Source organism: Schistocerca americana, chromosome 2 (assembly GCF_021461395.2).
Source record: "Schistocerca americana isolate TAMUIC-IGC-003095 chromosome 2, iqSchAmer2.1, whole genome shotgun sequence".
Lineage (NCBI taxonomy): Eukaryota > Metazoa > Arthropoda > Insecta > Orthoptera > Acrididae > Schistocerca > Schistocerca americana.
The window spans coordinates 237,239,831-237,311,919 of NC_060120.1; the positions used below are offsets into that span (position 1 = coordinate 237,239,831).

At 39.4% G+C, this 72,089-nt stretch overlaps 4 protein-coding genes across 4 annotated transcripts; all 4 read right to left on the bottom strand.

The window, feature by feature from the left end:
• Positions 1-10,649: 10,649 nt before the first annotated feature.
• On the bottom strand, positions 10,650-19,497 carry LOC124593694 (60S ribosomal protein L3). The gene is made up of 8 exons (XM_047131996.1): positions 19,398-19,497; positions 18,906-19,098; positions 18,084-18,252; positions 13,471-13,606; positions 11,803-11,989; positions 11,277-11,479; positions 11,036-11,191; positions 10,650-10,850 (listed from the first exon to the last, which is right to left on the bottom strand). The coding sequence occupies exons 1-8, from the start codon at positions 19,398-19,400 to the stop codon at positions 10,683-10,685; spliced, it is 1,215 nt and encodes a 404-aa protein (XP_046987952.1). The 5' UTR covers positions 19,401-19,497; the 3' UTR covers positions 10,650-10,682.
• A 3,898-nt stretch (positions 19,498-23,395) lies between these two features.
• LOC124595887 (60S ribosomal protein L3-like) lies at positions 23,396-24,842 on the bottom strand. Its single transcript, XM_047134795.1, has 3 exons — positions 24,743-24,842; positions 24,251-24,443; positions 23,396-23,598 (listed from the first exon to the last, which is right to left on the bottom strand). Exons 1-3 carry the CDS (start codon positions 24,743-24,745, stop codon positions 23,426-23,428), a joined length of 369 nt encoding a protein of 122 aa, XP_046990751.1. The 5' UTR covers positions 24,746-24,842; the 3' UTR covers positions 23,396-23,425.
• Positions 24,843-28,766: 3,924 nt separating this feature from the next.
• LOC124595894 (60S ribosomal protein L3-like) lies at positions 28,767-30,213 on the bottom strand. Its single transcript, XM_047134801.1, has 3 exons — positions 30,114-30,213; positions 29,622-29,814; positions 28,767-28,969 (listed from the first exon to the last, which is right to left on the bottom strand). The coding sequence occupies exons 1-3, from the start codon at positions 30,114-30,116 to the stop codon at positions 28,797-28,799; spliced, it is 369 nt and encodes a 122-aa protein (XP_046990757.1). The 5' UTR covers positions 30,117-30,213; the 3' UTR covers positions 28,767-28,796.
• A 3,896-nt stretch (positions 30,214-34,109) lies between these two features.
• LOC124595814 (60S ribosomal protein L3-like) lies at positions 34,110-35,556 on the bottom strand. The gene is made up of 3 exons (XM_047134706.1): positions 35,457-35,556; positions 34,965-35,157; positions 34,110-34,312 (listed from the first exon to the last, which is right to left on the bottom strand). The coding sequence occupies exons 1-3, from the start codon at positions 35,457-35,459 to the stop codon at positions 34,140-34,142; spliced, it is 369 nt and encodes a 122-aa protein (XP_046990662.1). The 5' UTR covers positions 35,460-35,556; the 3' UTR covers positions 34,110-34,139.
• Positions 35,557-72,089: the final 36,533 nt, after the last annotated feature.

Below are 72,089 nucleotides of genomic sequence, written 5' to 3' on the forward strand. Positions count from 1 at the left end.
GTTTACTTAAAATCTTTCCAATCTGATCCGTTACTTTCTCTATAAAGGGGAGAGAGACTGTATTCTTCCATCGTTTTTCGGGCTTGTCCTTCGGCTTTTTGTTGTTTGGGCGCAGAATTCTGCTTACTTCTTTTTTTAACTTTATTCAGTGTATTATGTCACAACACTGGAGACGTTTATTTTGCATTACTAAGTTCAAAAACCTCTTATGGCATCCCATTTTGGGGGTCAGTACATACGACAAATTTTATGATGCAAATCACAAAAAAACAAAACAGGTATTTCCTCAAACACCCACCTCTCATGAAACTTCCTGGCAGATTAATACTGTGTGCCTGATTAACACTTGAACTTGGGATCTTTGCCTTTCACGGGCAAGCACTCTACCAACTGAGCTACACAAGCACGACTCACAACCTGTCCTCACAGCTTCACTCCCACCAGTACCTAGTCTCCTACCTTCCAAACTTCGCAGAAGCTCTCCTGCAAAACTTGCAGAATTAGCACTCCTGGATGAAAGGAAATTACAGCCTGGGGGATGTTTGCAGAATGAAATTTTCACTCTGCAGCAGAGTGTGTGCTGATGTGAAACTTCCTGGCAGATTAAAACTGTGTGTCGGACTGAGTCTCAAACTCAGGACCTTTGCCTTTCATGGGCAAGTGCTCTATCAAATGAACTACCCTAACACAACTCATGGCCCATCCTCACAGCTTCTCTTCTGCCAGTAGCTCATCTCCTACCTTCCAAACTTCACAGAAGCTCTCCTGGTAGAGCACTTACTTGCAAAAGGCAAAGGTCCCGAGTTCGAGTATCGTCCCAGCACACAGTTTTAAGCTGCCAGGAAGTTTCATATCAGCACACACTCTGTGGAATTTAGTCTCGCACTTGATGTTAAGCTGTAAATATGGCTTGAGAATGTCTGTGCTGCAATCAGTAGTAATATGGTTCCCCCTTCTTCCCAGAAATCTCACCAATTGACTTCCACACTCGACAGCGGAGTGGAAGGATTCATCAAACCAATCAACTTTTGCCATGACCTCTGTCTACTTTAATTATCTGCCATCCTATCCAAAGGACTTCCGGATTCTTTCCCGATGGACTTCATAGTCAGCCTACCTGAACCTGACTGCAGTGCGACATACACCCCTCTGTGAGAGACTCTATCCATAGGACGTTTCAGCAGCATAATAGAGTACACTCCATCCAGTGCCTTTGAACACAAAGGGCAGCATCTTAAAAACAGGTACAGCTAACATGGACATATTCCATTACGCTGACAAATGTATAAGTGCAGCTCCTTTCTCGATTTCATATTTTCCATTCTTCATTATATTTATTATAACGATAACATAACTTTATTCACATTCATCTTTTAACTTTTTAATATCAGTCCGCATCAGATCTCTGCCTCACAAAACTTCAGACTTTTATAGATATTTGACATTCACTCTACTATTTTGCCTTCCATAATTCTGTGGCCTTGCAGTCATACAAATGTGTCTGTAAGAAGTGTTGCATTTTAAACACCTTTATTGAATAGATTAGACTGACAAATCAGCCAAGCAGTTGCAAATAAAGGTTTATTATCTCTTGACCACAATTTTGATATTTGTAAAAATATCTTCTTCAGAAGTATTGGCCTTATTACACAACATAATGGAATAGATGTCACAAGATAAGATATTTGCGTAAGTTACACGTACCTTATGTCAGAGACTAAGGCCAACTGCCAGTTTTCTCAATTACACGATTGTTGTTTCACAGCCACGTTTAAGATTTTGACTCTTTATTGACTCTACTACACACTGCCCAGCTTTCTGATTACATGAGATCTTTTCACATAACCCTTCTTTAAAGTTTCAATACAAGGAAACTGTTCCTTGATACAGTAGGTACTCTGTTTTAGTTTCTCAATTACTTTAGTACTGTAACAACAATAATTCCTGGATACAGAATGATGTGCCGACAGAAGTGCCGACGCAGTGTGGTTTGAGGAGACCGAAATGCACGCTATAAAGAAAAGTACGTAGCTGCTGGAATACTTAACTTTAATCCATCCTTGTTGTACATCGCTCTTGACGATACAAGTGAGACTCTGTAGATACATGCAATGTAATGCTAATGGCGCCTTGCTAGGTCGTAGCCATGGACTTAGCTGAAGGCTGTTCTAACTAGCTGCTCGGCTAATGAGCGATGCTTCGTCCGTGTAGTCGCTAGCAAAGTCGTCCGTACAACTGGGGCGAGTGTTAGTAAGTCTCTCGAGACCTGCCGTGTGGTGGCGATCGGTCTGCGATCACTGACAGTGGCGACACGCGGGTCCGACATGTACTAATGGACCGCAGCCGATTTAAAGCTGCCACCTAGCAAGTGTGGTGTCTGGCGGCGACACCACACAGAAATACATAAAATAAGTGAGAGGCAACAATGTGTGGAGCACAATAACATAACAGAAAAAAGTATTCACACCAGGGAGAGGGGGGGAGGGGGGGGGCGCTAGTGCTCAAAAGCTAGTGTGAACACCATTTTCTGTTGTTTTACTTTGCTCTACACATCGACCCACTCTATGTGAGTGGTTGTCTTTCCCTTTCTTTAGTACTGTCATTATTGGAGGGCTATCTTGCAAAAAATTTTGATTTGTTGGACCTCATTGCCCCTGGATGATACATTCACCCCATTCATTGCCAGTGTGTTTAGTATGAGAGACTACGATTCTGATCCCATTTGAGACTGACACCAACTGAGGAGAGTCACACATAGATTAGCAAACCTAATACCACAAATGTATGGCAGATGTCTTAGAGGCTGCTTGGCGACAATTACTTCACATCAGGCACCTTAAGATAAAGGTTTGTACTGCACTCATGACCCAGCAGTTAATCCTAGATCCTGATTTACACTGACACACAATGTCCAACTGCTGGACAATTACAGTAGCCCAAAATTTACATTTATTGAGGACTGGTGCTACTCATGGATCCTCTTCTTAGTACTTTAGTTTTACCATATAATGCCTTACTGGTAACGTTCCCTGGGCTGCTCACTATTTGATGTGACATGGGGTACATGCATGGCTTATCGAATGCCATTCGCCAGAACTGATCCCTATCAGCCTGGATCTGCCACCATAATCATTCCCTTTCACCCTTTCCAGTGACATTAGAGAGCACTGTTAAACGAGGCCTTACGCAGTGTTTGTTCATGATAAACCCAGGGTTATGTCCAATATCAAACCAAAAGCATGGGTGCTTATTTTACTCTCTCCACTGCTTTTCAAAGGTTGAATGTTTCAGCCCATTTTTACTGTGGCAATTGCCTGTCAAGCTGGTCCACATAGATATTCCTACACCAAAAGGTACATGCAAGACTAAGTTGACTGCTACCACAGTGGCTGACATCTTTGGCAATGGAATCCCAACTGGCAACAAAGGTGTAGCCTCGGAGCTCAACCTCACAGTGCTACTACACTGTGCTGACTCTGCAAATGTTTATTGCTTATCCCTCAAGCACTCCTCCACAGAGATTTCTCTTAGGCAGTTGGTATATGCATGCTTCTTGTTCCAGAAGCTATTCAGTGATGGTTTTACTAAATAAATGATTAGAGGCTCTGCCCATACTATTTTCCTATGTCTCATCACTGTACACATTGCCCATTATAATAAGGAACTAATAAATCTTTTTTGCAATAGACTGCTAAACACCAGCTGCAGACCACAATGCTGAAAACATAATTTTAACTATGTTCACTATAATGCCAATTAATGGCCCTAATGTTAGTCTCAGATACAACAGTGACATCAATCAGCTGGTATCCAAGCAAATTAAAATACAATGGAGAAAGATTGCTCTGAAAAAAATAAAATTGTTTACATGGTACTAATACACCTCTGACGAGACTGGTATTCAATATTCATCCCCACTAAAATTCCGGGATCTTATTAAGCACAAGTTACTCCTCAGAGAAATCCCGTTTCTCTTATGCACATTCTCCAAATGCACCAATTTCTTCTACACTTTTAGTGTAACTTGATCTTACCTTCTGTCATCCTAAAATATGATGCTCTCTCCAATATCACTCTAATGAAAAAAATGTTTTAAGTTCACTCTTCACATATCAACATTCATAAATCTTGTATATAATAAAGATCACCCTTATCTGGGACCCACTCTGGACCAAGGTGCCTCTTTTTCGCTGTGGCATTTGATGCCATTTATGCTTCATGTTCCTTGCATTATAGACAACACTAGCACCTCATAATTGTGTTAATGAATCACCCAGACATTTCCTTTGACTTTACACTACCATTGTTCTCACACTCAAACTACAATTTAAACTGATTTATTTTAGTGGTCATTGTTCAAAGTCATGTAGAACTTTTTGAAGGACAAATATGATCTCTTACAATTTAAACATTTCCTTGAAAGTCAATAGCTTACAAAACAATGCAGCAATGTACATGATCTTTCATCTGCATATACCTGTCAGTAAAAGAGATATACCATACAGTCAACAAAAATAAACAATTTTTGAAAATATAATGAAAGTGAATAGATAAATCTACTTGCCAAGCGGTGGCAGAACACCCATAAAAGGTATTAAAGTTTGCTACTTTCATAGCCAATGGCTCCAGCTTCTGGCAGCACCACTGACGAGGAAGGAAAGGGCGTGAAGGAAAAGGACTGGTGATTTCAGGCAAAGAGATAAGAGTTCAGAAGTCACCCAGAACTGCGGGTCAGGAGAGACTTACCAGACAGGGAAGAAAGAAAAACTGATTTTTGGGGACTGTACCAAGCATCCCCACCTTCTTCCTAAGTTCCATAAGCCCAATCGCTCTGGCTGTCACATAACTGCTGGCTTCAAAGCACCCTCCCCCTCCAATCCATAAATCTGCCTTAGTTGATAAATACCTGCAACTAGACAATACAAAGGCTTCCCTCCTATATTAAAGACACCATCCATTTCCTAGATCGTCTAAAATCTGTACCCTTCTCACTCCCGTCACACACCTTGCGTGTCACCATTGATGCCCCCTCCCTCTATACAACATCCTGCCCATACATGATTGTCTGTTACTGAACATTTCCTCTTAGGTGCCCATTTGATTCCAAACCTACGACATTCTTCATGCTCACTCAGCTAAATCAACAACTTCACCCTTGAGGAGCACATGCAAACATGTCCGAGGTACAGCCATGGGAACCATGACGGCTCCTTCCTATGCTGACCTTTTCAGGGTCACTTTCCTGGGATCCATAAGCCTTCAGCCTATTTTGGTTTAGATACAATGATATTTTGGCGTATGGACTCACGGTGAGGCTGAACTGTTAAAATTCTTGGAATCTCTAAAAACATTCACCCAATTAAATTTCACATGGTCCTATTCCAAATCCCATACCACTTTCCTCGAAGTTGATCTCGCTATCACCGAAGGTCACTACATGCTTCTGTTCACATCAAACCTGCTAACCAACAGTACTTACATGTTCACAGTTGCCATTCATGTCTAATGTACCCTCCCATACAGCCTTGGTATTCAACACAAACTTATTTGTTCAGATGCAGACTCTTTGTAGCAATACATCATTCTCATCTCAGCATTCACTGGACGTAATTACCCCACCAGCCTAATTCAAAAGCAGATTTCCCTGGCCATTATATCCCATCTTGACACTGACAACCCCTCAAAGAACAACTTAGGAGTACACCTCCTGTCACCCAGTATATCCTTGTCTTGAATGTAATAATCATAGTAAGACATGTTGTAATGTCGCTATTTGCACAGCTGCAGTTTTATTCTGGTAGGTCAAACAGTATTGGAGGCTGGCAATGAAGCCTCCACCCCCGGCCATTGTGTAGACAGGTGCTGGCTTCATACTGCCATCTCTTGTGGTGAGAACAGTAGTGTGGGGAGTGTACTAAGATCACTTTTTCATCTCACCTAATAAACTAAATAACTGTGATAAATATGACCTGTTTTCAAATTTTGTATAGGAACTTTTATAATTTAGAAGAACAGTGTAAAATTTTCATGAGGATAACTTTAATAGTTTTGAAGATATAAAAATCTATTAAAAAAGTACTTAACCAACACTTAGACATAGGAAGAAAGTGGTTTGCACACGAAATTGATCATGAAATGTTAATCTGATTGGATGATCATTTTGATCAACCAATGAGAGCCCGCACAATTGAATGAGTTATATGCCCTGTGAGCAACAGCATTCGGTCAGTCGTGGAGTCACTGTCAGACAAGGTCAAGTTAAATGTGTCCAAAAAAAATTTCTGTAAGATGAAGAAATGACAGTTAATTGTGCTTGGTTTATATTGCCGTGCTAGCAGAGGCAATTATGGACATTTTGGTGAAGTTTTGAGAGATTTTCGAATGTTAGTTTCAGGGGAAAAAAAAAAAAAACGCATGTGAAACAATCAGCCCTTGAGTATAATTCTGCATTGGCATGTTCCACATACATGTACAGAAAATTTTGGTGAGCATCTTTTGAAGACGCCACTGAAAAGGACCAAATGTGAACTCGTTTTCTAACAGTTTATTGCCTGTGAATCTCTTTAATATTTCGGGTTCGACTTAGAACATTTCTGGCTGTCTTACGCGTGATGCAAGCTGCACGATCTAGTAGATGTGCTACTAATGTAAACGTCAGCTTGGTGACAAATGAAAAGAACGGTAATAAAACATCAGTATCTACAAACATTTTCAATGAAGGGAGGAAGTACCCACATTGTCCGTTATTAATAGAGATTTACAGGTTTATCTTGTTACTTGAGTTACATGGACTTTGTCGTCTTTAAGTCTAGACGGTGGTTTTCTTTAATGCTGCTTTTCTCATAGTATACATAGTATCTACGAATGGAGAGCAGCAGCTGGTGAATAGACACTTTACTGAGAAAGGTGCACATCAATAAATAAATTGCAATGCAGCACACCAACGCCACCCCACCGCAATGTCCTATGCATCCTACCACCAGCTCTGTAACTGTCCAGACATACTATCAATTGGAGAGCCATCTGGGAAACAACACATCATATACCAACAATTATGTAAACGATGTTTGATCTTTAACATCAGCACGACCAGCCCCAAGTTATCAGTTAGGATAAATGGGCATAGGCAGTGGTTGTTTATTGTCGCACAACCTGTTGCACAACATGCTCTACATGACAGTGCCTATTTCACCACACATGCCATATGGATTGCAGTTTATCGCACATTACGCTGCATCATCCACATAATCACATTTGCTTATTCATCTTCAGGATGGAACTTACAACTTGGGAATGACAAAGACTGGAAGTCTTAAGTGCTGCTTATTACCCTTGTGAATTACACTAAGGCAAAAATACAGCACACAACAGACAAAAATAGCAAATGATAAAAAAAATAGTTACATAATTTTCCACTTTATTTCACTGTGCGTAAAACATACTTACACACAATTCCATAAACTGTTTAGATCAGTCTTTAGACTAAGGATGAATTACAGTGCCACAAAAAAATGAAAAAAAATGGATATTTCAGAGCTATGTACACTATGTGATCAAAAGTATCCGAATACCCCAAACACATACGTTTTCACATTAGGTGCATTGCACTGCCACCTACTACCAGGCACTCCATATCAGCAACCTCATTAGTCATTGGACATCGTGAGATAGCAGAATGGGGCACTCTGCGGAACTCGCAAACTTTGAACATGGTCCGGTGATGATTGGATGTCACTTGTATCAAACCTCTGTACACGAGATTTCCAGTCCTAAGCATCTACTATTTCCAATGTGATAGAGAAGTGGAAACGTGAAGGTAAATGTACAGCACGTAAGTGTACAGGTCGACCTAGTCTTGACTGACAAGGGCACCGACAGTTGAAGAGTGTCATAATGTGTAATAGACATCTATCCATACCATCACATAGAAATTCCTAACTGCATCAGGATCCCCTGCAAGTACTATGACTTAAGTGGGAGGTGAGAGAACTTTGATTTCATGGACGAGCAGCTGCTCATAAGCCACACCACACCGCTAAATAAGACACCGCCTCACCTGGCATAAAGAGTGTAAACACTGGACAATTGAACAGTGGAAAAATGCGTGAGCTACGAATTGCAGTATGTGTGCTAGTGATGAATCACGGAACACAATGTGGTGATCCAATGACGGAATGGGTACGGCAAATGCCCGGTGAACGTCATCTGCCAGCGTGAATAGTACCAACAGTAAAATTTGGAGCGGTTGGTGTTATGTGGTCATGCTTTTCATAGAGGGGGCTTGCACCCCTTGTTTTGTGTGGTACTATCACAGCACAAGCCTACAATTTTCTTTAAAACCTCCTTACTTCCCATCATTTAAGAGCAATTCGGGGATTGGGATTGCATCTTTCAACATGATCGAGCAACTGTTCATAATGCACAGCCTATGGCAAAGTGGTTACATGACAATAACACCCCTGTAATGGACTGGCCTGCACAGTCCTGACCTGAATCGTACAGAACACCTTTGGAATGCTCTGGAACACAGACTGCCAGGCCTCGCCATCCGACACCTATACTTCTCAGTGCAGCACTCCATGAAGAATGGGCTGCCATCCCCCAAGAAACCTTCCAGCACCTGATTGAACACGTTGCGAGTGTGGAAGCTGTCATCAAGGCTAAGGATGGGCCAAAACCAAATTTAATTCCTGCATTACCGATGGAGGGCACCACGAACTTTATCACATACTCTAATTTTTCTTCGGAAGTTACTCGTAAATTTCCCAGCAGGATGAATGTTTTGTAAGTGTACTGTTCATATAGACAAGCAATCTGTCACTTTCATAGTAAAAAGCCTATGAAGCTATAAAACAGTTTTTGGAAAAAAACAATGAAGCCGATCTAATTTTTTAACTGCACATGCTTATCCGGCCATTTTCCAGCACAAAGTTGCCTATAATTATATTCATCTAGCAATGAGAGTTCCTACACCAACCAAGGGACATTGCAGATAGCAATCAAGACATTCAGCAAATGTCAAGGCAAAACACCCACGTAGCTCCATCACAGACGTAAGCTCTCTAAATTACACATTAACAAATCATGCTTGCCACAGGTAAATTTAAATACTGTCAGTTATGGCAAACATTCATGAATATGCAAGGGTCAGGGTCTAAACTTAATACACTAACTTCTACTACTGAAAATGAATGGTTAGCACTTCAACTCTAGCTTTCTTAACTTCAACTGACAGCATGCGTGTCTTGGCACACAATACATCCAATTTTCTGTTGCATGCACTAGCAGTGGAAGAGCATGACAAGCTCAGAAGTGCAACAGGTGAGAAACTGCCTCAAGCCTTGAGTTTCCATCCTACCATAGGCTATACCAGTATCCAGGTGACAAACTTTTAAACTAACAAACCGTACAGTTTCAAGACAGCTCAATCTCAAGTTACATAATTACGTACAACAAACGTGCTTTGTAATAGTTACTCAGCTCTACAGTGATCCACAAAATAATTTCTATAGCATCTGAGTTAAAACTGTTTTACACTCAGTAGCCAAAATTAAACATCACATACACAGCAAGTTGTTCATAGTGTCAAATCACAAATAGTGCCAAACATGAAGAGAAATCACACTGACATGTTTACGAACTTCAGAAAGGACAAGTCTTTCAATGCAACTTCATTGATACAAGAGGGGCTGTAAAGAAAAACAAACAATACTAACTTAACTGCTAAAATATTTAATGTAATTAGACACACTCCCACACTTGTGTACTAAGTTTTGTTGTATTTCCACCACTGGTCCAACACCAACATTCTGCAAAGATTCCAAAGCTGTTCTACACAATGAAGCTAACAGAATTTTGTACATTCAACAGTTAACAAAATGTCTATTCAGTATTTACTGCCATAAAGTCTGCTTCCTATACTGCAATACAGAAATTACAGCTTTTCATCACATTCAATAAAACTCGTGCAGCAGCTGCCAAGGCTGTGTATAATTGTCTACTCTTTCAATTGTGAAAGTATATTTGCACTTAACATTTTATCTTTTCTGCTATTATTTACCAGTTTCACAATTGGTTTAAAATGGCAGATAACCAGTTTCTTTCCCTACAGATAAAAATTGTGATAACATGCAGGTCTTATAAATTTCTCGATACAGGGTAGTTGCAATGAAAGAAACCCAGCCAACTACAACCTGAGCATGCATACAAAGAGCAAGAGTAAGTTTGTTCCAAGACAAAATGTTTGCCAATTCATTATACTGGTCACATCTATTTCTTTTAGCTGTTTATTGGAGAATTTAGAATGAATATGCAAAAACTTCCCCAGTATTATTTGGTTCTACTTATTTTACTTACATGGGTATGTCCATACACATGCTCAAAGACAAGTTTGCACTGCATTGTGTTTGTGCAAAGAATGAATGGTGAAAAAATGTAACTACAATTCAGGTAGTTACTTTTACTGTCTGTTCTCATAATAACCATCAGCTTATGTTTGTAAGTATATCCAATACAAATTTGTACTGTCTCACAAACAAATCCTCAGTTTAGGTCAATAAAAAGGGGAAGAACCAGTATATTCATGAAATCTAAACAATTTAAACCACTGGTATACATCTGGGGATTTTAACTTTATTAATAAAAATGCATCTTGTCAATTCCATTTTATTTCAATCAAAACATTATGCAACAGCTGTATCTTCCTTAATACGATCTTTTTTAAGCAAGCCCATAAATGATGTTTTGTCAGCAGCAGTTTGGAACCGTCCATGGCCAAACTTTGATGAAGTATCAATGAATTTCAAGTTGATCTTTTCCAAAGCCTTCCTCTTCGTGTGCACAAGGAGTGACTGCAAAAATAAATACAGGTTGTCATACATTTGCAGTTCTTAGTACAGCAAAGATCATTCATTAAGTTAAACTCAGTCCTATCATTGATCATCAAATTTATAGCAGAATCCTTTTGGCTCTACTGTAAAATCATCATGCTAAATCTCATTACTAACCATTCTTAACAATGTTATCACCATCTTACCTTTCGCAGAGTTATAACTCTCTTCTTTGGCCCCATACAGCAGCCTTTTATCATAACAAAGTCATTGTTGACTTCACCATAATGTGGGAAACCTCCCATTGGAGTAATGGTCTTCTCTGTTAAATCATATTCAGTAGATGCATTGTTTTTCACCACCTGCAAGAAAAGAAAAAAATAGTAAAATTATTTGTACAATCAAGACAGCAAACAGTTCTTTACAACATCAAAATATGGAACTCACCTTCCCATCTTTCGCATGAATTCCCTGACCAATGCGATATATTTTCTTGTTCATTTCTGTTCTGTGGTGGTAACCCTTTTGGCCAGCTCTGGCTACTGTGAATGATACTCTACTAGGATGCCATGCACCAATACAAGCAACCTTACGCAAACCCTTGTGAGTTTTACGAGGTAGCTTCTTTGTGTGCCAACGAGATGTAACACCTGAAACAAATAAGATTTAGCAGTTAATAATACCTAGGTGACTTAGTTCCTTAATCAAGACAATTAAGGGGACAATAAAAGGAATGTCTATACAAGTAATCTATAAGGCAATTAGTATTCATTGGCACACTTTTAATGGTTTCAACATTGGGTTCATTTACTCTCATAACTTTGGCACACTTCACAAACATGCATAAGACTGAGGCTGTCAGTAGGAAGGCAACATTGTTAATATCAACATAAAAATGCATCTGCAATGCACAATTTGTTTCATCACATCCTCAAAAGTTCAAAACTTATATTGAAATAAACTGTCATCATACCTTTGTAGCCATGACCTTTTGTAACACCAATCACATCTATCATCTCATCAGGAGCAAACACTTGCTGAACAGGTATAGGTTTTTCCAGGTGTTCACGTGCCCATTTAACTTTGTCTGCAATTGAACCACCATTCAGTTGGATTTCCATTATGTGGGCTTTTTTCTGCCTTTGCTTTAATAGTTTCATCTGGAAATAGAAATTAAAGATTAACTTCTTGATCCACAAAATGAACAAATTTATTAGCAATTAAACAATTTGATATGGCGTAGGAACTAAAACACTAAACCCTTTCACACTTTTGAGTGACTCAGAAGTTAATTTTTGAATCTTATTAGAATTGCTTACAACTGCATATATTTTGCAATTTAGAACTGAACACTTAATGTGTGCATCTCTCAACCCTTTTGTGAACTTATCTTTGTGGTCATTTCCCCACTTAAGAAAAGGCAAATGTTTTGCCCCCCAACTTCACATGACAACATTAATCACTTTACAGAAAACTTCTTGTTGGAGCAGTTTTTATAGACCTGCTACAGAGCCAGGCAAATCCAGAGGCAGTAACATATTTCAAAAATCTACAGGAAACCTAAGTTGGTAGCAAGCAGACTTCCCACAGTGTGTGTTGTGGCAACCTACTTCCTGAGCTTTCTGGGAAAAAACTCCATTGAAAAGCAGAGTTCCCAGGACCTCTAAAATGTTTTTCGGTCAGGTGTATACTTCCCATAGGTCTAAAAGTTACATTCAACAACATATACAACAGTGATATGCTTACCCATAAACACAGTAAAACAAAACCAATTACTGTTAAGTAATTCCCTCATGGCCCATTGCTATGTAGTTTAATGCACTGTTATTAACAAACTAAAAAGTTCACAAGCAAAGTGCAAATAAAATCCAAGTTCCCTTCCATTCCATGTGTGGTTGCACTCAATAACTGACAAAGCACAGCAGTCAGTCATCCTTTTCCTTTTCTTGCAGGCTTTCTTGGGTAAATCTAGATTTCAGTCTGTACTTACCCATTATCAGTGCACTATTTCATAGTATCAATGCCCATCCTAGCTAAGTCAGTCCCCAGTTGTTGGGGCTTCAACAAGCTGCAACAGAAGCCTGAACAGGGGACTGACATACCAAGAGAATGACACTATGAAAGTGCACTGACAAAGGCTAGTCACTAGCTGAAATCTAGAGTTGCCTCATAAGACATGAAACAAAAAGGCTGACTGCCGTGTTCCATCATTTGAAAATAAAATCAAATTCAACATGTGTAACAAGTCAAATTGCTTCCAGTAGTTACAATTGGCACCCTAAATGATCAATTACAGTGCAAAGAGAGACATTACATTTGCCATCAATCTGCTACATACATATTAATGCCTATGAAGTGCTTCCAAAAGAAAATTCACATTATGTTAAGTCAACAAGAGCAGCTGTACCAGGCATGGTTTGTCTCCCAGGTCCCCACCCAATGGGCTCCTGAAAGCTTATGGAATATGCCGTGCCTCTGCACACTCCCAAAAAAATGGGGGACAGAGATGCTGTATGATGCTGCGGCAAGGAATAGACTGCACAAAGCAGCTCCAGGGCCACAATGGTAACCGAGTTCAGCCGAAACTGTTCCTCAGCACCAAGCATCAACTGGGAAAGTTAACAAAATTTCAACTACTCACCTGTGTGTGGGCAATCACTCTGATCACCTTGCAGTATCTTTCAATTTTTTTGAAGTCACGATCAATTGATTTACGACCCAAGTCATCCTGCCACTTCTTTGAAGCTTTTGTAAATGCCTTCTTCTTTGACTTGTACCTGTTGAAAAAACAACTCAGGGGATTGTACAAGGTATGATGGAATGCTGGGATAGGGAAACCAGATTGACACAGAAGAACATCTCTTCATTACGAGCGGAGATGAATCTTCTTCGCCCAACTGGAATAACTTCCATGATGAGCTGTTATTGCTCTCATCATCTGAGTGGAGAGCTTTAATACGAATCATTAGAAGCTGTACACAATTTCTTTAACAACTACACTTATGATGGCTTTCCAGCTCAAAACTAGTTTTAATTAATTTAAAATAGCCATGTACTAATGGAAAAGCAAATACAGAGGCAAAAATTTAACAGCTAGGACAGAATTCACATATTATGTATCAACAAAGTGTGCACACAAAAAAATAAATGAGCTTTAAAGCAAAATTACAATTGACCTGCTATGGACTGTCTCTCAAATCACTACCTTTATCTATATTTCACACACTCCTTCGAAGTGTAGTGGACTGTACTTTCCTACTGGTTGACAGGCTACACATCACAACTCTTCCATTGGTGATCTATAGGCCTTTAGTGACACAGATATGGTACCTGAATATCACTGTTCTGTTCAATACTACCAAGATTTTCCATGGTGGGAAAAGCTGGATCTTACATGGAAGGTGTTTTACACGAGACAGATGTGAACATTCAAGAACAGCTCAGTGCAAGACTTATGAAAGTGATAATGACCCTAATTTAGATATCTTCAGTGATCACAACACTAATTCAGAGCAGGAAACAAAGTGATGAAGATGTGACAGCAGATGACAAGGTAGAAATTTAGTTCTTTGGTACGAACAGATGCTTTCCCTGGAGAAAACAGCGGCCACCAGCAAACTTAAGAACACAAGACAACAAACATTGTCTTCCAGGTTCCTGGACTGCAACAAATGGCACAAAGTCTGAGAAAACCCTGCTGTTTTGGAGGCAGGAGGTTCGTTTGATTAGTTGCCAACGAGCTCATGCACATACAAAGAGCTGAATTCGTGTACGAGTAGTGCTTCTCCCACTTCGGGAGACTTGGAGCATGGCTGTTTGCCGTACGAGCTCTAGCAGCAAGTAGCCAGATGCTACCCGAAAACATTTTTCTGGCCCACCCAAGCTGCCAGATTCCCACATGCGCAGAACAAGCCGAGTTATAGTTTCCTCCACGTAACCCGTGTATGTTTCGTGATATTGCTGGTCTTTTCATTTACAGCTCCCACGTCAAACGAAAAAACATTTCTGTGGCTGGGAGCCATCAAGTGAATTAATATAAATTGTCATAATCATGAAAGAACAAAATAAGTTAGTTCCATTCCGCACTATTGGCTACTTTCAACTTCATTCAATTTCAAGTGCAAATTGAATTTTCTGGGACGAACGACATACCACAATAAAGAATTTAACATGAGAATGCAGTACTGGACCAATTGGTATCCCGAACACCACATAGAAAAGCTGAATATCAGGTACATCTGGACATAGATACATGCAATTAGAATGGAATGAAGCATTTTAGTGTAGTTTGTGAAATTCCAATGCTGCTGGAGTAGTCTTATGTCCTGTTTGTTTTATGACACTAAGATTTCAATGTTATATATAAAAACAAAGATGAGGTGACTTACCGAACAAAAGCGCTGGCAGGTCGATAGACACACAAACAAACACAAACATACACACACAATTCAAGCTTTCGCAACAAACTGTTGCCTCATCAGGAAAGAGGGAAGGAGAGGGGAAGACGAAAGGAAGTGGGTTTTAAAGGAGAGGGTAAGGAGTCATTCCAATCCCGGGAGCGGAAAGATAAGATTTCAATGTTATATACATACAAACATACGTAGCACTGACTCAGCAGGCAAATTTGATCAGCAGTTTTGAAGCAAATATTTTGTTTCAAATATATTGACAGCTGTAGCAGAATTCTACAAATCTGCCTTCTGTGGAACAGTGTCTTGATCTCAAGACACTTGTCTAGTACTTCCTCTAGTTTATTCGTAGAGTAGAACAAACTGTCAGTTTTACAGTTTCTTTGCCCGACAAACTTGTTAATTTTTTTTCACATTTAAATAGCAATGAAATTTATTGTCCTTTATTCTGGTGTGAGCTACACAACTGTATTTCTTCTTACTAGCTGATTGCAGTGCTGTGTGATGTAAACCTGACTGGAAACGCTACATAACAATATTGCAGAATACAAATTTTTAAAAAAAAGAATCGGTCAGTTACCACATAGGATGTAGAGTTTAGTTTTGAAATGAATAATACGCCAAGAACTGCTTCCTTATTTGTATTCCTAATCTGGATAGAACTGATAAAACAAATGCTCACGTGATGCCCACCACACACGACATTCCACACAAAAACGAGACGGGCTGCCTACACCATCGTAGCTGCGCATGCACAGTACAGCCTGTTGTCTGTTACTCTCTGACAACTGCTCACACGAAGCTAATGAAATGCTTGTACACTTCCATAGAGGATGCGGCTTTGGAATGTATATGCCAAACTTGGCAAAATACGGCTTGAAAATTTAGTTCCCGACACTGACAATTTACTTTGATAATGTACATTTATTCTGGATATTGGCAGCAATGGTCACATCCTTTCAAACTATAGGTTCGTTTGAGCAGTTACCAGAAAGTGCCAAACAACAGGCTCTACTGCGCATGCGCAGCTACGATGACGTAGGCAGCCCGTGCTTGGTGCTTGCTCTGCTCATATGCTTTTCTTCGTATTTCTAGTGGGGCATCACGTGACCATGTGTAGCCGTGCCGCCCGTGCTGCATGTTGTTGAGAGGACATACTGAGTTGTACATAGAGCAATTGTTTTATATTCCACACAGATAAAGGATACAAATAAGGAAGCAGTTCTTGGCAAAATATCATTTCAAAATTAGACTCCACAGCTCGAAGTACCATAAAATTTTGCCAAGGGGTGACCGTCAGATTTTTTTTTTTGTTTAATTCGTACTCTGCAATATTGTTATGTAGCATTTCCAACAGGTTTACATCCACACAGCACTGCAAAAAGCTACTAGGATGGAATACAAATTACTTGCAACAAAAAGAGAGTTTCTTGTGTAGCTTACACCGGAATAGAGGACAATAGATTTCATGACTATTTCAAAATGTGAAAAAATTAACATGGTTGTCTGCGAGGCAAAGAAACTGTACAACTGACCGTTTATATTCTATTCTAGGAATAAATATGAAGCCATGTGGGGAGTTAAAATGATAAAACATGGTATGCTGCCAGTCTAAAACTTAACATAGAATGGCATTCCATAAATTTAAGACGTAAACACAAATCAAGAAATAACTTCAGACCCAGAGGAAGTACTAAGACACATGCCTTGTGATCAAGAAACACTTTCACAGAAGGCAGATCTATAAAATTCTGTTACAGCTGTCATATTTGAAACAAAATATTTAGTTCAAAACTACTGACCAAATTTGCCTACTTTGCTTCAAGTAAATTTTCACGTATGTTCGCACGTATATAGCATTAAGAGAACTTAGTGTCAAAAGGAACAGGACATCAGAGATTACTCCAGCAGCATCAGAATTTCATAAACCCTACTAAAATGCTTCATTCCGCTCTAAAATTGCACATTTCTATGTCCAGATGCACTCTGAAGTACCTGATATTCAGCTTTTCATGTGGTTCTCCTGATACCAATTTTCTTGGAGGTCCAGTACTGTATTCTCACGTTTGGTTCTTTATTATGGTATAACGTCATTCGTCCCAGAAAACGAAAATTTGCACTTTAAACTGAACGAGGTTGAAATTACAAATAGCACGGAATGAAACACTTCGTTTCAAATAAACGAACTCCCTCAGCGGAAAAAAATTAACTGAAGCAAATTTCTCTATAAAACAGACAGAAATAGCTTCATTAAGACACTAATGGTTCATTGCTAAGAACGTGGAAGTAATATAAAATCAGAAAATTAAAAACTACTAACTTAATTTGGTCTTTCATGGTTATGAGAATGTATATTAATTCAGTTGACGGCTCCCGGCCACAGAAATCTGTTTTCATTTGACGTGGGAGCTGTAAACGAAGACACGAAACATGTACACAGCCACGGGTCACGTTCAGTCAATGTAACAAAAGCTAGAGAAAGTCTAACAAGGATTTAAACACTACAGGAAAAGAACAGTGATCAAATTCTGAAACAAACTCCAGTATAATTGCTCTTCATAAGAAAACGCTAATTAACATAGATGTGTCACATTATGGAACCTGAAACCTCGCATAATGACTACCAGCACTAAAGCATCTCCCTCACTTTATTGTTACCGTGTTCCTATCAACAATTTCTTGTAAGACAAAGCCTGTTACACGATTTTCAACATTTAGCTTCTTTCTTGTAATTTCAACTAAAGCCAATTTAAAGGCTAAATATTGAAAACCCACTCAAACTTATAAAAATCTAACTCCAAGACCACTACAAAAATCTAGCTTCCTAGCAAAGAACGAAACTTACCAGTTTTTGTAGAAACGTCTCCTGCAGTCCTCAGACAAGTGCTCTGCCCACACTGTCTGAAGGGCTCTTAAACCATGTGGAGTTTCAATGTACCCAACAACACCAACTATGATCATTGGAGGCGTCTCCAAAATTGTCACAGCTTCGACAATTTCCTTTTTGTTAACCTCTGAAAAAAAGGAATTGCACAATAGAAAATAAAAGCCTTTAACATTAAGTCATGAATACAAATTATTGCTATTTCCACATTAAACAACGTAATTCTAAACAATTAGACAGTGACAGCATCATTTCACAAACATTCAGCCAACAAAATTTTGAAAAATTGTATTGTGCCAAGCATGGCTTTTCTCCCAGGTCATTACCCAATGGATTCCTGAAAGCTTATGGAATATGCCGTGCCCCTGCACATCTTTCAAAAAAAGCAGCAGAGTTAATTTACGACACCACAGTTAGGAATAAACTGCACAATGTCAAGCAGCTCCTAGCCTGTAGACATGGACCACAAAATTGTGCCTTGCCTTTATGTCGGGCGTGCATACAAAAGACATTGATGTACAGCAACCAATGTTCTGCATTGCCACTTTCCATCAAATCTAAATGGTACATACGTATCACAACAAGGAATAGAGTTTTTCCCTCAACAATTATAACACATTCACTAAGGGTGTCTATAGCAATTGTTAATTTCAAATCTTACTCAAATTATGGAACAACCGCAAAACTAATACTACTTCTTAAATAAGCAAAGAAACTTTTGTTTCTCGCGATATGTGCCACGAGGCGGAACTTAACACCACATGAATTCAATATTGAACTTACTTGAACCAGGTCTATCTGCTTCTCTCACCACGTGCGTCATGCCAGCTTTATAGCCAATAAATGCAGTAAGATGAACAGGTTTCGTTGGATCATCTTTTGGAAACGCTTTCACTTTACCACGATGCCTCTGCGATCTCTTTTTCGGATAAAATCCCATAGAGCCATGGCGAGGGGCGCTGAACTTTCGGTGAGACTTAAAATGAAAACATACATAATTAGTTTTACGCACAAGCATTACATAGCTAACAACATATTATTAGTCACAAGTCTCAGACCGCCCTAGACAATTTCCTCACACGTGGTCAGAAAGTCTAACCATGTACACAGCTAAATCATCATAGACTAAATATCTTTGCAGCAATAGCATAATCAGCTAACAATTTCAATTTTCTATAGCACTTACAGGAGAAAATATTCAAACCACACACAAAATACTACATACATTAGAAAAACACTACCCCTGTCACAAATTCCATCACCGACCATACTCACCATCTTGCCTACACGAATGAAATGAGACACTTCCTGTTCACGGCAGCCCTATTTACACTCGCGTGTCTACCCACAATTCAGTACTCTTACGTCACTGCCGGTTGGGTACGTTCAGAAAAGTACAACTTTGGAAAAAAGACACCACCCCAACAAAATGTTTAAAAATAAAATACGACGCTTTTCGCTATACCGTTAATTTATAAATATCATAATCGACTATTTACTTTTTTAGCTCAGTTCTTAAATTTCCATCAACATTCTGTATTCATGAAAAATTTCATGGATTACCATTGGTTCACGTTTGTTGACAAAACGGCGAATGCAGTTTCTTGAAACGAAACATTTTTTTGGAAAACCACAATAGTACGGCAGTACCGTTAATGCATAACCAATATCGTTTCCCACTCACCAACTCCATTCTGCTGAGGAGTGTATCGTGCAATAATCGAATCTTTCAGTCTAATTGAGTCAACAAACTTATTTACATATTATGGAACCGTTTGCCATTGTCTATACCTAATTCTTTCAGAATAACTTCGGCTTTTATCATTTTAATGAACAATGGTAATTTTTCTTGAATTTCTTCTTTGTGTCGTAAAAGGTACGTTTCTCTAAAACCGAAAAAAAATCTTCCTTAAAAACAGAAAAGTATCGATGACTCTGAAAATAATTTTCTTCCACTGGTCGAAAAACATGTGTATACACTGAGTCTCTAGGTTTATTGAGTTTCTCCACTCTTCCACCAAACACCAGCCGATGAAATCTACTACTGAGGCAGCCCCCTCAAAATTTACTATCAGTCTCTCTCTCACCAAACCATGGGGCTCTCAAAAACTGGTGTACACGGTGTTTATTCTGATCACCCATTTTTTCATTCCGTCTCTGTAAAGTGTCATCTGTCTCAGCAACAAAACAAGACTTTCCTTAACGAACAACCTTCACAGCTAAACGATAAAGTTAATTTTCGTCACTGGATGTAGCATCAGAAACTGCATTACCGGTATTAAAAAAAAATTCGATTTGCCATAGTCTTTGCTAAATTGGCTAAATGGCCTTGCATACCACGAGATGCTTCCCACACAACGTTATGAAATTTTTGTCTAAGTGGATCAATGTTTTTGGGCTGAGTGAACACCATAAATTTTATGTAACATATCTCTTTAGTAGTCCTGTGTTCCACAACACGAATTCAATGCTCGATATCAAACGATAGAATCAGCTGTTGTATAAACAATTCTCAGACTTCTTGCCACATCAATTCGGGGTAAAATGACGAGCTTTCGACGATTACCTCCATCGTCTTCGTCAGGAGCGACGATCGAGGTAATTGTCGAAAGCTCGAGATCTTCCCCTGAATTGATATGGTAAGAAGACCAAGAATGTTGTATACAACAATCCTGTCACGAAAGACTTCATTCTCAGATAGAATTAGGTGCTTTGCCTTTGCATTACACTTGGTCCATTTAGCAAGATCGGTTTCGTAACTTTGTCCACTGTCGTCTGACTTAATCAGCTCAAAGAGATCGATACACTCTAAAATAGTTCTGACGAAATAAATCTCGGGTGAACAGCATGGTATGATTGTGCATAGGACACAATATTTCGGCTATCGACCACGCACCTGATGATGGCAACGTGGTCGATTGCCGAAATATTGTGTCCTATGCACACTCATACCAGGCTGTTCACCCGAGATTTATTTCGTCATAAAATACGCCTGGAGAAATCGAAGAATCACATAAAATATTTCTCATTATATCTGTCCAAGTCCCCCAATTTCCTCTGCCAGTGGGTCTTTTGTCAGCCATTGTATCGTCTTTTACCCTTCTACAAAAACGAGTTACCTTCAATATCGACTACAAATGTCGCACTTCAGGAAAACTGCGTCAACCATGGTCTGCTACCATGTTGACAAAACATCACAGGCAGTTTTCTGAAATGAAACATTTCTTTGAGAACCACACAAGTACGAGAGTACAATCAGTCAATAATCAACACCTTTTATTCAAACTGAAGAAATTATAATGACATATGACGACTTTCAAAGCCTAGTAGAACACACACACACACACACACACACACACACACACACACACACACACATATATATATATATATATATATATATATATATATATATATATATATACGTTTGAGCAGTTACCAGACAGCGAAAGACAACAGGCTGTACAGCGCATGGGCAACTACGGTGACGTAGGCAACCCGTGCTTGGTGCTTGCTCTGCTCATACGCTTTTCGTCGCATTTCTGGCGGAATTTCGTGCATGGTGGGGCATCAAGTGACCCTGTGCAGCCCTGCGGCATGTTGGTGAGAGGACACACAGAGTTGACTTAGAGCAATTGTTTAATCATATCCCACCCAGATAAAGGATGCAAATAAGGAAGCAGTTTTGGGCAAAATATCATTTCAAAATTAGACTCCACAGCTCGAAGTACCATAAAATTTTGCTAAGGGGTGACCGTCAGATTTTTTTTTTTTGTTTAATTCGTACTCTGCAATATTGTTATGTAGCATTTCCAACAGGTTTACATCCACACAGCACTGCAAAAAGCTACTAGGATGGAATACAAATTACTTGCAACAAAAAGAGAGTTTCTTGTGTAGCTTACACCGGAATAGAGGACAATAGATTTCATGACTATTTCAAAATGTGAAAAAATTAACATGGTTGTCTGCGAGGCAAAGAAACTGTACAACTGACCGTTTATATTCTATTCTAGGAATAAATATGAAGCCATGTGGGGAGTTAAAATGATAAAACATGGTATGCTGCCAGTCTAAAATTTAACATAGAATGGCATTCCATAAATTTAAGACGTAAACACAAATCAAGAAATAACTTCAGACCCAGAGGAAGTACTAAGACACATGCCTTGTGATCGAGAAACACTTTCACAGAAGGCAGATCTATAAAATTCTGTTACAGCTGTCATATTTGAAACAAAATATTTAGTTCAAAACTACTGACCAAATTTGCCTACTTTGCTTCAAGTAAATTTTCACGTATGTTCGCACGTATATAGCATTAAGAGAACTTAGTGTCAAAAGGAACAGGACATCAGAGATTACTCCAGCAGCATCAGAATTTCATAAACCCTACTAAAATGCTTCATTCCGCTCTAAAATTGCACATTTCTATGTCCAGATGCACTCTGAAGTACCTGATATTCAGCTTTTCATGTGGTTCTCCTGATACCAATTTTCTTGGAGGTCCAGTACTGTATTCTCACGTTTGGTTCTTTATTATGGTATAACGTCATTCGTCCCAGAAAACGAAAATTTGCACTTTAAACTGAACGAGGTTGAAATTACAAATAGCACGGAATGAAACACTTCGTTTCAAATAAACGAACTCCCTCAGCGGAAAAAAATTAACTGAAGCAAATTTCTCTATAAAACAGACAGAAATAGCTTCATTAAGACACTAATGGTTCATTGCTAAGAACGTGGAAGTAATATAAAATCAGAAAATTAAAAACTACTAACTTAATTTGGTCTTTCATGGTTATGAGAATGTATATTAATTCAGTTGACGGCTCCCGGCCACAGAAATCTGTTTTCATTTGACGTGGGAGCTGTAAACGAAGACACGAAACATGTACACAGCCACGGGTCACGTTCAGTCAATGTAACAAAAGCTAGAGAAAGTCTAACAAGGATTTAAACACTACAGGAAAAGAACAGTGATCAAATTCTGAAACAAACTCCAGTATAATTGCTCTTCATAAGAAAACGCTAATTAACATAGATGTGTCACATTATGGAACCTGAAACCTCGCATAATGACTACCAGCACTAAAGCATCTCCCTCACTTTATTGTTACCGTGTTCCTATCAACAATTTCTTGTAAGACAAAGCCTGTTACACGATTTTCAACATTTAGCTTCTTTCTTGTAATTTCAACTAAAGCCAATTTAAAGGCTAAATATTGAAAACCCACTCAAACTTATAAAAATCTAACTCCAAGACCACTACAAAAATCTAGCTTCCTAGCAAAGAACGAAACTTACCAGTTTTTGTAGAAACGTCTCCTGCAGTCCTCAGACAAGTGCTCTGCCCACACTGTCTGAAGGGCTCTTAAACCATGTGGAGTTTCAATGTACCCAACAACACCAACTATGATCATTGGAGGCGTCTCCAAAATTGTCACAGCTTCGACAATTTCCTTTTTGTTAACCTCTGAAAAAAAGGAATTGCACAATAGAAAATAAAAGCCTTTAACATTAAGTCATGAATACAAATTATTGCTATTTCCACATTAAACAACGTAATTCTAAACAATTAGACAGTGACAGCATCATTTCACAAACATTCAGCCAACAAAATTTTGAAAAATTGTATTGTGCCAAGCATGGCTTTTCTCCCAGGTCATTACCCAATGGATTCCTGAAAGCTTATGGAATATGCCGTGCCCCTGCACATCTTTCAAAAAAAGCAGCAGAGTTAATTTACGACACCACAGTTAGGAATAAACTGCACAATGTCAAGCAGCTCCTAGCCTGTAGACATGGACCACAAAATTGTGCCTTGCCTTTATGTCGGGCGTGCATACAAAAGACATTGATGTACAGCAACCAATGTTCTGCATTGCCACTTTCCATCAAATCTAAATGGTACATACGTATCACAACAAGGAATAGAGTTTTTCCTCAACAATTATAACACATTCACTAAGGGTGTCTATAGCAATTGTTAATTTCAAATCTTACTCAAATTATGGAACAACCGCAAAACTAATACTACTTCTTAAATAAGCAAAGAAACTTTTGTTTCTCGCGATATGTGCCACGAGGCGGAACTTAACACCACATGAATTCAATATTGAACTTACTTGAACCAGGTCTATCTGCTTCTCTCACCACGTGCGTCATGCCAGCTTTATAGCCAATAAATGCAGTAAGATGAACAGGTTTCGTTGGATCATCTTTTGGAAACGCTTTCACTTTACCACGATGCCTCTGCGATCTCTTTTTCGGATAAAATCCCATAGAGCCATGGCGAGGGGCGCTGAACTTTCGGTGAGACTTAAAATGAAAACATACATAATTAGTTTTACGCACAAGCATTACATAGCTAACAACATATTATTAGTCACAAGTCTCAGACCGCCCTAGACAATTTCCTCACACGTGGTCAGAAAGTCTAACCATGTACACAGCTAAATCATCATAGACTAAATATCTTTGCAGCAATAGCATAATCAGCTAACAATTTCAATTTTCTATAGCACTTACAGGAGAAAATATTCAAACCACACACAAAATACTACATACATTAGAAAAACACTACCCCTGTCACAAATTCCATCACCGACCATACTCACCATCTTGCCTACACGAATGAAATGAGACACTTCCTGTTCACGGCAGCCCTATTTACACTCGCGTGTCTACCCACAATTCAGTACTCTTACGTCACTGCCGGTTGGGTACGTTCAGAAAAGTACAACTTTGGAAAAAAGACACCACCCCAACAAAATGTTTAAAAATAAAATACGACGCTTTTCGCTATACCGTTAATTTATAAATATCATAATCGACTATTTACTTTTTTAGCTCAGTTCTTAAATTTCCATCAACATTCTGTATTCATGAAAAATTTCATGGATTACCATTGGTTCACGTTTGTTGACAAAACGGCGAATGCAGTTTCTTGAAACGAAACATTTTTTTGGAAAACCACAATAGTACGGCAGTACCGTTAATGCATAACCAATATCGTTTCCCACTCACCAACTCCATTCTGCTGAGGAGTGTATCGTGCAATAATCGAATCTTTCAGTCTAATTGAGTCAACAAACTTATTTACATATTATGGAACCGTTTGCCATTGTCTATACCTAATTCTTTCAGAATAACTTCGGCTTTTATCATTTTAATGAACAATGGTAATTTTTCTTGAATTTCTTCTTTGTGTCGTAAAAGGTACGTTTCTCTAAAACCGAAAAAAAATCTTCCTTAAAAACAGAAAAGTATCGATGACTCTGAAAATAATTTTCTTCCACTGGTCGAAAAACATGTGTATACACTGAGTCTCTAGGTTTATTGAGTTTCTCCACTCTTCCACCAAACACCAGCCGATGAAATCTACTACTGAGGCAGCCCCCTCAAAATTTACTATCAGTCTCTCTCTCACCAAACCATGGGGCTCTCAAAAACTGGTGTACACGGTGTTTATTCTGATCACCCATTTTTTCATTCCGTCTCTGTAAAGTGTCATCTGTCTCAGCAACAAAACAAGACTTTCCTTAACGAACAACCTTCACAGCTAAACGATAAAGTTAATTTTCGTCACTGGATGTAGCATCAGAAACTGCATTACCGGTATTAAAAAAAAATTCGATTTGCCATAGTCTTTGCTAAATTGGCTAAATGGCCTTGCATACCACGAGATGCTTCCCACACAACGTTATGAAATTTTTGTCTAAGTGGATCAATGTTTTTGGGCTGAGTGAACACCATAAATTTTATGTAACATATCTCTTTAGTAGTCCTGTGTTCCACAACACGAATTCAATGCTCGATATCAAACGATAGAATCAGCTGTTGTATAAACAATTCTCAGACTTCTTGCCACATCAATTCGGGGTAAAATGACGAGCTTTCGACGATTACCTCCATCGTCTTCGTCAGGAGCGACGATCGAGGTAATTGTCGAAAGCTCGAGATCTTCCCCTGAATTGATATGGTAAGAAGACCAAGAATGTTGTATACAACAATCCTGTCACGAAAGACTTCATTCTCAGATAGAATTAGGTGCTTTGCCTTTGCATTACACTTGGTCCATTTAGCAAGATCGGTTTCGTAACTTTGTCCACTGTCGTCTGACTTAATCAGCTCAAAGAGATCGATACACTCTAAAATAGTTCTGACGAAATAAATCTCGGGTGAACAGCATGGTATGATTGTGCATAGGACACAATATTTCGGCTATCGACCACGCACCTGATGATGGCAACGTGGTCGATTGCCGAAATATTGTGTCCTATGCACACTCATACCAGGCTGTTCACCCGAGATTTATTTCGTCATAAAATACGCCTGGAGAAATCGAAGAATCACATAAAATATTTCTCATTATATCTGTCCAAGTCCCCCAATTTCCTCTGCCAGTGGGTCTTTTGTCAGCCATTGTATCGTCTTTTACCCTTCTACAAAAACGAGTTACCTTCAATATCGACTACAAATGTCGCACTTCAGGAAAACTGCGTCAACCATGGTCTGCTACCATGTTGACAAAACATCACAGGCAGTTTTCTGAAATGAAACATTTCTTTGAGAACCACACAAGTACGAGAGTACAATCAGTCAATAATCAACACCTTTTATTCAAACTGAAGAAATTATAATGACATATGACGACTTTCAAAGCCTAGTAGAACACACACACACACACACACACACACACACACACACACACACACACACACACACACATATATATATATATATATATATATATATATATATATATATATATATATATATATATATATATACGTTTGAGCAGTTACCAGACAGCGAAAGACAACAGGCTGTACAGCGCATGGGCAACTACGGTGACGTAGGCAACCCGTGCTTGGTGCTTGCTCTGCTCATACGCTTTTCGTCGCATTTCTGGCGGAATTTCGTGCATGGTGGGGCATCAAGTGACCCTGTGCAGCCCTGCGGCATGTTGGTGAGAGGACACACAGAGTTGACTTAGAGCAATTGTTTAATCATATCCCACCCAGATAAAGGATGCAAATAAGGAAGCAGTTTTGGGCAAAATATCATTTCAAAATTAGACTCCACAGCTCGAAGTACCATAAAATTTTGCTAAGGAGTGACCGTCAGATTTTTTTTTTTTGTTTAATTCGTACTCTGCAATATTGTTATGTAGCATTTCCAACAGGTTTACATCCACACAGCACTGCAAAAAGCTACTAGGATGGAATACAAATTACTTGCAACAAAAAGAGAGTTTCTTGTGTAGCTTACACCGGAATAGAGGACAATAGATTTCATGACTATTTCAAAATGTGAAAAAATTAACATGGTTGTCTGCGAGGCAAAGAAACTGTACAACTGACCGTTTATATTCTATTCTAGGAATAAATATGAAGCCATGTGGGGAGTTAAAATGATAAAACATGGTATGCTGCCAGTCTAAAATTTAACATAGAATGGCATTCCATAAATTTAAGACGTAAACACAAATCAAGAAATAACTTCAGACCCAGAGGAAGTACTAAGACACATGCCTTGTGATCGAGAAACACTTTCACAGAAGGCAGATCTATAAAATTCTGTTACAGCTGTCATATTTGAAACAAAATATTTAGTTCAAAACTACTGACCAAATTTGCCTACTTTGCTTCAAGTAAATTTTCACGTATGTTCGCACGTATATAGCATTAAGAGAACTTAGTGTCAAAAGGAACAGGACATCAGAGATTACTCCAGCAGCATCAGAATTTCATAAACCCTACTAAAATGCTTCATTCCGCTCTAAAATTGCACATTTCTATGTCCAGATGCACTCTGAAGTACCTGATATTCAGCTTTTCATGTGGTTCTCCTGATACCAATTTTCTTGGAGGTCCAGTACTGTATTCTCACGTTTGGTTCTTTATTATGGTATAACGTCATTCGTCCCAGAAAACGAAAATTTGCACTTTAAACTGAACGAGGTTGAAATTACAAATAGCACGGAATGAAACACTTCGTTTCAAATAAACGAACTCCCTCAGCGGAAAAAAATTAACTGAAGCAAATTTCTCTATAAAACAGACAGAAATAGCTTCATTAAGACACTAATGGTTCATTGCTAAGAACGTGGAAGTAATATAAAATCAGAAAATTAAAAACTACTAACTTAATTTGGTCTTTCATGGTTATGAGAATGTATATTAATTCAGTTGACGGCTCCCGGCCACAGAAATCTGTTTTCATTTGACGTGGGAGCTGTAAACGAAGACACGAAACATGTACACAGCCACGGGTCACGTTCAGTCAATGTAACAAAAGCTAGAGAAAGTCTAACAAGGATTTAAACACTACAGGAAAAGAACAGTGATCAAATTCTGAAACAAACTCCAGTATAATTGCTCTTCATAAGAAAACGCTAATTAACATAGATGTGTCACATTATGGAACCTGAAACCTCGCATAATGACTACCAGCACTAAAGCATCTCCCTCACTTTATTGTTACCGTGTTCCTATCAACAATTTCTTGTAAGACAAAGCCTGTTACACGATTTTCAACATTTAGCTTCTTTCTTGTAATTTCAACTAAAGCCAATTTAAAGGCTAAATATTGAAAACCCACTCAAACTTATAAAAATCTAACTCCAAGACCACTACAAAAATCTAGCTTCCTAGCAAAGAACGAAACTTACCAGTTTTTGTAGAAACGTCTCCTGCAGTCCTCAGACAAGTGCTCTGCCCACACTGTCTGAAGGGCTCTTAAACCATGTGGAGTTTCAATGTACCCAACAACACCAACTATGATCATTGGAGGCGTCTCCAAAATTGTCACAGCTTCGACAATTTCCTTTTTGTTAACCTCTGAAAAAAAGGAATTGCACAATAGAAAATAAAAGCCTTTAACATTAAGTCATGAATACAAATTATTGCTATTTCCACATTAAACAACGTAATTCTAAACAATTAGACAGTGACAGCATCATTTCACAAACATTCAGCCAACAAAATTTTGAAAAATTGTATTGTGCCAAGCATGGCTTTTCTCCCAGGTCATTACCCAATGGATTCCTGAAAGCTTATGGAATATGCCGTGCCCCTGCACATCTTTCAAAAAAAGCAGCAGAGTTAATTTACGACACCACAGTTAGGAATAAACTGCACAATGTCAAGCAGCTCCTAGCCTGTAGACATGGACCACAAAATTGTGCCTTGCCTTTATGTCGGGCGTGCATACAAAAGACATTGATGTACAGCAACCAATGTTCTGCATTGCCACTTTCCATCAAATCTAAATGGTACATACGTATCACAACAAGGAATAGAGTTTTTCCTCAACAATTATAACACATTCACTAAGGGTGTCTATAGCAATTGTTAATTTCAAATCTTACTCAAATTATGGAACAACCGCAAAACTAATACTACTTCTTAAATAAGCAAAGAAACTTTTGTTTCTCGCGATATGTGCCACGAGGCGGAACTTAACACCACATGAATTCAATATTGAACTTACTTGAACCAGGTCTATCTGCTTCTCTCACCACGTGCGTCATGCCAGCTTTATAGCCAATAAATGCAGTAAGATGAACAGGTTTCGTTGGATCATCTTTTGGAAACGCTTTCACTTTACCACGATGCCTCTGCGATCTCTTTTTCGGATAAAATCCCATAGAGCCATGGCGAGGGGCGCTGAACTTTCGGTGAGACTTAAAATGAAAACATACATAATTAGTTTTACGCACAAGCATTACATAGCTAACAACATATTATTAGTCACAAGTCTCAGACCGCCCTAGACAATTTCCTCACACGTGGTCAGAAAGTCTAACCATGTACACAGCTAAATCATCATAGACTAAATATCTTTGCAGCAATAGCATAATCAGCTAACAATTTCAATTTTCTATAGCACTTACAGGAGAAAATATTCAAACCACACACAAAATACTACATACATTAGAAAAACACTACCCCTGTCACAAATTCCATCACCGACCATACTCACCATCTTGCCTACACGAATGAAATGAGACACTTCCTGTTCACGGCAGCCCTATTTACACTCGCGTGTCTACCCACAATTCAGTACTCTTACGTCACTGCCGGTTGGGTACGTTCAGAAAAGTACAACTTTGGAAAAAAGACACCACCCCAACAAAATGTTTAAAAATAAAATACGACGCTTTTCGCTATACCGTTAATTTATAAATATCATAATCGACTATTTACTTTTTTAGCTCAGTTCTTAAATTTCCATCAACATTCTGTATTCATGAAAAATTTCATGGATTACCATTGGTTCACGTTTGTTGACAAAACGGCGAATGCAGTTTCTTGAAACGAAACATTTTTTTGGAAAACCACAATAGTACGGCAGTACCGTTAATGCATAACCAATATCGTTTCCCACTCACCAACTCCATTCTGCTGAGGAGTGTATCGTGCAATAATCGAATCTTTCAGTCTAATTGAGTCAACAAACTTATTTACATATTATGGAACCGTTTGCCATTGTCTATACCTAATTCTTTCAGAATAACTTCGGCTTTTATCATTTTAATGAACAATGGTAATTTTTCTTGAATTTCTTCTTTGTGTCGTAAAAGGTACGTTTCTCTAAAACCGAAAAAAAATCTTCCTTAAAAACAGAAAAGTATCGATGACTCTGAAAATAATTTTCTTCCACTGGTCGAAAAACATGTGTATACACTGAGTCTCTAGGTTTATTGAGTTTCTCCACTCTTCCACCAAACACCAGCCGATGAAATCTACTACTGAGGCAGCCCCCTCAAAATTTACTATCAGTCTCTCTCTCACCAAACCATGGGGCTCTCAAAAACTGGTGTACACGGTGTTTATTCTGATCACCCATTTTTTCATTCCGTCTCTGTAAAGTGTCATCTGTCTCAGCAACAAAACAAGACTTTCCTTAACGAACAACCTTCACAGCTAAACGATAAAGTTAATTTTCGTCACTGGATGTAGCATCAGAAACTGCATTACCGGTATTAAAAAAAAATTCGATTTGCCATAGTCTTTGCTAAATTGGCTAAATGGCCTTGCATACCACGAGATGCTTCCCACACAACGTTATGAAATTTTTGTCTAAGTGGATCAATGTTTTTGGGCTGAGTGAACACCATAAATTTTATGTAACATATCTCTTTAGTAGTCCTGTGTTCCACAACACGAATTCAATGCTCGATATCAAACGATAGAATCAGCTGTTGTATAAACAATTCTCAGACTTCTTGCCACATCAATTCGGGGTAAAATGACGAGCTTTCGACGATTACCTCCATCGTCTTCGTCAGGAGCGACGATCGAGGTAATTGTCGAAAGCTCGAGATCTTCCCCTGAATTGATATGGTAAGAAGACCAAGAATGTTGTATACAACAATCCTGTCACGAAAGACTTCATTCTCAGATAGAATTAGGTGCTTTGCCTTTGCATTACACTTGGTCCATTTAGCAAGATCGGTTTCGTAACTTTGTCCACTGTCGTCTGACTTAATCAGCTCAAAGAGATCGATACACTCTAAAATAGTTCTGACGAAATAAATCTCGGGTGAACAGCATGGTATGATTGTGCATAGGACACAATATTTCGGCTATCGACCACGCACCTGATGATGGCAACGTGGTCGATTGCCGAAATATTGTGTCCTATGCACACTCATACCAGGCTGTTCACCCGAGATTTATTTCGTCATAAAATACGCCTGGAGAAATCGAAGAATCACATAAAATATTTCTCATTATATCTGTCCAAGTCCCCCAATTTCCTCTGCCAGTGGGTCTTTTGTCAGCCATTGTATCGTCTTTTACCCTTCTACAAAAACGAGTTACCTTCAATATCGACTACAAATGTCGCACTTCAGGAAAACTGCGTCAACCATGGTCTGCTACCATGTTGACAAAACATCACAGGCAGTTTTCTGAAATGAAACATTTCTTTGAGAACCACACAAGTACGAGAGTACAATCAGTCAATAATCAACACCTTTTATTCAAACTGAAGAAATTATAATGACATATGACGACTTTCAAAGCCTAGTAGAACACACACACACACACACACACACACACACACACACACACACACACACACATATATATATATATATATATATATATATATATATATATATACGTTTGAGCAGTTACCAGACAGCGAAAGACAACAGGCTGTACAGCGCATGGGCAACTACGGTGACGTAGGCAACCCGTGCTTGGTGCTTGCTCTGCTCATACGCTTTTCGTCGCATTTCTGGCGGAATTTCGTGCATGGTGGGGCATCAAGTGACCCTGTGCAGCCCTGCGGCATGTTGGTGAGAGGACACACAGAGTTGACTTAGAGCAATTGTTTAATCATATCCCACCCAGATAAAGGATGCAAATAAGGAAGCAGTTTTGGGCAAAATATCATTTCAAAATTAGACTCCACAGCTCGAAGTACCATAAAATTTTGCTAAGGGGTGACCGTCAGATTTTTTTTTTTTGTTTAATTCGTACTCTGCAATATTGTTATGTAGCATTTCCAACAGGTTTACATCCACACAGCACTGCAAAAAGCTACTAGGATGGAATACAAATTACTTGCAACAAAAAGAGAGTTTCTTGTGTAGCTTACACCGGAATAGAGGACAATAGATTTCATGACTATTTCAAAATGTGAAAAAATTAACATGGTTGTCTGCGAGGCAAAGAAACTGTACAACTGACCGTTTATATTCTATTCTAGGAATAAATATGAAGCCATGTGGGGAGTTAAAATGATAAAACATGGTATGCTGCCAGTCTAAAATTTAACATAGAATGGCATTCCATAAATTTAAGACGTAAACACAAATCAAGAAATAACTTCAGACCCAGAGGAAGTACTAAGACACATGCCTTGTGATCGAGAAACACTTTCACAGAAGGCAGATCTATAAAATTCTGTTACAGCTGTCATATTTGAAACAAAATATTTAGTTCAAAACTACTGACCAAATTTGCCTACTTTGCTTCAAGTAAATTTTCACGTATGTTCGCACGTATATAGCATTAAGAGAACTTAGTGTCAAAAGGAACAGGACATCAGAGATTACTCCAGCAGCATCAGAATTTCATAAACCCTACTAAAATGCTTCATTCCGCTCTAAAATTGCACATTTCTATGTCCAGATGCACTCTGAAGTACCTGATATTCAGCTTTTCATGTGGTTCTCCTGATACCAATTTTCTTGGAGGTCCAGTACTGTATTCTCACGTTTGGTTCTTTATTATGGTATAACGTCATTCGTCCCAGAAAACGAAAATTTGCACTTTAAACTGAACGAGGTTGAAATTACAAATAGCACGGAATGAAACACTTCGTTTCAAATAAACGAACTCCCTCAGCGGAAAAAAATTAACTGAAGCAAATTTCTCTATAAAACAGACAGAAATAGCTTCATTAAGACACTAATGGTTCATTGCTAAGAACGTGGAAGTAATATAAAATCAGAAAATTAAAAACTACTAACTTAATTTGGTCTTTCATGGTTATGAGAATGTATATTAATTCAGTTGACGGCTCCCGGCCACAGAAATCTGTTTTCATTTGACGTGGGAGCTGTAAACGAAGACACGAAACATGTACACAGCCACGGGTCACGTTCAGTCAATGTAACAAAAGCTAGAGAAAGTCTAACAAGGATTTAAACACTACAGGAAAAGAACAGTGATCAAATTCTGAAACAAACTCCAGTATAATTGCTCTTCATAAGAAAACGCTAATTAACATAGATGTGTCACATTATGGAACCTGAAACCTCGCATAATGACTACCAGCACTAAAGCATCTCCCTCACTTTATTGTTACCGTGTTCCTATCAACAATTTCTTGTAAGACAAAGCCTGTTACACGATTTTCAACATTTAGCTTCTTTCTTGTAATTTCAACTAAAGCCAATTTAAAGGCTAAATATTGAAAACCCACTCAAACTTATAAAAATCTAACTCCAAGACCACTACAAAAATCTAGCTTCCTAGCAAAGAACGAAACTTACCAGTTTTTGTAGAAACGTCTCCTGCAGTCCTCAGACAAGTGCTCTGCCCACACTGTCTGAAGGGCTCTTAAACCATGTGGAGTTTCAATGTACCCAACAACACCAACTATGATCATTGGAGGCGTCTCCAAAATTGTCACAGCTTCGACAATTTCCTTTTTGTTAACCTCTGAAAAAAAGGAATTGCACAATAGAAAATAAAAGCCTTTAACATTAAGTCATGAATACAAATTATTGCTATTTCCACATTAAACAACGTAATTCTAAACAATTAGACAGTGACAGCATCATTTCACAAACATTCAGCCAACAAAATTTTGAAAAATTGTATTGTGCCAAGCATGGCTTTTCTCCCAGGTCATTACCCAATGGATTCCTGAAAGCTTATGGAATATGCCGTGCCCCTGCACATCTTTCAAAAAAAGCAGCAGAGTTAATTTACGACACCACAGTTAGGAATAAACTGCACAATGTCAAGCAGCTCCTAGCCTGTAGACATGGACCACAAAATTGTGCCTTGCCTTTATGTCGGGCGTGCATACAAAAGACATTGATGTACAGCAACCAATGTTCTGCATTGCCACTTTCCATCAAATCTAAATGGTACATACGTATCACAACAAGGAATAGAGTTTTTCCTCAACAATTATAACACATTCACTAAGGGTGTCTATAGCAATTGTTAATTTCAAATCTTACTCAAATTATGGAACAACCGCAAAACTAATACTACTTCTTAAATAAGCAAAGAAACTTTTGTTTCTCGCGATATGTGCCACGAGGCGGAACTTAACACCACATGAATTCAATATTGAACTTACTTGAACCAGGTCTATCTGCTTCTCTCACCACGTGCGTCATGCCAGCTTTATAGCCAATAAATGCAGTAAGATGAACAGGTTTCGTTGGATCATCTTTTGGAAACGCTTTCACTTTACCACGATGCCTCTGCGATCTCTTTTTCGGATAAAATCCCATAGAGCCATGGCGAGGGGCGCTGAACTTTCGGTGAGACTTAAAATGAAAACATACATAATTAGTTTTACGCACAAGCATTACATAGCTAACAACATATTATTAGTCACAAGTCTCAGACCGCCCTAGACAATTTCCTCACACGTGGTCAGAAAGTCTAACCATGTACACAGCTAAATCATCATAGACTAAATATCTTTGCAGCAATAGCATAATCAGCTAACAATTTCAATTTTCTATAGCACTTACAGGAGAAAATATTCAAACCACACACAAAATACTACATACATTAGAAAAACACTACCCCTGTCACAAATTCCATCACCGACCATACTCACCATCTTGCCTACACGAATGAAATGAGACACTTCCTGTTCACGGCAGCCCTATTTACACTCGCGTGTCTACCCACAATTCAGTACTCTTACGTCACTGCCGGTTGGGTACGTTCAGAAAAGTACAACTTTGGAAAAAAGACACCACCCCAACAAAATGTTTAAAAATAAAATACGACGCTTTTCGCTATACCGTTAATTTATAAATATCATAATCGACTATTTACTTTTTTAGCTCAGTTCTTAAATTTCCATCAACATTCTGTATTCATGAAAAATTTCATGGATTACCATTGGTTCACGTTTGTTGACAAAACGGCGAATGCAGTTTCTTGAAACGAAACATTTTTTTGGAAAACCACAATAGTACGGCAGTACCGTTAATGCATAACCAATATCGTTTCCCACTCACCAACTCCATTCTGCTGAGGAGTGTATCGTGCAATAATCGAATCTTTCAGTCTAATTGAGTCAACAAACTTATTTACATATTATGGAACCGTTTGCCATTGTCTATACCTAATTCTTTCAGAATAACTTCGGCTTTTATGTACGTTTCTCTAAAACCGAAAAAAAATCTTCCTTAAAAACAGAAAAGTATCGATGACTCTGAAAATAATTTTCTTCCACTGGTCGAAAAACATGTGTATACACTGAGTCTCTAGGTTTATTGAGTTTCTCCACTCTTCCACCAAACACCAGCCGATGAAATCTACTACTGAGGCAGCCCCCTCAAAATTTACTATCAGTCTCTCTCTCACCAAACCATGGGGCTCTCAAAAACTGGTGTACACGGTGTTTATTCTGATCACCCATTTTTTCATTCCGTCTCTGTAAAGTGTCATCTGTCTCAGCAACAAAACAAGACTTTCCTTAACGAACAACCTTCACAGCTAAACGATAAAGTTAATTTTCGTCACTGGATGTAGCATCAGAAACTGCATTACCGGTATTAAAAAAAAATTCGATTTGCCATAGTCTTTGCTAAATTGGCTAAATGGCCTTGCATACCACGAGATGCTTCCCACACAACGTTATGAAATTTTTGTCTAAGTGGATCAATGTTTTTGGGCTGAGTGAACACCATAAATTTTATGTAACATATCTCTTTAGTAGTCCTGTGTTCCACAACACGAATTCAATGCTCGATATCAAACGATAGAATCAGCTGTTGTATAAACAATTCTCAGACTTCTTGCCACATCAATTCGGGGTAAAATGACGAGCTTTCGACGATTACCTCCATCGTCTTCGTCAGGAGCGACGATCGAGGTAATTGTCGAAAGCTCGAGATCTTCCCCTGAATTGATATGGTAAGAAGACCAAGAATGTTGTATACAACAATCCTGTCACGAAAGACTTCATTCTCAGATAGAATTAGGTGCTTTGCCTTTGCATTACACTTGGTCCATTTAGCAAGATCGGTTTCGTAACTTTGTCCACTGTCGTCTGACTTAATCAGCTCAAAGAGATCGATACACTCTAAAATAGTTCTGACGAAATAAATCTCGGGTGAACAGCATGGTATGATTGTGCATAGGACACAATATTTCGGCTATCGACCACGCACCTGATGATGGTAACGTGGTCGATTGCCGAAATATTGTGTCCTATGCACACTCATACCAGGCTGTTCACCCGAGATTTATTTCGTCATAAAATACGCCTGGAGAAATCGAAGAATCACATAAAATATTTCTCATTATATCTGTCCAAGTCCCCCAATTTCCTCTGCCAGTGGGTCTTTTGTCAGCCATTGTATCGTCTTTTACCCTTCTACAAAAACGAGTTACCTTCAATATCGACTACAAATGTCGCACTTCAGGAAAACTGCGTCAACCATGGTCTGCTACCATGTTGACAAAACATCACAGGCAGTTTTCTGAAATGAAACATTTCTTTGAGAACCACACAAGTACGAGAGTACAATCAGTCAATAATCAACACCTTTTATTCAAACTGAAGAAATTATAATGACATATGACGACTTTCAAAGCCTAGTAGAACACACACACACACACACACACACACACACATATATATATATATATATATATATATATATATATATATATATATACGTTTGAGCAGTTACCAGACAGCGAAAGACAACAGGCTGTACAGCGCATGGGCAACTACGGTGACGTAGGCAACCCGTGCTTGGTGCTTGCTCTGCTCATACGCTTTTCGTCGCATTTCTGGCGGAATTTCGTGCATGGTGGGGCATCAAGTGACCCTGTGCAGCCCTGCGGCATGTTGGTGAGAGGACACACAGAGTTGACTTAGAGCAATTGTTTAATCATATCCCACCCAGATAAAGGATGCAAATAAGGAAGCAGTTTTGGGCAAAATATCATTTCAAAATTAGGCTTCACAGCTCAAAGTACCATAACATTTTGCTATGGGTGACTTTGACAGATTTTTTTTTTTAATTCGTACTCTGCAATGTTGTTTTGTAGCATTTCCAACAGGTTTACACCTACACAGCACTGCAAAAAGCTAGTAGGATGGAATACAAATTTCTTGGGAAAAAATGAAAGTTTCTTGTGTAGCTTACACCAGAATAAAGGGCAATAAACTTCATGACTATTTCAAAATGTGTAAAAAATTAACAAGGTTGTCTGTGAAGCAAAGAAACTGTACAACTGACAGTTTACATTCTACTCCAGGAATAAATATGAAGCCATGTGGGGTGTTAAAACGATAAAACACGGTATGCTGCCAGTCTACGATTTAGCATAGAATGGCATTCTAGAAATTTAAGAGGTAAACACAAATTAAGAAATAACTTCAGGCCTAGAGGAAGTACTACACAAGCGCCTTGTCATCGAAAAACACTTTCACAGAAGGCAGATCTGTAAAACTCTGCTACAGCTGTCATTATATTTGAAACAAGATATTTAGTTCAAAACTACTGACCAAATTTGCCTACTTAGTCAGCTTCAAGTAAATTTTCGCGTATGTTCACACGTATATAGCATTAAGAGAACTTACGGTGTCATAAAAGGAACAGGACATCAGAGATTTCTCCAGCAGCATCGGAATTTCATAAACCATACTAAAATGCTTCATTCCGCTCTAAAACTGCACATTTCTACATCCAGATGCACTCTGAAGTACTTTATATTCAGCTTTTCTATGTGGTTTTCGTGATACCAATTTTCTTGGAGGTCCAGTACTGTATTCTCATGTTTGGTTCTTTATTATGGAAATTTGCACTTGAAATTGAACGAAATTGAAAGTAGACAATAGTGCGCAAAAGAACATTTCGTTTCAAATAAACTGTCTCAGTGGAAAAAATTAAAAGAAGCAAATTTCTCTACAAAATTGACAGAAATAGCTTCATTAATACATTAATGGTTGATTTCTAATAACGTGGAAATAATATAAAATCAGAAAATTGAAACTACTGACTTATTTTGGTCTTTCATGGTTATGAGAATGTATATTAATTCAGTTGATGGCTCCCGGCCACAGAAATCTGTTTTGATTTCATTTGATGTGGGAGCTGTAAACGAAGAGACCAGCAATATTACGAAGACACGAAACGTATTCTACATCTACATTTATACATCTACATTTATACTCCGCAAGCCACCCAACGGTGTGTGGCGGAGGGCACTTTACGTGCCACTGTCATTACCTCCCTTTCCTGTTCCAGTCGCGTATAGTTCGCGGGAAGAACGACTGTCTGAAAGCCTCCGTGCGCGCTCTAATCTCTCTAATTTTACATTCGTGATCCCCTCGGGAGGTATAAGTAGGGGGAAGCAATATATTCGATACCTCATCCAGAAACGCACCCTCTCGAAACCTGGCCAGCAAGCTACACCGCGATGCAGAGCGCCTCTCTTGCTGAGTCAGCCACTTGAGTTTGTTCAACATCTCCGTAACGCTATCACGCTTACCATATAACCCTGTGATGAAACGCGCCGCTCTTCTTTGGATCTTCTCTATCTCCTCCGTCAACCCGATCTGGTACGGATCCCACACTGATGAGCAATACTCAAGTACAGGTCGAACGAGTGTTTTGTAAGCCACCTCCTTTGTTGATGGACTACATTTTCTAAGCACTCTCCCAATGAATCTCAACCTGGTACCCGCCTTACCAACAATTAATTTTATATGATCATTTCACTTCAAATCGTTCCGCACGCATACTCCCAGATATTTTACAGAAGTAACTGCTACCAGTGTTTGTTCTGCTATCATATAATCATACAATAAAGGATCCTTCTTTCTATGTATTCGCAATACATTACATTTGTCTATGTTAAGGGTCAGTTGCCACTCCCTGCATCAAGTGCCTATCCGCTGCAGATCTTCCTGCATTTCGCTACAATTTTCTAATGCTGCAACTTCTCTGTATACTACAGCATCATCTGCGAAAAGCCGCATGGAACTTCCGACACTATCTACTAGGTCATTTATATATATTGTGAAAAGCAATGGTCCCCTAACACTCCCCTGTGGCAAGCCAGAGGTTACTTTAACGTCTGTAGACGTCTCTCCATTGATAACAACATGCTGTGTTCTGTTTGCTAAAAACTCTTCAATCCAGCCACACAGCTGGTCTGATATTCTGTAGGCTCTTACTTTGTTTATCAGGCGACAGTGCGGAACTGTATCGAACGCCTTCCGGAAGTGAAGAAAAATAGCATCTACCTGGGAGCCTGTATCTAATATTTTCTGGGTCTCATGAACAAATAAAGCGAGTTGGGTCTCACACGATCGCTGTTTCCGGAATCCATGTTGATTCCTACATAGTAGATTCTGGGTTTCCAAAAACGACATGATACTCGAGCAAAGACATGTTCTAAAATTCTACAACAGATCGACGTCAGAGATATAGGTCTATAGTTTTGCGCATCTGCTCGACGACCCTTCTTGAAGACTGGGACTACCTGTGCTCTTTTCCAATCATTTGGTACCTTCCGTTCCTCTAGAGACTTGCAGTACACGGCTGTTAGAAGGGGGGCAAGTTCTTTCACGTACTCTGTGTAGAATCGAATTGGTATCCCATCAGGTCAAGTGGACTTTCCTCTGTTGAGTGATTCTAGTTGCTTTTCTATTCCTTGGACACTTATTTCGATGTCAGCCATTCTTTCGTTTGTGCGAGGATTTAGAGAAGGAACTGCAGTGCGGTCTTCCTCTGTGAAACAGCTTTGGAAAAAGGTGTTTAGTATTTCAGCTTTATGCGTGTCATCCTCTGATTCAATGCCATCATCATCCTGGAGTGTCTGGATATGCTGTATCGAGCCACTTACTGATTTAACGTAAGACCAGAACTTCCTAGGATTTTCTGTCAAGTCGGTACATAGAATTTTACTTTTGAATTCACTGAACGCTTCACGCATAACCCTCCTTACGCTAACTTTGACATCGTTTAGCTTCTGTTTCTCTGAGAGGTTTTGGCTGCGTTAAAACTTGGAGTGAAGCTCTCTTTGCTTTCGCAGTAGTTTCCTACCTTTGTTGTTGTACCACGGTGGGTTTTTCCCGTCCCTCACAGTTTTACTTGTCACGTACCTGTCTAAAACGCATTTTACGATTGCTTTGAACTTTTTCCATAAACACTCAACATTGTCAGTGTCGGAACAGAAATTTTCGTTTTGATCTGTTAGGTAGTCTGAAATCTGCCTTCTATTACTCTTGCTAAACAGATAAACCTTCCTCCCTTTTTTTATATTCCTATTAACTTCCATATTCAGGGATGCTGCAACGGCCTTATGATCACTGATTCCCTGTTTTGCACATACAGAGTCGAAAAGTTCGGGTCTGTTTGTTATCAATAGATCCAAGATGTTATCCCCACGAGTCGGTTCTCTGTTTAATTTCCCGAGGTAATTTTCAGATAGTGCACTCAGTATAATGTCACTCAATGCTCTGTCCCTACCACCCGTCCTAAACATCTGAGTGTCCCAGTCTATATCTGATAAACTGAAATCTCCACCTAAGACTATAACATGCTGAGAACATTTATGTGAAATGTATTCCAAATTTTCTCTCAGTTGTTCTGCCACTAATGCTGCTGAGTCGGGAGGTCGGTAAAAGGAGCCAATTATTAACCTAGCTCGGTTGTTGAGTGTAACCTCCACCCATAATAATTCACAGGAACTATGCACTTCTACTTCACTACAGGATAAACTACTACTAACAGCGACGAACACTCCACCACCGGTTGCATGCAATCTATCCTTTCTAAACACCATCTGTACCTTTGTAAAAATTTCGGCAGAATTTATCTCTGGCTTCAGCCAGCTTTCTGTACCTATAACGATTTCAACTTTGGTGCTTTCTATCAGCGCTTGAAGTTCCGGTACTTTACCAACGCAGCTTCGACAGTTTGCAATTACAATACCGATTGCTGCTTGGTCCCCGCATGTCCTTACTTTGCCCCGCACCCGTTGAGGCTGTTGCCCTTTCTGTACTTGCCCAAGGCCATCTAACCTAAAAAACCGCCTAGCCCACGCCACACAACCCCCGCTACCCGTGTAGCCGCTTGTTGCGTGTAGTGGACTCCTGACCCATCCAGCGGAATCCGAAACCCCACCACCCTATGGCGCAAGTCGAGGAATCTGCAGCCCACACGGTCGCAGAACCGTCTCAGCCTCTGATTCAGACCCTCCACTCGGCTCTGTACCAAAGGTCCGCAGTCAGTCCTGTCGACGATGCTGCAGACGGTGAGCTCTGCTTTCATCCTGCTAGCGAGACTGGCAGTCTTCACCAAATCAGATAGCCGCCGGAAGCCAGGGAGGATTTCCTCCGATCCATAGTGACACACATCATTGGTGCCGACATGAGCAACCACCTGCAGATGGGTGCACCCTGTACCCTTCATGGCATCTGGAAGGACCCTTTCCACATCTGGAATGACTCCCCCCAGTATGCACACGGAGTCCACATTGGTTTTCTTCCCCTCTCTTGCTGCCATATCCCTAAGGGGCCCCATTACGCGCCTGACGTTGGAGCTCCCAACTACCAGTAAGCCCACCCTCTGCAACCGCCTGGATCTTGCAGACTGAGGGGCAACCTCTAGAGCAGGACAAGCAGCCATGTCAGGCCGAAGATCAGTATCAGCCTGAGACAGAGCCTGAAACCGGTTCGTCAGACAAACTGGAGAGGCCTTCTGTTCAACCCTCCGGAATGTCTTTCGCCCCCTGACACACCTCGAGACGACCTCCCACTCTACCACAGGTGAGGGATCAGCCTCAATGTGGGCAGTATCCCGGGCAGCCACAGTCGTAGTCCGATCGGGGGATGGATGGGACGAGCTGGCCGTCTCCGACAAACCCCCATCCGGACCCCCACAGTGATGCCCATTGGCAACAGCCTCAAGCTGTGTGACTGAAGCCAACACTGCCTGAAGCTGAGAGCGAAGGGATGCCAACTCAGCCTGCATCCGAACACAGCAGTTGCAGTCCGTATCCATGCTAAATACTGTTGTGCAAAGAACGTCTGAACTAATCTACAGAGAGCGCAAACAAATGGACACAAAATTTAAACAGTTATTAAAATGCAAGATTGCCTAGTAAATGCAGTAATGCTGCTACTTGCGCACTGCTGACACACTGCTCGGCGGCGGAAGGAGACTACGCGATTTTACACTATTCAGGTACTAAAACGCTATGCTACAACTCTCAAATACTATAATACGCCCGAAATTTATGAATTAAACAATGCAAGTACCAAAAACACACAAAGAAATTAAGAATTAAACTATGTAACAAATGAGTGAGCTAGGAGTATACGACTTGCTGCTGCAGCTGCTTATCCAACACTGTGACCAACCGACATGTGTCACGTGGGGAAGGACACCCCCCACCCCCACTATAACTTGCTTGCTCTGCGCATGCGCGAATCTGGCAACTTGGCTGCGCCAGAAACATTTTTCCAGGTAGCGTCTAGCAGCTTGCTGCTACTGCTCATACAGCAAACAGCCCCACTTCCATTAGCCAGAAAGCGGCAGAAAGCGTTGCTCACATGCGAATTCAGCTATGTGCATGCGCACGCATCCATTGGCATCTGTTCATACGAACCTTAAAAGCATGGCGCCCAAGCAAAACAAAAAAGTAAATGTAAAATCCCATCGAGCATTTTCAACCTGGGCAACAAAAAAAAGATTATCATATCAAAAGAAAGAAAAAGGTAGTCCACAAGCAAAGATCTATCTCTGCACATCACATCTAAAAAAAAAAAATACTTGTGTCTGAACAGGACTTTTGCACATACATGAAATGTGCACCTACTTTGAATTTGGAGTTGGAGATTTGGGTGAAATTGCTCAAATTTGTGAGCACCAACCACAACCACATCTATGTAGATAAACTGTAGCACGTGAACATGAGGTCGACACAAACCCGACACAATAAATGGGTTTGAGTCAGTCGTTCGTTCAGTCTGATGCAGAGCCGACATTAGGGTGGGGTAAGAGGGACAAAAGCACCCTGGGCACCCACCAGTCAGAGTGCCTCTCTAAACAGAAATCAAAAGAAAGTTTTAAAATCTGTACCTAAGATTTTGAACTGAAGGCCTTAGCGCTGGAGGCCCTCACTGAACCTTTGGGATTTGTTTCCTTTTTTTTTTAAAAAAAAAAAGCTCTACATTTATAACTATTGGTTAAATTCATGCAAAATACTATGGTTTTGTGTGTAAGGAATGACCAACGTATCAGACACTGAAGATTTAAATTGATTTTAACTGTGGGCTTTTGGTGCACCATCATACAAAGTATTAACTTAGCTGGTTTAGCAATCGGTAACAGTACTAGCAAATGGGCTTATAAGTCGAAAACCAGGTCATACAGTAATAGTAAAGTTTGTGGGGCTTAACTAAAATATTTAATGCAAAATACACATGTGCAAAAGTTGTAGTATTTATGAACATGTTTCAACTTCTATCAGCTGATACCAGCCAGTTAAACTCTAAATAGTGCATGAAACGCGTTGTACAAATCCGGAATAAGACCTAACGCGAGAATAAACTCAGAAGAATTTAACCAGCGATTTCTGGCTGGTTTGCGAGCTTAGCCAGGAAATAAGTTTTTCAAGATGGGATGAATAATGATACATTCAGACAGCGATGTCGATACAACTTTTCATGAGAATAAGGAGGAAGAAGAAAGTGGGATGTCGCCCCAAATATTTCGAAGAATTCGACGATTCCGAATTTATATCCATATTTCAGTTATGAAAGGAAGTTGTACTTCATATTTCAGTCTTGCATGTGAGAAACCCGAGCATATGATGAACTGGTGAGACTATTTCTGTGTTTTCTAAAATAATACCGGTACTGTTTATTGTAGTAATATGCATTTGGTTCCAGTACTTTGTGAATTCCGTCATGTTATTCGTGTAAACGAGGTATGTTAAAAAGATTAATCATGCCAAAATAGTCTTGGTTATCTGGCGTGTGTCACAACTGCTGCAGAAGTGGAAACGGCGGTTTAATTTTATTTAGCAGACAGTGCTATAATAAATTTAACCAAACTGAAAAACCATAAAGCTTATCAGTGATATTTGTATTAACAGATTTTTCAGTTTTAGACAAAAAAATGGTGATGATTTTTCATGCTGCAAAACATTTTGGCAAAACAATAGTGTCCCAACTGCTTTAACCCAATTACGTCAATAGCAGAAAATCTATTCCATTCTGTTTTCTATTGCGAATGATTCGCCCTGTAAACACCACAGTAGTTCAGAACAACTTTCCAACTTTTACTGAAAACTTAGGCTCATAGGCCCATTAATGCTTCCGAGCAACAACATTGCCTCCCAGCTACCACAATTCATTGAATCCCGTGAACTGTTTTTGCTTACTCAAGCTCAGTTTAACTAAGATTAACAGGAAAGTTAGTATATTTTCTTTTTTTAAAAAATGTGCTGCTTCCTCAGCTATAGAACATAGCTGTCATGTTTCCCAATTATTAGTATTATTCACATAAGCCAATCCATACTTAACATAAAATAACATCTATATTCGTATGTTATAAGTGTAGGTTGTAAGAGCAGAACAGGAATCTAGGTATAGAATCTACATAATTGTAGCCAATGGTCTTGCCACAGTGGTAACACCAGTTTCCGTTAGATCACCGAAGTTGAGCGCTCTAGGGATGGGATAGCACTTGGATGGGTGACTATCCAGTCTGCCAAGCACTGTTGGCAAGTGGGGTGCACTCAGCCCTTGTGTGGCAAACTGAGGAGCTACTTGATTGAGAAGTAGCAGCTCTGGTCTTGTAAATTGACATACAGCCAGGAGAGCAGTCTGCTGATCACATGCCCCTGCACATCCGTATCCAGTGACGCCTGTGGGCCAGATTTCCAAGGCCTGTTCGGATGGAGTTTAGTTTAGTTTAGTTTAGTTTTACATAGTTTTAGCAGGAAGGCGTGCCTGAAATGCTGTGTTTTTAACTCCCCTTGGATATCAAGTTAATATCAGTTTCCTCCTTTATGTCAGTTGTAACTAGTTGAAGGTAACTTCAATTGAAACATCTTATATTGTACTTGTCTGAAGTACCATTTTTCTTAAACTGTTGGCTTATTATCATTGTTTAATGTAACAGAAAATATGTTAGTACACTAATGTCCTGAGCTCATTCTGCTACAGCTATAGCAGAAAATATCGTTCACTCCTATCTCCCACTCGGACAACTACCTTCCATGTTTTAGTGGAAGCTTTAGTGTAATAAAATTGTCCACCACTTAGCATTATTCACACAAACATGTGAGTTATTTGTGCTCAATCACACAGTAAAATTAACAGGAATGTCAATTTTTAAAAGAAAGCTGTAGGATATAGCTGTTCTGTTTCTCAGTTATTATTATTATTATTATTATTATCATCATCTACACAACCACATCGATATTTATCATAAAGTAATTGTTATCTGTGGTTTATAAGGACATATGAACTTGTCATTCAGCTAACAGGAATATTTAGTTACTGAATCAATATAATTATAACAGTGGTAGAAGGGGCTGGGCAATTACAGTTTTAAATTTATCTTGAATTGCCACACAAATTGTCCCATGTCAATCTTTTCTTTTTTTTAGAAATGATTTTGTTCCACCAATGAACCAACTACTATTGACACTCATATATTTTGCCTCTGTTGATTTCGTTCTGTCCACTGGTGACTTCATTGGTATAGGCCAAGGGACAGGCAGTAGGGTTATTAAAAGGTTGTGAATGACAATTGACAACATGCACAAGAGACAATTTGGTAATTAGTTCAGCTCTCTGATGTATTTAAATAAAAAACAAACAGATATATATGGATTAATATATTTTTATTCTGAAGTCATTTGTTTTAATTTTTATTTTCTCATCCCAATTTTGAGCTTCTCTCTCTCTCTCTCTCTCTCTCTCTCTCTCTCTTTTTTTAACCAATACAGTTCTTGATCCCTTCTGTGGTTTTCGCATGCTACGTTTGAAGCAGCACCATCTGCAACTCTGCTACTTCTTTCAAGTTCGAGAACAGGTATTAATATTCTGAAAGCGAAACTGACAGTTTTAAGCTGAGATAACTGTATAAAAGAAGGAAGTACATAGTGAAGGTGTCACACTGCCAGTTACTTCCCATTCACTCCCAGATTACCTATAGCTGCTAGAGATAATTGCATAAGCTAAAATTATGTATGAAGTAGTTACTGTTCCTCGGACATTTAAAGTGAGATACAAGAGCAGGGAGTCACACCTAGTGATACGTGGCTGGCGACACAGCTGAGTCCTGGCATTGCTTCCACTTACTTATGCCAGGCTCCTCACTTTTATCTTTCCTATCTGGCCACCCTCGGCCAGCTCTTGTTCTTTTCCGACCCTGACGCTATTAGGTTTCGAGGGCTAGGGGTCTTTCATTTTCCAACCTATACTTCTCATGCAGTGTCTGACTGCAAAAGGCGTCTGTATCCCATGTTAGGGGCGGCCTCAGGAACTGCGGAAGGCAACGGAATACGACCGCAGATTATCTTCCCTGCATAATGCAGTCTCCATTTTATGCACAAAAAATGGCTTCCTCTCATGTTAAACCAGTGTCCGGAGGTAAAATAGTCCCCCACTCGGATCTCCGGGGGGGACAACTTGAAAGGAGGTAAAAACTCAAAACGATAATTGGTACCTGGAATGTCAGAACTCTGTTACAAGCAGGAAAACTAGAAAACCTTAAAAGAGAGATGGAAAAGAATCACGTGGACCTCGTGGGAGTTGCTGAGGTAAGATGGAATGGACATGGAGAGTTGCAGTCAGATGAATACGTATTCTACTACTCAGGAGGAGAAGTAAAAGGAATTAATGGAGTAGAAATGATTATGACAAAGGAATTGGCTAAATGTGTGGAATATGTAGACTACGCAAATGACTGGGTTATTGGTGTAAGGCTGAAAGGAGCACAAAAAGATTTACTGATTGTCCAGGTGTATACGCCAACTTCAGAACATGATGACCAAATTGTAGAGGAAACGTACAATGTAATAGAGAGAATAATGGACGAAAATAAAAACTGCTGCAAAATAGTAATGGGAGACTGGAACGCCATTGTGGGAGAAGGGAAAGAGGGAAACATAGTAGGCAGTCATGGTCTTGGAAAGAGAAATGACAGAGGTGAATGGTTAATTGACTTCTGCAGGGAAAGGCAGCTGATAGCGGCAAACACATGGTTCAAGAACCACAAGAGGAGGCTCTACTCTTGGAAATCACCAGGGGATAAATACAGAAACCAAATCGATTTTATACTGGTAGAAGAAAGATACAGGAATGGAATCAAGAAGGTGCACACATTACCAGGTGCAGATATTAATAGTGACCACAACTTACTTACGGCAGAAATAGAAATAAGAATGAAAAAACTGAAGAAGGCGACCATGGTGAAGAAGTGGGATTTAGAGAAGATAAGATCCAACAAAAAACAAATTACAGAAATGCTGTCTCTGAACTTTATAAACACATTACGAGACAAAGAAGCACCTGATAATGCAAACGAGTACTGGAATATGCTGAAAGAAGGAATCATTAAAGCAGGACAGCAAAATATAAGATATGTAACAGGGAAAAGATTTAAAAAAACCATTGGTCACACAAGAAATGATTTACAAGATGGAGGAGAGAAGAAAATTGAAAAACAAGAACACTGAAGATGCAAGAAAGACATACCAAAGGTTAAATAATGAACTGCGAAGAGAAACAGAGCAGGCTAGGAATAAATGGCTAAAAGAGGAATGTGATGAAATTGAAGAACTGGACAGGAAGAGAAGATACAACTTACTATACAGCAGAGTAAAGACTATGACATGGGAACAAAACAGAGCAGGAAGTGCTACTATGGAAATTTTGAGTATAGACGAAGAGGTAGTGTACAAAGATCGTTGATGATGTCCTCCAGAGATGGGAAGAATATATAAAAGAGCTATATGACAGAAATAGCAAACCAGAAACTCTGGAACTTGAATCACACAACAGTGTAAGTGATGACGAGAAAGGACCGACCATCGTAATGGAAGAAGTAAAGTCTGCCATAGCTGCAATGAAAAATGGCAAAGTGGTAGGTACAGATACAATACCGGGAGAAAAACTAAAATGCTTGAACCACGATGGAATAAGAGAAATATTGAGGTTATGCAATAAAATATATGACAGTTGTGAATGGCCTGAGGACTTCCTGACAACAGTAATGATTCCATTACCGAAAAAACAAGGAACCAAGAAATTCAGTGAGCACAGGACAATTAGCCTCATTTCACATGCAGCCAAAGTGATGTTAAGAATAATTAATAAAAGGCTTGAAAAAATAATGGAGGAGAATCTAGGTGAGGAGCAGTTTGGCTTTAGACGGAATACGGGCAACAGAGATGCAATAGGGCTCCTACGAATCTTGGGAGAAAGAAATTTCCTGGCAGATTAAAACTGTGTGCCCGACCGAGACTCTAACTCGGGACCTTTGCCTTTCGCGGGCAAGTGCTCTACCAACTGAGCTACCGAAGCACGACTCACGCCCGGTACTCACAGCTTTACTTCTGCCAGTACCTCGTCTCCTACCTTCCAAACTTTACAGAAGCTCTCCTGCGAACCTTGCAGAACTAGCACTCCTGAAAGAAAGGATATTGCGGAGACATGGCTTAGCCACAGCCTGGGGGATGTTTCCAGAATGAGATTTTCACTCTGCAGCGGAGTGTGCGCTGATATGAAACTTCCTGGCAGATTAAAACTGTGTGCCCGACCGAGACTCTAACTCGGGACCTTTGCCTTTCGCGGGCAAGTGCTCTACCAACTGAGCTACCGAAGCACGACTCACGCCCGGTACTCACAGCTTTACTTCTGCCAGTACCTCGTCTCCTACCTTCCAAACTTTACAGAAGCTCTCCTGCGAACCTTGCAGAACTAGCACTCCTGAAAGAAAGGATATTGCGGAGACATGGCTTAGCCACAGCCTGGGGGATGTTTCCAGAATGAGATTTTCACTCTGCAGCGGAGTGTGCGCTGATATGAAACTTCCTGGCAGATTAAAACTGTGTGTCCGACCGAGACTCGAACTCGGGACCTTTGCCTTTCGCGGACACACAGCTTTAATCTGCCAGGAAGTTTCATATCAGCGCACACTCCGCTGCAGAGTGAAAATCTCATTCCCTTGGGAGAAAGGTTTACTGAAAAAGGAAGAGACCTATATATGTGCTTCATCGATCTAGAAAAGGCATTTGACAATGTAGTTTGGGACAAGCTGGCGACTATAATGAGGGAAAAGAGAGTGGACTGGAAAACCAGAAGACTTATAAACTCATTATATCTTAATCAAAAAGTTTCAGTTAAAGTGAGAGGAGAAAGTACAAACTGGATCAGACTAGGAAAAGGAGTAAGACAAGGGTGCTGTTTATCACCTACTCTTTTCAACCTCTACTTGGAAAATATGATTGACCAATGCTCATTAGATGACAAAGGGGTAGAAATTGGAGGAAGAAGAGTAGGGTGTTTGAGATTTGCTGATGATATGGTTCTTTTAGCCACAGGGGAAAAAGAATTACAGGATTTGGTGGACACCATTGCAACTAATGGAAAAAAATATGGAATGAAAATAACACAAATAAAACAAAAGTATTGGCACTAGGAGGAAGTACAGAAATAAAAATTATACTGAATGGAGAAACACAAGAACAGGTGCAAAATTTTAAGTATCTTGGAAGCATGATAGACACCGACTGGAAGTGCACCACAGAAATTAAAACAAAGATAGCAATGGCAAAAGAGGCGTTTTATAAGAAAAGGAGAATTTTCTGCAGCGTTCTGGACAGAAAACTCAGAAAGAGACTCATAAAATGTCTTGAATGGAGTGTTCTTCTATATGGTGCTGAAACATGGACTATGAGGAAAAAAGACAGAGAAAGGCTGGAGGCTTTTGAGATCTGGACATGGCAGAAGATGGAAAGAATAAGCTGGATGGACAGAGTAAAAAATGAAGAGGTACTGAGAAGAGTGGGAGAGAAAAGACAGTTGCTAGATGTAATAAAGAGAAGAAAAAGAAATTGGATTGGGCATATATTAAGACAGAATGACGGACTGATAAAAACAGTTTTAGAAGGTTATGTAGAGGGGAAAAGGAAGCGAGGAAGGAAGAGATTCCAGATACTGGATGACATGATGGATGGTACAACATACAGCAGCCTTAAGAAGGAAGCAATGGATCGCAGAAAATGGAGAGGTAAAGGACCTGCTAATATAGCAGATAACTGATGATGATGACGATAAGAGCAGCATCCTTCAGTTTGGATATGTGCCATAACCATATTTCTACCCCAGGACTGTAAAAGAGATTATGGATGTTCATTCTCAATGTTGGTATCTTATTCTTCACATGTATCCCCAATACAATTAGTAATAGAAACGGAATTTACATATGCTCAAGAACTGCAGAAGTGGATGCACAAATAATGTTCAATAATTCAGCAAAGGTTCTTTCTGTAGAACACCCACCGTTGCTGTAATGAATTAAATATTCTAAGATGTAAATACTACAGCAAGCTAGCAAGTAACACATCTCAGGAATGACAGTCAAATCAATCTCCATGATGCCTGTGTTGTCACAGTTTTCTGGAGACTCTGAAAAGACCAACTATTTCACAAAGCAGACTACATTTCACAGTTTCTTCTATATTATATAACTACTTACAATCCTCAATCTACCATGCAATTACATTCGATGGAAATACTATTGTGTCTAGAACTGTTGAAGTTGAATCGAACTGATTGTGGTGTCCTGTTGAAAACTATTATCAAATCGTGCATTCCATTGTTCACAACTTGGAACTTACATATGGGGGCGCAATCAATCTGCAGCGTTTTCCAGCTTTTCTGGGAACAATATTAATGTGTTTCTTTCTTGGGGAACAACATTGCACATCTGATGTAGCCGCTCCGTTAATCTATGTGTTCTTTGAATGGAAACTCTCTAGAAAGATTTCTTATTGGTCAAACACCAAATGCCTGATCCTTTAACTAATTTCAAGATAGATTTTTCTACATACAAGTACCCTACATACTTAGTTGTGTGTTTTATACTTATGTTTTCATTGAATGAGACCGCAGTTATTTTCGTGTTTTCTACTACAATTTCAACTCTTTTACAGTATTCACCAGCCTCGAAGTATAGAAAAGCGAATAGTTTTACGATATGGAACGCTTATTACAAACATTAGACATGCTATTTCTGCAGACAACGAATAAGTAAATATGAAATGATGTATACGAAAAAACCCTGCATGCTCTTTAGCTGTTGCCAACTTTACTGGAAGGAATCGCTATTCCAGGAATAACTAAATGGGGAATAAAATGATGTCGTACAACACACACACTCCAAGTTGACCTGTGGTTAGCATATTCCTTGGTTAGTTATCCTTGGATTTATCCCGAGATTGTACAACCAGCTCTTTGGTGCATTTAAAATAAGTTGCGATTTTTGACAGTTCAGTACGGAGTGTTTGCAACTCTTTTACAGTTGCACAGTGTAGTGCCATTGTGTGCTGGCCGCAGTGACCACAGTAGAGTTGGGCAACACGATTCTTTTTTCCGATTCGATTCCTACGATTCAATCTCACATTGCGAATCAAGAAAAGTTCTATATCTTACTCACAGATGGCAGGACATGTCTGAAATTGTCAATGGGGATCGAATCGAACTGTGTGATTTGATTTGATTTATTTCATGTTCCAACTGTGTTGGATACACAAGGACGTGGAACGAGTCAGTTTTTTACAAATACAATCTGATAATCTTATAGCATATACAGAAATTTGAGTACATAATTATATAAAAATTTATACAGTAAATTCTTTGGGCAGCAATACAGAAAAAGAAAATACATATCTTCTTAGAATAATTAAAACACTTCAGAAAACAGATACAGAGCACACACAGATACAGAACTCAGGTTAAATAACATTCTTAGTGTCATTATGTCAACTGGTATTATATAATATTAAAATATTACAATTTATTTAGTTACAAATTCATCTAGACTGTAAAAAGCTTTTTCTAGCAGAAATATATTTAGTGCTTTCTTAAACTTATTCTTGTTATGAATTTCTGTCTTTATTTCAGGAGGAAGAGTATTGAAGAGTTTTGCTCCAGTGTAGTGGACACCCTTTTGTGCCAAGCTCAAATTTCTGAGCTCGCTATGTATGTCATTCTTCCTCCATGTGTTATGCTCATGATAATTACTGTTTGGTTGAAAAATATCTATATTTTTACAAACAAAACACATGAGAGAAAAGATATATTTGCATGTAGTTGTGTATATTTTAAGTTTACGAAAACTATTTCTACACGAGTCTCTTGGAAGCAATCCACATATAATTCTTAAAGCTCGCTTCTGTGCAATGAACACTTCCCTTGCTAATGACTGGTTGCCCCAAAAAATAATTCTGTACTCAATGAGAGAATGAAAAGAGCCATAGTATGCCACTTTTGCAGTATTAGCATAGGTAGCAGAGCTAAGCCTCTTGCAGAGATTAATAATATGTGAAGACCAATTCATTTTCATGTCTATGTGCACTCCAAGAAATTTTGTTGTTTCCATTCTTTCTATTGGTTGATTACCACATGTCACACTTATCTCTCTTTCTCTCTTTATCTGTTTTTGTACAGAATTGAATACAGCTGGTCTTATTGGACTTTAATGAGAGATCATTTACCTTGAACCAATTAACCACATCCGAGAGTACGTGATTAATGGGTTCCTCAAGATTGTTGTCTGTTCTACTGCTCATAAAAATTGTGGTATCATCAGCAAATAATGTAAATTTACACGGCAGGCTTGTACATGATGGTAGATCACTTATAAAAATCAGGAATAATAGTGGCCCAAGAATTGAGCCCTGAGGCACTCCACATGTAATGGAACACCATTCAGAATCTGAGGAAGCGTCACATACTCCACCCGAGCTATTCAAGACAACTTTTTGTTTTCTGTCTTGGAGGTACGACTGACGCCAATTGCCTGCAACACCACTTATTCCTACAAATTTTGCTTTTTGCAAGAGAATCTGGTGATCAACACAGTCAAACGCTTTGGATAAGATATGCCAGAAATAGTTTATTTATGAGTAAACACGCATATGACATTACAAGTGTAATTCTCGATTTATACGTGTAATGCCTTAATTGATGAAATGTCACCTTTGATTTGATTGCATCTATTGTTTTATTTCAGTATGCCAGGAAAGAGGAGTCGATTTGTGCGAAAGGTGGTGCAAAATTACGTGGTATGCCAATTTGGTTGTGTGGCTTGAACCTATCTAACTACAGACGTCTGTTTTATAGTAACAAAATCTAGCAGTGAGGCAGACGTGGTTTGGCTCATATCACCCTATGTTTTTCTGTGCTAAGATGCCTTTCGAAGTCTACATCACCCTAGTAATTCATAACGCAGCTGACAGTCCTCCCACACAGCAAATTTAGCTTAACTTTCATTTATTCAAATACAAAGCATAGGTATTTTGCTTTTAATTTGTCTGAGAACTTGCCACTGTCACTACTATTTACGTGAGAAGACGGCATACTTCTAAACAGTAGGATTCAATCGTATACAGCGACATTACTTCACTAAAATTTAATATGAATCTGAACACGATAACATTCGAAAACTCGAACTTGAAATTATTAACTAAAAAGCTTTTGTTTAAAGACGGTATTACACGGCGATCCGTCAAGAAAGGTATTGGTTGGAGACTATATACTTTCTCTATATAGGTTCTGTAATACTGGTCTTGTGCGACAGTCATTTAGTGGCAGCACTGGTGGAACTAACAGAATTAGCGAATTAGCAGTGAAGTAATGTCACTGTATACGATTGTATCCTACACTTTAGAAATATGTCGTCTTCTCACATAAATAGTAGTGCCAGAAGCAAGTTCTCAGACCAATTAAAAGCAAAATACCTATGCTTTGTGTGGTGTCACCGCCAGACACCACACTTCCTAGGTGGTAGCTTTAAATCGGCCGCGGTCCATTAGTACATGTCGGACCCGCGTGTCGCCACTGTATGATCGTAGACCGAGCGCCACCACAAGGCAGGTCTCGAGAGACTGACTAGCACTCGCCCCAGTTGTACGGACGACGTAGCTAACGACTACACTAACGAAGCCTCGCTCCTTTGCCGAGCAGATAGTTAGAATAGCCTTCAGCTAAGTCAATGGCTACGACCTAGCAAGGCGCCATTAGTAACATTGCATGTATCTAAAGAGTCTCCCTTGTATCGCCACAATCTCCAGATGTACCAAAAGGATGGATTAAAGTTAAGTACTCCAGAAGCTACGTACTTTTCTTTATAGCATTCATTACGTATCCTGTTTCAGACCTCACGCCATCCTGCTTTAGCTAAACGCGTGCCTTTCGGTTTCCTCTCATTGTGTCTAGGCTGTCTTGTCTAGACACAACACTTTGTATTTCGATGAAACAGAAGTTAAGCTAAATTTGCAGTGTGTGAGGGCTGACAGCAGCTTTATTATGAAATATAAGGTGCTGTGGAATTGGAAAGAGCACAGAAAAACGTAGGATGATACGAATCCGCACATGTGCACTAGATAGGAATAGCTCGCGCATGCGCACAAGGGGGTACTACAGTCAACTTTCTGCTTATTTGTTTATGGTTTACTGTTGCTATTAACCTCTGTGACCAGATCCCAACTCCAAGTTTTTATACTGAAGATTTTGTTCATTCTTTAAATTTTCATAAACACAGCAACTAAACAATTTTTTTCCAACAAACTTTCTTTACTCAAGCTATTTTCGAAATAGATTCTTTGTACTTTGATTGCTTCGTATTCTAGAAATAGAATGGATCAAACAAACATTAATCGTCTTAATTCAGGCATATTGCCAGGAAAGGTGTTTGTATTCCTCTCACGATCCACTGCATCGTGATAAGATACGCCACCAATCGTTTATTTCTGAGTAATCATGCATATGACTTTGCAAGTGTCATTTTCGATTTGGATGGGTAATGTCTTAAACTTGACGAAAGATTACGTTGGATTTTATTGCATATTTTGCTTTATTTTAGTACGCCAGGAAAGAGAAACAGACAGAAGTCGGTGAGAAGGTCCGATCACGAAATGAATGAATAAACTGTGTGGACTTAACTTCTTCATTGATAGTATGATATGAGCCACATCACGTCTGCCTTCGTCCCTTCTTCCCAGTCATGGTTTAACCCAACAACGTCTGGCTTTTCGTCGTCGTCATCATGCCCTAATCTTAAGGGTTACAGGCCAGCAGCTCGAATAACAATGCGACCTCCATGGGCGAAATGCTGTATAAATTTTAAATTTAGATAAACTATATGCTTGTGCAACTTAAGTGCCATAAAATAAAACGAACAGTTGAGGTCATAAGTCAGAACACTAATACTGTAACTATATGAGAGCTATACTGTAGCTATATGAGAGAACTGTAGCTATATGAGAGAACAATTACTCAATAAAAATGACAGTAAAAAAATATAACGACTACTTAATAAATATGAACTTTAAGCTCTCCAAAAATTTAATTAAAATGAACGGCTTCACAAGAAATCAGATGGTTCCCTAAGAGTTTCGCATGGTATTGTCATCCAGTGTGGATGCACGTATTCGCGTGAGGACTATCACCCGCGCACCGTCTCATTGGGCAACGTGAACAGGTTTGCTGTTCCCGATGTTTACGTTTAGGGAGCTGATGCGTAGGTGAACGCGATAGACGTATCGTGTAATACGGCCTTAAGAGCGTGAACGAGACAGTGCTAGACACATTACAATATCTCAAATAGCGATATCTTAACCTCGACTATGAATGAAAGATTTATCTAGTCACACCATTGGTAGCGAATCTCGTGGAAAACATACAGCCAAGTGTTTGCAATCTATACCTCAGTTCAATTACGCTATACTTAACTTCGTTACATGATTAAATACATCTTTGTTTCCACAAAGCAGGATATTTCAAAAAAACAAAAACTCTGCAGAACATTAAAAAAGGAACAAAAAAGTCGAACATGTCCGGAAAAAGCCGGACGGTTGGTGACCCTGTAAACGCGTAATGATTTAATGGCAAGGTGTTACAACTTTGCTGAGTTCATAACAATCGACATTTATTCTAGGGTTGGATCAAATAAATTATACATGATTTTGAAAGTGTTGCAAATATTTGGAAACTACTGTAAACATACTTTAATTCATTGAAAAAGATAATGATTGCATAAGGACTGAGAGAAGATAAGTTACATGTTCTTTATTTTTCTTCATTTGTTGGCTCTCCGGAAAAGGGCAGAAAATAGGAATGTTTATATACTTTCATCTCTTGAGTTACTTGCGTAAACAGAAGTGATTGTCGTCTTCTTTGTATACATGCATGTTAAAGTGTTAGTGTTTGTCACTAAAATGGATCGTGATAAGCGAAAAAAAAAAAAGTGTTATCTGGAAATATTTTCGAGAAATTAACGCTGGTCGTGCTAAATGCGAAATATGTTCTAGTATTTATTCCTTCAAAGCTGGAACGACTTCCAATTTAGTTACATGATTAAATACATCTTTGTTTCCACAAAGCAGGATATTTCAAAAAAAAACAAAAACTCTGCAGAACATTAAAAAAGGAACAAAAAAAGTCGAACATGTCTGGAAAAAGCCAGACGGTTCTCTCATATAGCTACAGTATAGCTCTCATATAGCTACAGTATTAGTGTTCTGACTTATGATCTCAACTGTTCGTTTTATTTTATGGCACTTAAGTTGCACAAGCATATATTTTATCTAAATTTAGACAGCATCCTACTGTTGTTCTCACACCCGAAGGTCCTCGGTTAGTTATTGAAGACGAAGTGGAGAGTGTTACTGAAATAAGAACATCATTATTTTCAACGTCTGCCATAGTGCCCTCAACATCGTATTCTATACCCTCGACGTCGACCAAAGAACCGATTCAGCCACCAACAAAAAAACAGAGAACAAGACAGAGCACAATTAGTGATTTCGTCACGAGACCCCTACCAGTGTCTAAGGTCAAAATTTTGGACGGAATTGTTCTGAAATTAATTGTGAAGCAGTCTCACCCATTAAGAATAGTTGAACAGCCAGAATTTAGAGAACTGATACACAATCTAAATCCAAATTATGTATTACCTTCGAGAACGACTCTCTCGAACGCACTGTTGGATTCAACGTACAATAGTATGAAAGAGAAAGCAAAAGCAAGCAAGTCTCAAGCTGTTGCGTGTTGTGTTACTACGGACACTTGGACTTCGGCTGCTGGCGAAAATTATGTCGCAATAACTGTGCACTATTTAGATGAAACCGCTAAATTATGCAGCGCGTGACTTGATTGTTTTGCGTTCAATGAAAAACACACTGCCGAAAATATCTCCCACGAAATAAGGAGGGTTTGTTAAGAGTGGGAAATTGACAATAAAATTGTTGCAGTTGTGACTGACAATGCCGCTAATATGATTTCAGCTGTGAGATATTCGCAGTGGCAAAGTATTCCATGGTTCGCTCACACCCTAAATCTTGTTGTGCAAAATGCAATAGCTGAAATAAAAGAGCTGCAAACAAAAGTAAAAACAGCAGTAGAATATTTTAAACGAAGTCCCCATGCACTTCCAAAATTAAAGGAATTACAAAAAAAAAAATGGGTCTTCCAGAGCAGACTGTGAAACAAGGCGTTCAAACAAGGTGGAATTCAACCCTGGCAATGTTAGAAAGTGTAGTGAAGAGCAGGGATGCTATTGTTGCAACTTATCAATAACGAATCCTGCAATAGTAATTACTAAGGAAGACTTTGAAATGCTCGAAGAAATGCGCAAAATTTTAAAGCCTTTTTTTGCATATCACTGAGGTTGCGAGTTCTGACAGGGGAACATCCCCATCGCACCCCCCTCAGATTTAGTTATAAGTTGGCACAGTGGATAGGCCTTGAAAAACTGAACACAGATCAATCGAGAAAACAGGAAGGAGTTGTGTGGAACTATGCAAAAATAAGCAAATCATACAAACTGGGTCGTCCATGCGTAAGATAGGCAACATTAAAGGGAACGTGAGGCGAGGAGCGCCGTGGTCCTGAGGTTAGCGTGAACAGCTGCGGAATGAGAGGTCCTTGGTTTCAAATCTGCCCTCGTCTGAAAATTTTAACTTTTTATTTTCAGTTTATGTGAAAAACTCTTATGTTTTCATCACTTTTTTTGGAGTGATTATTACATCCACAAGAAAACCTAAATCGGGCAAGGTAGAAGAATCTTTTCACCCATTCGCCAAGTGTACTAGTTAGGTGGGTCGACAACATATTCCTGTCATCTGACGCACATGCTGTCACCAGTGTCGTATACAAAATATCAGACGTGTTTTCCTGTGGAGGAATCGGTTGAGCTATGACCTTGCGATCAAATGTTTTCGGTTCCCATTGGAGAGGCACGTCCTTTCGTCAACTAATCACACGGTTTTGCGGTGCGGTCGCAAAACACAGACACTAAACTTATTACAGTGAACAGAGACGTCAATGAACGAACGGACAGATCATAACTTTGCGAAAATAAAGAAAGCAAAATTTTCAGTCGAGGGCAGATTTGAAACCAAGGACCTCTCGTTGCGCAGCTGTTCTCGCTAACCACGGGACCACGGCACTCCTCGCCTTACATTGCCCTTAATGTTGCCTATCTTACACATGGACGACCCAGTTTGTATAGCTTGCTTATTTTTGCATAGTTCCACACAACTTCTTCCTGTTTTCTCGATTGATCTGTGTTCAGTTTTTCAAGGCCTATCCACTGTGCCAACTTATAACTAAATCTGAGGGGGGTGCGATGGGGATGTTCCCTTGTGAGAAACAAGTAACTATATCTAAACTAATTCTATTTTCTCGGTGCTTGAGCAAACATTTTGAGAAATACGATACTGCCAACAAACCTAGGCAGGCATTATCTGTTATTAGAAAAATCAAGGACGAACTTGACAGACGTTTCAAAGATATTGAAGATAGAGCTATGTTGGCCGAAGCTACCTTGCTTGATCCCAAATTTAAAAAGCAAGCGTTTCTGTCAACAAATTCGTACAACAAAGCAAAACAGTCTGTTATACAAAAAGCTGCAGTATTAAGAACATCCAGCGATGATGAGGCAAAACAGCCTGAGGAATAGGAACAATCAGCAGACACTGAGGAAGATTTATTTTGGGAAGATTTTGACTCCAGTGTTCAACACTCTTCGAGTCAAATTATTACATCCATGACGTCTACAATAATACAGTTCGACAAGTATATCGAAATTCAGCCTTTAGGAAGAAAGGCAGACCCTTTTAGATGGTGGAGTGAACATAAGATATACTACCCGAGACTGTACCAGCTCATGTTAAGACGCTTGTGTGTGGGGAGCTCAGTTCCTTGTGAGTGTGTTTTTCAAGGGCTGGAAATACTCTCACAGACTTACGACGACGCCTAACATCGAGGAGCTTAAGAAAGATAATGTTTTTGAACTATAATTTATAAACTCTGTGTGTGTGTGTGTGTGTGTGTGTGTGTGTGTGTGTGTGTGTGTGTGTCGAATCGCCACAACTCTAGACCACAGCATAATGCCAGGCATACTCGGCCTGGAAACTGGCAGACTCCTTGACTGCATGAACAGCAAGCGGCCAAGCGGCTGGTCTGCGACCTTTCTCAAACGATTTTAAAGAAACTATTCAGTATTATACTCTCATTCTCACACGTCTTAGAGCTTAATTCTTCATCTTCATAGTGAACCGCCAATCGTTTCGTTAATTGTCATAGGGACTGTGATATTTCGATACTATTTAAACTACCGCAGGAAATTATTAGTTTCAAGTGAAAAATAGGTGTCGCTATGAATTTTTGTTCGGTGCATGTTAGGTTACATGTCGCAGCGTATTAAATGTAGATAATATATTGAATTATTATTTAAGCTTGGAAGGATATCGATGTGTTTCCACTCTCCAGAAAATGGAATGTATGTATAGCACGCTGTCACAGACTCATACATCAGTTTAAAAAAAAGAATGAAATATTTATAAATTCCTCATATCACATACATGGTTTAAGATATCGAAATAAGATTTGGCAAACGGTAGTGCACAAAGACAAGACTGTTTTGCCATATGCTTAACATGTGACACTACCATATCTATCGTGATATTCAAGTGACTACAGATTTTTTTCAATGAAATAATATAATTATTAAGGTCTATTGATAGCTGGTGAAAAGAGAATAGCTGTAGGTTTTGTAACAACATAAGTGGAGAAGTTACAAGCTTAATTTTATACTGAGAATGGGCTGTTTCATAAACTGTTGACCTGACCTGCACTTAGTTGTTAGTTGAATAATACAGGATTTCAGGACTCTGCCGCACTTTTAAACTGCATTAGAATGTTAATGAGATGAATATTTCTAAACTCTGGTGTGTTTTGACAAAAGAAGCAGATTTTAATATGGCAACAAGTGGAGTTATATATTCCTCAGCAGGCCTCTGTGGCCGAGCGGTTCTAGGCGCTTCAGTCCGAAGCCGCACTGCTGCTACGATCACAGGCTCGAATCCTGCCTTGGGCATGGATGTGTGTGATGTCCTTAGGTTAGTTAGGTTTAAGTAGTCTAGGGGGCTGATGATCTCAGATGTTAAGTCCCATAGTGCTTAGAGCCATTTTTGTATTCCTCAAAACTCGTCACAGTCCTTCATGAATCAATGCCTCCTCGGCTACCTTCTTGGAATGGCTGACAAGTCAAGGCCGTCCTCTCGTGTAATATCTGCGGTAGCTTCTTTTGTCAGCATTTCGACCTCAGTAAGCGAAAACTTCTTGTTGTTTATAGCCATATTACTTTTCACCTACACCCATATATTCTGTCGGATTTAAATGAGCATGATATGCAGGAAATCTGATTAAACTATTGCTTTTACTGTTAACCAGTTCATCGACCTGGTAGCAGGAAGTTTTGGCTTCTACATCACTACAAGTTCCATTATCTTCGTTTATACACGCTGGGTTCAACTTTATCTCATGGAACATTTCTTTGTACCTAGTACAAAACATCTGCTTTCCTCTACTGCATTGTTGGAGCTTTGTACATCACAACAGAGTGGTCTGCCGTGTTGCCCGTTACTATTGCCGAATTCTGGAATGTTTTGCAGCTGAACCTTATCCTTCCAGCAGCTGAATGTGTTCTCAGATGACACTTATTGCAAATCTCGTATTTAGATGTATTGCACTGTTGTTGTTGTTAATAAAACGCCAATGTTCACAATATATAACACTTCAATGCCAGAAAATACGACTTTACAACGAGGACTGATGAACGTTGATGCGTCTAATACATGGTACTGTTTATTCATGATGTGGCAAAAGGGGCGCTTTACCAGCTGAACCACTGGCAGCGTGGTAGGGGAAGCTGACTCGCCATTGGTGTTACCTGGGTATCAGCGTCAGTCTCCCGCCGGTCAGCCAAACGTCAAAAGTCGAAACTAATTTTAAATGCACTGTAAGTGTATTTCTACCCATGTCGAACATGTATGTTACTATAATATGTGCGAGTATATTTGTAGGAATTTTGAACTTCGCACTCTTCATCAAGTTGTGGTTTTGCATACTGACTGACAGCTGCAGCGCTCATTTTGACTAGTTTTGCTCTATTATAAGTATTTAAAGCATCTTCATTAGTAAGAGAATTAAGTGTCTTAAAATGATTTTTATGTTGAGTAGCTTACCGGTCTCTGGACTGAAGACCACCACCACCACAACAACAACAGTTTACAATTGACCCATTATTTTTATGTTCGGTTGCTTTTAATTTATCCATTAGATAAAAATGTTGATTATATAAAAAGTCTAATTAACTGATGTGTATAACTTTTATATTCACTACTTTTTTTGTCATTTCAAAACAATTTTCACTTTTTGGCGCATTGAGACAGCATTGGAGGCAAAAATGTTTACTTGACAAGGTAGCCAACTGAGCTACTGTCAGCGAGCCTCTATTATGAGCTATTGTAGAGGTCTAGCGATTGAAAACCGTCCATGATTACAGCACCGAACTCGCCGAATTCGTGTGAACGAAGACATGAAAATGTTTATTTTATTGTATTTTGTTTTGTTTTGTTGCTTGTCATTGTTTATAAGTAGTACTCGGAAGTCAGTCAAGCTGAATAGCCTTCTGAACGCTATCCAGTATTTTGTGGTTGTGTAGGACGTTACGTATTTGTATTGTTTCACTACATAGTTTTAAGAGTTTTGTTATTCAAAAACCACATCGTTCGTCAGATCCACGTTTCTCAACTTTTTTCCTTTTGAGGCACACCGAAGTACATTTCACATATTCACAACACCACTACATCTCACTTTTTTCCTAGATGCAAAGAAGCAGACACATAGTGTACATACAATACTTTGTTAAATTATGGAATGACTGTGAATACAAATTTTACTAAGTTATTACTCCACGAAACGATTCAGCACTAAATTTTTTACGCTCTAAATATTTTATCTGCAGGAGACATTCCTTATATGTAATCGCGATGCACGTGTGTGTCACGACACGGCATTTGAGAGATGCTGAGTTAGACATTTCCCTTACAAATAATTAATATTGTAGAGTAGATACTTAAGAATGAATCTCTCCTGCAAAAATTAGTGTCATTTTTCCAATTTTGCAGATGTTTGTATGCAAGAAGAACGTTGTTTAGGATCATCTTTAGCATCAGCGGAGCAGAGACTGGACCACCTCAATCGAGAGAGAGGGAAGTAATGGTGGTATATGTATTGAGGATTAGTGCACAAAAAGAAGTGTAAGTGATAGTACCACAGCAAGTGACAGTGACGGAATCGTTCCTGAAATCGAACATATTTTAATAGCTAAGCGACAGGGAATGAAGTGGTTTTAGATTCAGATACTGAACTGTGGAGTGAAAAAAAGTGCTTCAGCGGTTTACATGTAGAAGAAGCTGATCAGAAAAGAACTGAGCAAACACTGGAAAGAGTGTCTCAGGACCAAAAAAGCTTTTCTGGAGCAAAGTAAAGCCAAGTTTCGTACTGATTTTCTCGCCAATTGTTTCCACAATGCATGGAAGCCTTTAAGTCTGCTTTGGCTCTAGGCTAAGGCTGGAGATTATGGAGAGTCTGATTAAAGCTAAAACAAAAAGTGAATCAACATTAAAACAGTGTTGATCACAAAAGTTGTACTTATAATGGAGAAAATTAGAAAATGCGCTAAATAGTAGATCCCCCATGCAAAACTTTTAAACAGAAACAGTGTAAGAGAAGGGCAGATTTGGATAGAACAGCATTGCACAACCCAAAGTGATTTTTTTTTCTTGTGGAGAGGGGTTTAAGCCGGGTTCACACAAGCGACTTATATGGCACCACAACTTGTAGCTTTCTGTAGTGCCATCGTGAGCTTCCGTTCACACACGACGCCACAGATTCTACGTAGGTGCAAAGCTTTCAATACAACGTCAGTTGAAGCCATGGGGCAGGTCTTAAGCCCCTATCACTTGACCATGTGCAGCCCCCACTTGACCAGGTTCGTTTGAGCAGTTATACCAAAAGAGCCAGACAACAGGCTGTACTGCGCATGCGCAGCTACGATGACGTAGGCAGCCCGTGCTTGGTGCTTGCTCTGCTCATACGCTTTTCGTCGTATTTCTGGTGGGGCATCAGGTGACCATGTGTAGCCGTGCAGCCCGTGTGGCATGTTGTTGAGAGGACATACTGAGTTGTACTTAGAGCAATTGTTTTATCATATCCCACCCAGATAAAGGATGCAAATAAGGAAGCAGTTTTTGGCATAATATCATTTCAAAATTAGACTCCACAGCTCATAAGTACCATAACATTTTACTATGGGGCGACTTTGATAGTTTTTTTTTAATTTTTTTATTTCGTACTTTGCAATATTGTTATGTAGCATTTCCAACAGGTTTACATCCAAACAGTACTACAAAAAGCTAGTAGGATGGAATATAAATTTCTTGGAGAAAAAAATGAAACAGTTTCTTGTGTAGCTTACACCAGAATAAAGGACAATAAATTTCAAGACTATTTCAAAATGTGTAAAAAACTAACAAGGCTGTCTGTGAGGCAAAGAAACTGTACAACTGACAGTTTAAATTCTACTCTAGGAATAAATATAAAGCCATGTGGGGAGTTAAAACGATAAAACACGGTATGCTGCCAGTCTACAATTTAGCATAGAATGGCATTCTATAAATTTAAGATGTAAAAACAAATTAAGAAATAACTTCAGGCCTAGCGGAAGTACTACACAAGCGCCTTGTCATCGAAAAACACTGTTTCACAGAAGGCAGATTTGTAAAATTCCGCAACAGCTGTCAGTATATTTGAAACAAAATATTTAGCTCAAAACTACTGACCAAATTTGCCTACTTAGTCAGCATCAAGTCAATGTTTACGTATGTTCGCACGTATATAGCATTAAGAGTGTCATAAAAGGAACAGGACATCAGAGATTACTCCAGCAGCATCGGAATTTCATAAACCATACTAAAATGCTTCATTCCGCTCTAAAATTGCACATTTCTGCGTCCAGATGCACTCTGAAGTACCTGATATTCAGCTTTTCTATGTGGTTTTCGTGATACCAATTTTTTTGGAGGTCCAGTACTGTATTCACATGTTTGGTTCTTTATTATCTTATAACGTCATTCGTCCCAGAAAATGAAAATTTGAAATTGAACGAAGTTGAAAGTAGCCAATAGTGCGGGACGAAACACTTCGTTTCAAATAAACTAACTGCCTCAGCGGAAAAAAATTAATAGAAGCAAATTTCTCTACAAAACAGACAGAAATAGCTTCATTAAGACATTAATGGTTGATTGCTAATAACGTGGAAATAATATAAAGTCAAAAAATTGACACTACTAACTTATTTTGGTCTTTCATGATTATGAGAATGCATATTAATTCAGTTGATGGTTCCCGGCCACAGAAATCTGTTTTGATTTCATTTGACACGGGAACTGTAAACGAAGAGAGCACAGCGATATCGCCATCTAGTACATGGGTCACGTGCCAGAGAGCGCCAGAAAACAGGCTGTACTGCACTTGCGCAGCTACGATGATGTATGTAGCCTGTGCTTGGTGTTTGTTCTGCCCACCCCCTCCTTCTGCCTATAACTATTTGATTACTATGCGCATATGCCTCCCCACCCCGTCCTTCTGCCTATAACTAGATTACTATGCGCATATGCCAATCTGGCAGCTTCGGCACAACAGGAAAATTTTTCCGGGTAGCATCTGGCTGCTCCTGCTACTCTCATATGGCAAACAGCCACATTCAAGTAGCCAGAAGTGGGTGTTCACCAAACTACTTTAACTGAGGTAAAACATAATAAATACTTCCGTGTTATGATAGACGACTCCTGATGTAGCCAAAACAGAGTAAAATATTTTTATACTGTGCTGATCGATACAAAACTAGACATTGCTGACTGTGACCGAAAGACTGGTCAGTCAAAATGATTCCTGATGAGCTGAAACATTACGGCTTTCAGCTTTCAGACGTTTGTGAGGAGCAATACGATAACGGCACCTATACTAGTGCCGCGAATCAGGGATCTTAAATTCATATACTAAAAGAAAATCCGTTGGCAGTTTCTACTCCTTGCAGTGCTCGTCCCCTAACAGGTTGACTGTTACGAGGCTGCCGGTGTCTACAGCAGAGTCACACCTGACGTCACAGTCTGGCCTCACCCGGCAGTTAAGCATCTGTCACTTATGCACGTAGCAGTCAGCCTATTAAATCTTTGTGGTGTTGAAGAAAGATGCAAGGATGTAGCCACTTTTTCGGAATTGTTTAGGTAACATACCTTTATTTTCATTCTAATCCCCATAGATGAAAGCTTTAAAAGGAAATATTGGATCGTGCCCTCACGGGCTATCAGAAACAAATGATCTACATGGAGAGCTGCTGTGTGTCCATTTGTTAAGTTGCCAGTATGATGAGGATGCCTGAATTTGCTTGTAACTTTAATTTAATTGTTAAGGCAGGTATTGAACTAAAGGGCATTCCAAACATTTGAAATGATTTCATTGTGTCTATTTCTTCAGTGTGGTGCAAAGTATTACCTAACTCTTCTTCTTTTCCCTCAGCGTTTGTCCCATGTGCCTTCGGGGTCCACTACATGGGTCCGTTGTCTCCATTTCGCTCTATCATGGGTTGCATCTGGGTGGATGTTCACGCATTTGAGGTCTTTATAAATTGTATCAGCCCAACGTTGCTTAGATCGTCCTTTGGGTCTACTGCCGACGATTTCAAGTGTATAACCCGCCTTGGCAATAGAGTCATCACTGGCCTGTAAAACATGTCCAAACCACCGAAGATGACTCTCAGGCATATTGTCTTGGATCAGTGCAACACCAAACTGTTTCCTAATGCTGTCATTAGAATTGTGATCTAACTTAGTGAGGCCCACTGTCCATCTTAGCATCTTCGTTTCCATTACACTTAGGCGGTGTTCAGTCTCAACTGTAGTCAGCCAGAACTCACAACCATACAAGGTGACTGGTCGGATGACAGTGCGATAGATTTTTTATTTTAAATTATCTTTCATCCTGCAGTCGCAAGTGACTCTGGTGGTTGTTCGCCACTTCATCTAGGCTGCCTGAGTTCTGGTGTTAACCTCTTAGGTGAGTCAGCCCCCCTCTCAACTCTGTTACGTACAATGCAGTTAGCTTTTCACTCTTATTGACTCATGCATGACGTTTCGGCAGTAATCTCTGTCTGCTTATTGCCCTGCCTTCCATCTTTAAGCTCTCAGGTTTTCATATCTCATCTGATGCAGTCCCAAACAATCAGTCTCTCCTTCTCATTACTGATGAGGGTAGATACCATCAAAATTGTATGAGAAAATTTTTTTGCCTGTACGTTCAACAAAAATCAAAGGTAGGCCCCAGGATAAAGACATCACTAATGCTTTACAATATGTTTGCAACTACATTGAGGGCATGGAAGATGAGTGGCAATTTTCTTTGAAAGACGTGATGAAAGACTTCCCTGGGCCCCAAAGTAAGTGAGAAAGCTCTGAAGAAAAGATTGCAAGACTATTATGGGAGGGACATCATCATATTAGTTGGTCAGCACTGAGAGACAGTACTCCACTTCCGCAATACTGATTACAAAATCTTGTCCCAGAAATGGTATACATCCAAACAGGCAAATGAGAAGAAAGAATGCCTCTGAGTTATTCGAGAAGCAGCTGACATAATCCGGAAAGATATCCATTCAAAATTGTATCGTCTTGACAGTTACCAAGATCCCCAATGCTTTCTGGAAAACTGTGAGGAGGATATTCTACAAACCCTACATGTGTTGCTTGATACAATCATATGAGGGGGGGACCCAAAAGAAACTGGATTGTTGTCATAAAAAATTTATTGATGAACCTTTTTACAAAATTACTTCCGTTACCTTCAAAATACTCTCCATTACATGCGATGCACTTGTCAAGTCTCTTTTCCCACTGTTGGAAGCATGTTTGGAACTCATCAAGTTTGATATTGTCCAGTGCCCTTTTGCAAAGCTCTTTTTACTGCCTCCACATCGTCATAACGCTCCCATTCTAGCGTTTTTTTTTTCATTCGTGGAAATAGGAAAAAGTCGCACGGGGATAGGTCCAGCGAATACGGAGCGTAGGGAACGACAGACCAACTCTGAGATGCTAAATAGTGAGTCACTCGTAGGGCCGTGTGTGCTGGAGCGTTGTCGTGATGCAGAAACCAGTCACCTAATCGCCAAAGTTCTGGGCGTTTCCTTCTCACATCCTCTCGCCTTAAAACATCCAAGTAAAATTGCTGGTTAACAGTCTGGCCAGGGGGTACGAATTCCCGATGCAGAATTCCATGAACATCAAAAAAGACAATGATCATTGTCTTCACATTTGACCTCACTTGCCTTGCTTTTTTTTGGTTTGGGTGCTTTTTTCCTCCACTGGCTTGATGCTTGCTTGGTTTCTGGGTCATACCTGTAACACCAATTCTCATCTCCTGTAATGACTTTGTTCAAGAAGTTTGGATCACGTGCAATCTCTGTTTTCAAGTCCTGACACACATTCATGCGGATGGTTTTTTGCTCCTGTGTGAGAAGGCACGGAACAAATTTAGCAGCAACACGTCTCATGTGCAAATCCTCACTCAAAATCCACTGGCACGAGCTCCAACCGATTCCTGTCTCTGCTGAAATTTGGTCGTTTGTTTGGCGGCGATCCTCGTTGATCTTTTGGCGGACCTTTTCAATGTCCTCCTCATTTCGCGATGTTGAAGGGCGTCCAGAACGAGCTTGGTCTTCAACACACATCTCACCACGTTTAAAGCACCCAAACCACTCGAAAACCTGTGTGCGGCTCATAGCGTCCTCCTGGAAAGCTTCCTGAAGCATTTTGTGTGTCTCTGTTGTAGTTTTTTTCAGCAGGAAACAAAATTTCACACACACTCTTTGTTCTTTTAAAGTTGCCATAACGACTTCGCAGAGGTAACCCGCCAAGTCAGAGAAACACAATACCACACTTGCACGTTCAGCTCTACACTGACGCTGTCTGCACAGCTGATTCATGAAGGTCTCTACTAACACCATCTAGCGTGAGAACCCTGAACTACGTCTACGAGTGGCACCGGCCTCGGAGTCCGGTTTCTTTTGGATCCCCCCCCTCGTACATAGAGGCAAACGAGGCCAATGGCAGAAAGACAGAACCAAAGTAATTTCTATTGCTCATGGTGTAATATCTGCCACTAGGCCGAGATCTTTTTTAAGTCTTCCCTCCAAGCTGGGGTTGAGCCCTCAAGGGAGTTACTACAAATAGCAAGTGGACTTGGTTTCTACTGTTCCTAAGACGAGACCAGGATGTTTGCGGTGTCTTGTATGAACCACCACCAGAGCCCTATCCACCCAAATTCTTTCTCTCAATGGGCATTTGACAATGCAGATGTCAGTGGTGACACTACTGATGGCTGTAATAATTTCCATGCTATGGGTGGTATCCAATGTGTAACTCCAGCAATTTCTCCCTCTTCAAGAGGTACAGTAATTTCTAGAACAAGCACTGTTCCAAAAGCGAGCAATGTTGCAGATTTGTGTGTAATTCCAGTAACAACATTTGAACATACTGGAGCATCTTCAAAGAGTATTAAGCTTAAGGACTTGATGGAAAATTGTTCAACAGTGGACATTAAACTTGTTGATTTCAAGTGGATTTTTGGTAAATGGAAAGAAAGTGATCTTCCAGGTTGGAATGGCTTCATGGGGCAAGTAACATGCTCTGAACCTTACTCTGTATCACAGACACTTTTCCTTCCATTCATTAATGCTCCTCCTAGCAAGTATGACATTGTGTACACTTCACTTCTCACTGCAATAAATAAATGCAAAAGCCTCAAGCAAAATGCCTGTTTTGTTACACTTGACCAGCCTCTCTATCTCAAGGCACTTGAGATAGTGGCATCTTTGCCTCCAGACTCCAATTTGGGCATGGTCATAGTACAGTTGGGAGGGTTTCATCTTCTCAGGTCATTCTTGGGAGCCAAAGGCTACATTATGAATGGAAGTGGGCTGCAATAGCTATTCTGTGTTGCTTATGCGCAGGAATCAACAGAAAAAATTATGGCTGATCGTGCTTATTCAACGGCAGTTCGTGCACGCATCTTTAGCAATTTGTCTCTCGCACATGTCATCCTCACAAGAATGAGTGACAGTGAGAGAGCTGTTCAACACCTTGAAGAGGCATCTACCTCATCAAGTGCCTTGAAAGCCCTTGATTATGAAACTTTGAAGCACATGTTTGCACAGGAACTTGGCGAGCTGGAACTAAATACTCCCACTGTCAAGTTATGGATTCTCTACTTCAACATGACTACGCTGATGAAGCAGTTCATTCAGGCTGAGAGGAGTGGCGCCTGGGAACTGCGCCTCTCAGCTTTTAAGAAAATGTTACCCTCTTTTCATGCCAGTGGACATTTTCTGTATGCTAAATCTGCACAGCTGTATTTACAAGACATGATGGGCCTTGGAAAGAAAATATCAGACTACTATACACAGTTTGCACTCAAAGGCTAGTTCACTATCAGAAGGTCTATTAAGTTTTCGAGTGGAATATGGTCTGACATGACGACTGAGCAAACACTAATGCGCTCGTTGAAAAGTACCAGAGGGCTCAGTCATGGACGCGGCATTTCAGACAGTACTCTGAGTAGATGGATTCTAACCATGCCAACTGTTACTACAGTGACCCAGTAGGTTGAAGAGTTTGGTGGGGTGTCACTCATTACCTCAGAGCAATATGTTGATGCAAGGGATGCTAGAATTCAGTGTGACAATGCAGACCTTCAGAAATTTATTGAGTGATTTCAATCCCATGATCCTTTTCCTGTTACTAAATTTGTTGTGTCAATCAGCACAGGAATTGCCAGAGATGACTCAATCAACTGTCACAGATCCTTTGAAATGGGCAAATCTTCAATGCTCGCCCTACTTGGTCAAACCTTTGACAACATCAAGTTTGTCCGAAAGAAAAGAGTGATGAGTATACAGGGATTTAAATCTAAGGTGACCATTCATGGGGAGGATTTACCAGTGAACCCTGAAACCATATTCCACCGGATAGCACTTCTCAAGAAATCTGACAAACAGCTTAAAGAAATCTTCCGATATGAGCTGGCACCCTATCCTCTCTCTCTGTAATTCCATCGTTATCAACATCGCGTAAAACAAAACAACTGCTTCCTCAGGAGACTTAAATATTTCTCACAATAAAGCATGGTTAACAGCAGTTTTATCACGTAGTTACCAATATCTCAGTTACGTTCATGTATTTTATTTGATACCCATAATAAGTAATTAATTCCCACAAATGTGATGTAGTAGGCTATCACCCCAGTTCTAAGTATGCATGTTCCTTTTTACTGATTTATAGAAGATTTGCTTTAAGATGGCACCATCACTTTTCTACATTGGTACTAATATTGAGTCAGCAGTTCAGTTTTGTTTGTTTGTCTGAGTTCAGCCTCACACCATGAAAATAATTAGAAAAGTAGAAAAAAAATAAGTTTTAGTGCCCTATTACAGTGTCAACTTTCAGTGTTGGATCAGGGTAGTACTACACAGCATATTTTCATTCTACTGTGTTCCATGTTAGTACT

Excerpts from the sequence above, each read along its gene's own strand:
- LOC124595814 (XM_047134706.1), bottom strand. Across the intron at positions 34,313-34,964 it reads AGCAGATAGACCTGGTTCAA|AGGTTAACAAAAAGGAAATT; the intron begins GTAAGTTCAATA and ends CCTTTTTTTCAG.
- LOC124593694 (XM_047131996.1), bottom strand. Across the intron at positions 11,990-13,470 it reads GAGTGATTGCCCACACACAG|ATGAAACTATTAAAGCAAAG; the intron begins GTGAGTAGTTGA and ends TTCTATTTCCAG. Across the intron at positions 10,851-11,035 it reads GAGTTATAACTCTGCGAAAG|TCACTCCTTGTGCACACGAA; the intron begins GTAAGATGGTGA and ends TTATTTTTGCAG.
- LOC124595887 (XM_047134795.1), bottom strand. Across the intron at positions 23,599-24,250 it reads AGCAGATAGACCTGGTTCAA|AGGTTAACAAAAAGGAAATT; the intron begins GTAAGTTCAATA and ends CCTTTTTTTCAG.
- LOC124595894 (XM_047134801.1), bottom strand. Across the intron at positions 28,970-29,621 it reads AGCAGATAGACCTGGTTCAA|AGGTTAACAAAAAGGAAATT; the intron begins GTAAGTTCAATA and ends CCTTTTTTTCAG.